Raw genomic sequence first — 70,686 nt, forward strand, 5'->3', positions numbered from 1 at the left:
ACACGGTACATTAATTCCCATGCTGTCTTATCTCACCCCCACAGCAAACACTTGCGTGTTATCAGTTTCACATTACAAAGAAAGCGTGGAGAGGCATTTTTAGAGCCAATTTCTTCTTTATTTGAGAAGCTTGAAATCAAACCCACCTGGATCATTTATAGTCTAACCCTTCAAACTGCCTGCTTTATTTCTCACCATGGAGGCTTGGAGGTCACATCTGGGCTCCTTCTATCTGCCTTAGCCCTGTTACTCTTATCTGGGGAGCCATGGGCAACAGGGCAGGCCAGCTGTAGCTGCTAACGTAATCTCTCTTCCCAAGGGGCTGGGGCCAGAGGAGAGAAATGAGTGAAAGTCTAGAGAAAAGGGCAGAACCACTTCCCCAATTCTTCCAAGAAGGTCAAGGTTCCTGTATGGTGATAATACCACCTGCAGAGGGATTACGAGGACGAAGTTTTGAAAAAGATACTCTTACTTGCATTTGATGTTAAGGAACTTAACATTTGACTTTAAGAGTGTGGATTATAGTAGTAAGGGATCTTATTTATATACCATATTCATGGCTCAGCTTACCCAACAGATTTAATCCTTTCTTTAAAAAAAAAATCATCTAACTTCTAAAGGATAAAACCACTATCCACTCTTGTACTTTGTTTATAAACAATAAGACCTCTTTTCCCCCTTCCCTAGCTCCAACCCCAGGCTGATCTGGAACTCCTGGGCTTAAGAGATCCTCTTGCCTCATCCCTGGCATGTACTGTGTCTAGATTTAAGTTTAAACTCTTTCCCAGGGCAAGGCATAAGGAGCTCTTGCCTTTCCTAACCTGGTCTCTGGTCTCTCATTGGAATCACCCGTAGCTGTGTTGAGGGTAGACTCTCTTGGAGTTTTAGGCTAGGTTGTAGCTCAGTGGATAGAATGCTTAGTTAGCATACCCAAAGCCCTAGATCTGACTCCCAGAGCTGTGTAAAAACTGGTTCTGTAGCCAGGCGGTGGTGGCACATGCTAAGCCCGAATTCTTCCAGCTGACCTACATCTCCAGCTCAACTTTGTTAAGTGTTTTTTGTTTTGGTTTGTTTTTCCTGTGTGACTTAGAACCTTCTTCAAAGTACGTTGTGTTCGAGGTGACGGAGTGCTTGGCTGCCATGCACAAAGACCTGGGTTCAATCCTTAGCTCCAGATAAACTGGATGTGGTGGCATTCACCTGCAATTCAAGAACTGGAAAGGCGAGATAGAAGGTCATAGGGTACATAGCCAGTTCAAGGTTAACCTGGGTCACACTGATTTTTGCAGAGCATGGCGGCTCCTGTTTTTAGTCCAGATTGTCTCACGGAGTTTTGAGTAACATAAACTGTTCATATTTCACATCATATCCTATTTCATTAAGGCCAGAGAGTATTCCCTGTGAGTTCAAGGCCAGCCTAGTCTACAAAGTGAGTTCAGGACAGCCAAGGCTACACGGAGAAACCCTGTCTCCAAACAAAACAAAACAAAACAAAAAAATAAAAAAAAGACCAGAGAGTACAAATATATCCAAAGTACATTACACCTGTGTATGGAAATGCCATAATGAAACACATTATTTGTATAATTATTTATGATAATAAAAAATACAAAACCAGAAGAGGGCAGGTCTCTGTCCTCCGCCAAGAGTGCCGAGCAGAGCAATTTCATGTTGTAAGGGTTCAGGAGCTGTTTTGTCCAAAAGTTAACTTACCAAGCCATCTCCTGGGTGCTAGGTAGTTGGATTAACACTTGGGATGTGTAAGACAGACGATGAGTAAAACACAGACTCCAAGGACACAAAAAAAAGGTATAATTTAAAAATTATAAACTGGGGCTAGGGTGGAGCTAACTGGCAGGGACTCTGTGAGGGAACCCCCCTCCCGCCCGTGTTCAGCCTCCCAGCACAGAAAGGAAGGAAGTGGATTATTACCAAGTAAAGTAATTATTTCTCATTCCATCACCGATTCGGAGCTGACAGACTCTCGATAAGTTCCACCTTGATTTTTTTCTTTTGTTTTGTTTTATTTGTTTTTGAGCGGTTTTGCTTTTTTTTTTTTTTTGGTTTTGTTTTGGTTTTGTTTGTTTGTTTTTTGGGGGGTTCTCTGTGGAGCCCAGGCTGTCCCGGAATCTGCCTTGTAAACTGGGCTAACCTCGAACTCAGAGATCCGCCTGCCTCTGCCCCTCCAGGGTTTGGATTGAAAAGGTGAGTCACCATGCCTGGCCTTCACACTTGCTTTTAATTACTTAAAAGTATATAGTTTATATATATTGCACCCTCTCTGTGCTTGCACTATAGTGTTAGGCTACCAGATATATAGGGTTATCTTTTATGTGTAAAACTTTTTAAGAGATGTTTAAAAAGACGGCTCAAGGCTGAATCGAAGGAGAGAGAGAGAGAGAGAGAGAGAGAGAGAGAGAGAGAGAGAGAGAGAGAGAGAGGGAGTTGCTGGGAATCGAACTGTGGCCTTTGCAGCGCTAATTGTATTCAACTAGGAACTACACATACCCAGCCCAATAAACCGGTCCTTAAGAGGAAAGAAGTCACTATGAGATTTAGTTCTCTCGCGGAGAGCCCGTCTTTCTCCGTTTATTTCAGACATGAATCAGCTAGTCGGCGTAAACCGTGCGTGTTAAAGCTCACCAGGTGTAGGTAAGAGCTTCGCTGCTAGATAAATCCGTCAAGGCAGGAAAAAAAAAAAAGTGTGGGCGGCTCTGCCCTGGGGGGCGGAGTCGGCAGAGTTTAAGTGTTTCTGACCAATCGGAAGGAGACCATTGGCGCGAGGGGGGAGGATGAAGGGGGAGCGGGAGATCAAGAACCCTGCGCAGTGAGCGGAGTCAGCCCTTCCTGCGGCTTCCTGCCCACCCGGAGCAACCGATCCTCAGGCCCGCTCCAGCGATGGCATTCGCGAGCCTGCGCAAAGTGCTCATCAGTGACAGCCTGGACCCCTGCTGCCGGAAGATCCTGCAAGATGGAGGGCTGCAGGTGGTGGAGAAGCAGAACTTGAGTAAGGAGGAGCTGATCGCCGAGCTGCAGGTAAGGCGACCCGGAGACGAGCAAAGTCACTGGGCATCTCTGTGGCCAAACCGGCCGGCTTCACGGCTGCCAGGACTGCCCTCCCTGTCTTATCAGTTGGTCCCGGGGCCTCACCGAGATTGGGGACCATCAGGGGGAGGGAGGAAAGGCGGAGAGGAACGCACGGCCCGGAGCTCCGGGATGCAAACTTTGCGTGCTGTTTGCAACCGCGTGTTTCTTGCCGGCGCTGCAAAGTGCGGCTGCCTCATCTGGTACTGCGGGATGCCGGAACCTCTCCGGAGCTTTCGCGCCCGGCGGCCCAGGCTGGGGGCTCCCGGCCCGGGGTGCTGCACACAAAGACACGTGCACGGAGGACCCATCCCCACCCTGTGCTAGCCGCTGGTGTGGGGGCAGGAGGCTCGGTCCCGTGGCATCTGTGGCAGCGATCTCGCACCGCCTTTTGTCTGATGCAAGACCTTGGCGCGCTTTCCTGGGCGCTGGGCCTCCGGGGACGGTTCGTGGGATTCGGGGCGGGCCGGGGGGCGTGCAGCCAGAGCCCCGCGCCGCCCACGCGGCCGTCGGCCTCCACCATTGTGCTCGTCGCCGTGCGGGATCGACTTCACTACATCAGATGCGGAAAGCTTACTTCTACCAAGTGTTCGGAGCCAACCTCTTGTGGTTAGAAAACTTACAAGTCCTGCCCTTATTTGAAAAGGTTTTGCTAAACTGGGTGACTTTGCTCCGGTTTAGAGGATTTCTCCTTTGCGAGCGCTTCACTCCAGTTCCTGCCCTTCCTGCGGGTAGTACGGATCCATCCAGGTCTGCTGTCGCTCGCAGCTGTCCTGCCCCACCCCCAAGTTCCACGTGCTCGGCCGAGGGCCTGCAGCCAGAGCGAATGTACAGCTCCTGTTGCGCAGCCTGAGAGGCCTTAAACCGCAGAGACCAATGGGGCTTGCTCTGGAAACTGAGCTCGCTTGTCTTTTTCATCAAAGACCCCGCCCCGCCCCCAACGCCTTCCTCTGTGGAGCTGATATCCGTGTGCTCAGCAGCTCTTATTCGCACTTTTTCTAGACCCTGTCTTTGAGAAGCTTGTGGGAGTCAGGTGGGGGTGGCGCATGCCTTTAAATCCAAGCGCTCAGGAGGCAAAGGCAGGTGGATCTCTGTGAGCTGGAGACCAGCCTGGTCTACAAAGCAGCTTCCAAGTCAGCCAAGGCTATACAGAGAACATGTGTCTGGAAAAGGCTGGCTCATGCCTAGCACTAAGGAGACTGAGTCAGAGGAGTCTCGGTGAGTTCGAGGCTAGCCTGGGCTAAAGAATGAGACCCTATCTGGAAAGCAAAGGAAGAAAAGGAAGGAAGAGAAAAATTGTAGGTTACTTGGACAGGGCCCATCACTGAGACAGCTGGTCAGGTGACAGTTCTGAGCCAACAAACAGCCTGCTGGAATGGAAAGTACAGAGAAGGGATTGTTGTGGTGGTCTTTATGGTTGGGGCTCAGGATGTAACTCTTAGAGTGACCTGGGAGGCTGAGAAGTGGCTTTCAGAGCCCCAGGGGCTGCAGCTGGAGGGCTTTGCTGCTTTCCAGGGCCAGCGAGAACTGTTATGTCCAATAAAGGGGCAGGAATAGGGAGTGTGAGGAGTAGGTGGGGCGGGAAGGGAGGGGAGCCTGGTGCTAAAAATGCAGGATGCTTTCAAGCAATGGAGACACTTGGCAGAAAAAAAGAGGTGGGTGCCGCCGCCCAGACTGGCTGTCTCGTGGAGAGCTCTTCAGTCTGCCTTGGCAAAATACCAGTTCAGAATGACAATTAACTAATCTTAGATAACCTTGTTTCCACCCTCCTGCCTCATTTTTTATCTCCTTCTGAGAGTGATCTGCTAGTGTCTTCCGCCCTCTCCCCGCTTTAATCTTTGCAGTAAGAAGCAAGGGTTGGCCTCCTTGCGGGAACTGGCCTCTCTGCTGCTTCATATTCTGGGCAGGCTGTTTGCTCTCGGCCCAAGAAAGAGATGTTCGCATTCACTCTCTCCCCTGGTGACAGACTACCAATCATCAAGTCCCAGCACACTGGGCCACTGAGTTTCATAAGTCACCATCGCATTATAGCGAACAGCAGAGACACAGCCGTGCTGGTGGTGTCTTATTTCATCTGTGGGGTTTCAGTTTGCTGGAGTGGATGTATGTGAGGGCACATGTATATGAGCACAAAGACACAGATGAGAGGTTGTCTTCTTTTTCTTTCATTATCATTGCCATTATTATTTGAGATAGGTTCTCTGTATGTATTTGTGTGTCCGGCCCACGCACACAGCTAGGTCCTTCACAAATGGATTTTTGTTGTTGTTGAGATTCAGAGAAACACGGTGTGCTCTGGCTGTGACGAAGAACGCCTGTATGATCCCTACCACTTGGGGAAGCTGGAACATCAAGATTGCCACATTTCAAGACCATCTTAAAAAAAAAAAGAAAAGAAAGGGAGGCAGAGGGTGTTGCCTCACGCCTTTAATCCCAGCACTCTCTGAACTGGAGGATCTCTGTGAGTTCCAGGCCAGCCAGGGCACATATCTGCAGTCCCTACAACAGGGGAATCCCCTGGAGAGCTTCAGTCATGTATCCTTTGCGCTAAGTGGTAGCAATAATAGAATTACCCACAAGGCCAGGCCTGTCCTCTTGGGAAAAGAAGCATGTGTGAACTTGAACAGGAGTGGGGATAGGTTTCCGCTGAGTTAGCATCGTTTGTCTGGAACAGCCATAAATCAAGCAGATCAATGGCCCCGTGTTTCCTAGCTCTCAAGCCTAGGAGAGGAGGTGGCGAAATCCGTAGGCAAATGTGGAAAGTGTGCATTCCAGATGAAATTGCAGGCAAAGAGCTGTGGAGGTGCTTGTATTAAGGTGCCTTGCATTCCCACTTGGTGAGTGCCGGAAAGGAAGAGGCGAGCACTGGGGTGGGGGCTTGGAGGACTCGATTTTGAGAGTTCTGAACTTAAACTCTGCCTCTTTCCTAGTGTTGGGAGTACTGGGATAGAGGCCTGGGATTACAGGTATGCGTCATGCCTAAAAGAGATGGTTCTAATCCCAGCACTACACTAGGAGTTTTGTTAGGTGTGAACATTTGGGTTGTTCAGTGACCTGTGTAAGAAGAGGAGGGGAGGAGCATCGTAGAAGAGTCTTTGAGGGATTAGCTGTGGCCCTACAAAGAGACAGATGGTATTTAGGAGTGCAGGGGTCTGAGAGCTCAGTACAGGGTGGGTTGGCTGGTAGCTTCTCTAAGTTTGTACTAAGAATTTACAAGCTGAGGAACTGGCTTGTAGTTGATGCCATTGGAAGCTAGCAAACCAGTGTTGGCTTTCATGTAAGTTCTGGGCCCTTGGGACATACCAGCTTTGGATGCATGTCTGTGCCAGTCTTACTGGAGAAACTAAAGGTTCGTCGGAGCCAAAAAGCTGGCTGGGGCTGATGGGTGGAAAGTACAGTTCCACGGTGATGGCCCCACAGAGCAGACCCAGCCAGAGAGAAAGCAGAGCTGTTGTAGCGCTTACTGGCTGTCAGGGAAATCAGGCAGTTGTTCCCTGCACCCTCGGCAGCTGCTGTTTCCTTTGCGGGGAGTCTCTCAATCCTGGACAACCTTGGGCTTCAGAGGAATGACTGGGCAAGTTACCTGGAACAGAGCAGGGCCTGGGCTTTGGGTCAGAGATGAGATAATGGTTCCCTCTTTCCTTGTCTCCCTGTGTGTGAGAGACTGGGTGTGCAGAGGGAGGGGACAGCATTCAGATGTCAGCCTTCCACCAAGGGATCCTGGGTGCAGGATCCCAGGATTGTGCAAGAAGCTTTTTTTTTTTTCCCCGCAGCTGAGCCATCTCACCAACCCTTGTTTTTTTCTTTTAGAGTCAGGAATTCACACTGTAGCCCAGGCGGGTCTCAACTTTGCAGCGATCGATCGTCAGGCTGTCACATGCAGGACTTTTGATAGTGAGCCCCGAATCCAGGCTGCTGCCTCTACACAGTGTCAGTGGTCTCTGCGCATTGCTGTACATTGCTGACCTAGACTTTTCATGCATGCTTTATTGAGTGTTTTTCTTTGAAGACAAGTGGTCATTTGGGGTGCTGTATGGGATTTTTTTCCCATATTAAGACCTTTTATTCTTTTCTTAAGACCTTTTTTTTTTCATGTAGAGATTTAAATGTAAAATATAGACATTTTCTTACAGTTTCTGGGACATGTGTCTTTCTTATTAAAAAAAAAATCTTTGTCATTCTAAGATCTTAAGAAGACCCGATATACACTTTTCTCTAGTGCTTTTATTTTAAATGTCTTTAGTTCACCTCTTGGTGCAAGCTGCTGTTAGCTGTACCACTAGGACAAATGTTGGTAGACTGAACTGTAGAGTCTGGATGGCTTCTTGGTCATCATACCTACCAGTGACCCAGCCTGAAGAAGAACGAAAAGAGCTGGTGCCTGAGGTGGGGTCATGTGCAGAGCTGACTGGCTTGTTAGGGGAGCACACGGGTGGGTATGGGTTTCTCATTTGCAAAATGAGCTTGGAATACGTGTGAACATTTCTTGGAATCTGCCTGCAGGAACAGCCTCAGTAACGGAGAAGTAATCCTAGAACCAGTCTTGGTTTTGGTTTTTGTTTGTTTTGTCAATAGGGTTTCTCTATGTAGCCCTGGCTGTCCAGGAATCACTCTGTAGAGCAGGCTGTCCTCAGGAACTCACAGAGATCCATCTGCCTGCCTCTGCCTCCCTCGCGAGTGCTGGGATCAAAGGCGTGCGCCACCACAGCTGGACTCTTCTTTTGTTTAAGGTAGGGTGTCTTGCTGCCTGGACTGGCCTTGAACTCTCTCTGGGTTGATTTTACAGCTGTTCTTGTGCGTCAGCCTTTCCAGCATTTAAGCCGTCCCTCCTCCAAGCCCAAACCTCCGAGCAGCACCAAGCTTCCTTCACTTCTCTTTCCCCAGCAGAGAGAAAATGGCTCTTGCTCCTCCCTTCCAGGCTTGTGCACAGGAAATGCAGCATGGGCCTCGCTCTAGGGGCCTTTCTCTGTCTTCAGAATCCACAACTTGGGAGAGGTGGAAGGTCTTCTTGGGACCCTGCTGAGAGCTTCAATGGGGAAACAGTGCAAGGAGCCATCTCTCCAACCCTCTTAACAACCTTACCTATGGAGATTAGGGATAAGGAATGAGGTGATAATGTGACCTGCCTGAACTTGGGCTTCTAGGGCAGGATGCTTTTTTTATTCTTGGTGCTTTTTTAAAAAAATTGATATTATGTTGTTTGTGTGATCGATTTTTATTTACTAATTAACTGGAAGCATTATCTTCTACATTAATTAGAAGTCATGATCTTCCTCCCTTGGGCCCCTATAACCAGTTGCTTAGTGCCTTTATAACATACTGTGCTGGCCTGAGGCCATCCACACAGGACAGAGTGCAGACTTGTTCACCTGCTAGCTCTCTTACAGATTCCCATTCTGTTTGGGCAAAGAATGTCCTTACTGGGGAAAAAATAGTACATAGGGCACGATTCTGAATGACCCCAGGCGGGGGGGGGGGGTTCACCTTGGCCCAAGTGTAGCAGTCATGTTGAATTCATGATCTAAATTTTCTCATGAATGTTTAGTGTGAACCTCTGAGCAACAGCCACAGACTTAGGCTCTCGGCTCTCCCCTTCCTGCAGGTTCTTGTCTCGGGAACCATTTTCCTTTTTGCAGACATGCCTTCCATTCCTTCTGCTTACTCATTCAGCCAGCCAGCATTTACAGGTGCCCTTCCGTGTATCTGGCCCACGGAACTGCATTCCACCTCTGCTCCTGGGCAGCTGGGTGTCCAGGGGAGGAAGTGCTGTGGATGGTGCTCTACCTGCCTGTCTTCTTCCCGTCTCACCTGAGGCTAGAACCCACACTCCTCTCTGCTGAGCAGTGCAGCTCAGAGTTGAACCCAGGCCAGACTGAAGAACAGATGTTGCTGTTCTTTCTCTCTTTGGAATTGACTGTGGGGCAAGGCAGCGTACAGGAGTGTTAGCACACGCAGAGCTGACGAGGACCTATCTCCGGTCACGCTGAGGGTGCAGTCACGATGGGTTATTCCTTGTCTACAGGTACTTATTGGGGTACCATCTAGGGAAAGATGAGTCAGATGCTTAGAGCCAGCAGGCTGATGCTGTAGCTGGAATGTGCTGGCAAGGCACTTGTATCTTGTAACTTGTCTCAACGCCAAGTAAAATCGGTGCAGGTTCTAGTCCACATTACCCTGCAGTGTGCAAAGAAGCCAGAGATGGCCGTAAGTGGGCATTCTTGCTCACCAGGAGTACACCAGAGGCCTCGGGTATATTACAGAAGCGCTGTATAAACCCAGGTATTTTCTTCCTCTGCCCAGGACTGCGAAGGCCTTATTGTCCGGTCAGCTACTAAGGTCACTGCTGATGTCATCAACGCAGCGGAGAAGCTCCAGGTGGTGGGCAGGGCTGGTACAGGCGTGGACAATGTGGATCTGGAAGCTGCCACGAGGAAGGGCATCCTGGTCATGAAGTAAGTCATGGTAGCTGAGGGTGGGTGTGGAGACGGAAGAGGGAATGGAATGTTTGAATGAGAGCCCGGTGGAAGGCCTTTCAGAGCGCTGTCTGAGCTAGGCCCCGGGTTTGAGGCTGTCTACAATCTCAGGGTATGGTGCTCACCCTCTCCTGTAGTGCTTACACGTCTGCAGCTGAGCGAAGGAATCAGTGTAGGTGAGGTCTCCCTGGTTTCCTGCTTCAGTGTGGCTTGTGCCTGTTTTTCCACTAGCTCAGTGGTGCTGCACCCTGTACAGATACATGTACTGCCTTCTTGGTGGAGTTACCTCCCATCTTGTCTCTTTCTTCATTTCCCCACACCACTGTGAAGTGTAGATCCCAGTTCCTCTCTTCTAGCACTCTGGGCCCCAGAGGGGAGGGTCCCTGTTAGCACTGTGTTTGTAGAAGCCCAGGGGCAAAGATCATGGCCGGCATTGTCCTGCGTTAGGCACCTGGGTAGTATAGCCTTTCCGGCTCCACTTTGCTGACTCCAGTCCCGCCAAGCCTCCCCCACCCTCGGCCCCGAGGGTAGGGGTTAATCAACAGAATGGCTGACAGAGGTCAATACCTGATGGTGGAAAGGTTAAAGGATAACCCACCCTACCTACACTGTAGTCCTGACACAGAGTAGCCGCACCAGTGCCCACACCCTAGCAGCTTGCTTAGAGAAGAGCTAGGAGCTCTGTTGTCTTGCGCTAGTTTCTCACAGTCCTTTTGTTCTCACAGAATCTCATAACTCTTTGTGACCCTCGTTTACACAGATGAACGCACCCCGTAGAGGGAGCAGAAGCTTTAAATGTGTCTTAGGTTTTGGAGTTGTCAACATTATTCTCCCTTCCAGAAGATGAGGCGGGCCAGAATTCTCCTGCATCTTTTTTGTTGTTGTTTTGTGTGTTGTTGCTGTTGTTTTGAGGAATGGGCTCTCCATTCCGAATTTGTTAAGCAAGGAGAAACCAAATAGGTAGAGATAAAAACATGAGCTTCATTCCTATTACAAGCCAGCTGATGTGTCTTCATTAGGATTATCTGTTACAAAAAAGGAAAATCCCAACTGTTCTACCAATGAAGACACAGGAGCCAGATGCTGGGGTGAAAACCTCAGAGAGGCAGTTCAGAGGCAGAGAAAGCATCCAGCTGACCTTCCTACTAGAAGGGAAAAGGCCAAAAGCCCAAAGCTGAAAGCTTGCTAGCTCACCTGACTGCCCAGGAGGAAAAGGCTATGCTAACTCACCCAGCTTGACAGCCCAGGTGGAAAAAGCTTAGAGCTAAAGAGCTGAAGGCCAAGGAGCTAAAGTTCTAAAAGCTAAAGAGCAAAGAATTCCTTCTTTTTCTCCATGCTGTTTTAAACACCCTTCAACTCAAGGTCCCTTCTTTCTGTTAATCCCTGTCAGCTGGTTTCTTGCTCTGCCTCTTGACCTACAGTTAACTTTATTAAATCCTGTGTACAGAAAGCTCTAGGATTGAAGGTGTGTGTTAGGGGCGAACCACTCCATAATCACCTGTTTACAATAAACAGTTCTTGGATTAAAGGTGTGTTCCAGGGCTGAGCCACACTAAACCAAAGACAGGTTTTCACAGTTCATAATCTCGGGTTAGGATCAGAATGGGATCTAATATCCTGCAATGGTTACCCAGCAGCGGGCTGACCTGAATGTCACAGACTTTGCGCAGACCCTCCATCTGCAGAAGGATCAGAGGAGAGGGTAGATGGGTGGACCCTGAAATGAAAGAGGACTGGGCCACCTGTCCATCTTTCCATCACGTGAGGTGCTTGGCTGACAGAGGGCCTCTGCCTGGGAACAAGAAGCCAGGGTAGCCTGGCTCGTAGGGCAGCAGAGTGTCAGAGAAGCCAGAATGGAAGCTTGGCGCTGGAAGTGTAGAATCCTGGGTTTGTCTGGGCCTGCTGACCTCTCTTCTTTTGGGTCTTTAGCACCCCCAACGGAAATAGCCTCAGTGCTGCGGAGCTCACCTGTGGGATGATCATGTGCCTGGCCAGGTAAGTCCCTGGCTACTTAGAAGATCCAGCTGTATTCTGGTGGGTCAGTGACTGCCACTTTGTAAGCAAACAGACCTGGAAGAGAGGTACAGCTGTCTCAGTCTGGAATCCTGCAGAATGCTGAGCACGCAGATGCCTTGTGGCTTCCCAGGCAGCTTGGAAGTATTCATGGTCAGATGGACGGTAACACCAAGTTCACAGAATATACACACCGCCTTCTTCCCCTTCTTCCTACTCACTACCCGCTGGGTACTGTGCCCTCTGGTCCCTAAACCTCTGGGGATGCCCTCTGCACCCCGCAGCTTCAAGTACCCAGTGTGTCCAGGTACCTCTGTTAACTTGCTAAGCATTGAGATTTTCGGTTTTAACCCTTCTGAATTCATTCATTCAAGAGATTCTGGTTTGGCTAGCTGGGCCCTGGCACTGTCTTTCTAGGCCAGTGGTTCTCAACTGTGGGTAGGGACCCTTTGGCAAACCTCTTTCTCCAGAAATATTTACATTACGATTCAAAACGGTAGAAAAATTATAGTTGTGAAGTAACAACAAAAAATAGGTTTGTAGTTGGAGGTCACCACAATACGAGGAACCGTGCTAAGGGGTCTCCGTATTAGGAAGACCACTGTTCTAGGCCTATATTGTACTACTTGGAATGAACACTTGCTCATCATCCATGTACCTACCTATGGATTCCTATCTGAGGGAGCTGTTCTGGCAGGGTTCTGGGATGTGTGGGCCTCCTCGGGGGACAGTCTGGTGACCAAGTGGGTGGAACATGAAATACATAATATGAATGCATCCTAACAGTGGGGCAGTTGTTCGGCAGATGCGACCCTCTTCATAGACATTTACCATGTGATACAGGCTTTGTAGTAAACTGGGGCCTGAAGCTGTTCTGAGTCCATTTGACATCCTGGCAGGTAGCGCTCTTTCCTGAGCCCTGAAACCTGGCTGTGATTAAAATGTTACCTGTTTCCTATCTTTTCCCTCCTGCTGGGGGAGTTGACCTTTGCTCTGACTTCTCCCAAGATTCCTACCTGGCTGTGCAAACAGTGCACTGGTCAGTGGGGGGACAGAGGGGGAGGGAGCACAGCACAGGCAGCAGAAGAGTCTGAGCTAGAAGGTTCCCCACGGTTTCCCAGGATGCCTGGGCTGCTCCTGTCCTGGGAGGACTGATTGTATAAGCCTTAGTTACTTGTGCTTTTAAATTCGGTGATAGGTTTGTCTGTTAGAGTAAGAAGTGTCCCTCAGTACAGAGTTTCTGATTCTCCCCCCGCCCCCGAGAGTGAAGAAAAGGTAATTTAAAGAAGGCTGTCCTCTCCCAGCATCCCTTGCTCACGCTCTCTCAAATTATTGTTCCCAGAGGTGGTCTTGGGGCCATGACCCACAGCCTACGTCATACCCTTAAGTTCTAGCTTTGTCCTAACTGCCACTTTATCGGTTTGATCCAGAAAACAAAACCACACAAAAAGTGACAACTGCATGTCAGACGTACACGGAGTCGGTAGAGGGGGATAGTCTGGAGTGTGGGCAGGAAGTAGGCAAGCCAGTGGTGGACGTGTTGGAAGGGTTCGCTTCATTCAAGGCGGAGTGGAAGGGCAGACCTGGGCTGTGGTACCCACATGCTCAGATTAGCTTAGCTCTCTTGAGGTGTGAGAAGGAAGGTCAGTCAGCTGCCCCTTGATAACAAGAGAAGTCATCAAGAGTGGTCTGGATGCAGAAGGAAACAGTTCCTGGGGTTGGAGCATTTGTCCCTGTAAATCCTGGAAGACTGGCCAGTGCTTACAGGAGAAAACAAACCCAATCATTCTCCTTGGTACCTTTGTGGTGGGGATACGTTGTATGTTCCCCCAGGCCCCTGGCTAGAGACAGGTGTCCTGTGGTTCCCAAATCAAGACCTGCCAATGCTCTTGCTGTCTCGGCCTCTCCTTCCTCACAGTGGCCATGAACCTGAACCCCCAAGCCCATGTTGAGTGTGGTTCCCAGGAGAGTGACCATGATAGATGGTTGCTGTGCTGGGCTGTCCTTGGACCTTCTTCCTGGGCTGTAGAGTGACCCACCGAATCTGCTGTGTTCTTGCAGGCAGATTCCCCAGGCGACAGCTTCGATGAAAGATGGCAAATGGGACCGGAAGAAGGTGAGCTGTTGTCTTGACCCACCCATGTGGGCTCCGCGGCCAAGCCCCACTCTTGGTCCTGACTCCAGCATCTTTGCCTTTTGCCTGTCTGGTTGCAGTTCATGGGGACAGAGCTGAACGGAAAGACACTGGGAATTCTTGGCCTGGGCAGAATTGGAAGAGAGGTGGCCACTCGGATGCAGTCCTTTGGAATGAAGGTAAGAGGTGTCCATTAGGTCTTAGGTCTGCCTAAGGTGTCTTCTTAGGCAGACTTTCTGAGGCAGTATTGGAAGAGATGGCTAGGCATGGGAGAAGATGAAGGCTTTGTCACTCAGGGATCCCTAGAGCCTCTTATTAAATAAGCAATGAAGTCAGGGAGCAAGGGAACTCTGATCTCTCTACTGAAGACATTTGAACTCAGAAGATGAAAATACTCCATGCAGGTCCCTCAACACTTGGGTATCAGCCAGCAAATGTTCTTCATTTTGTCATGCTACAAGGACCTTTTTGTTCTTCTGTGTCTCCCCTCTCTGATAATTTAGAAAACAAACAGCTCTACGGCCAGGAAATGCTGAGGCAATTGTTTTTCTGTCCTCCCTCTTTCCCTAACTTTCCAGCGAAGATTAAAGGTGCTGACAGGTGGGCTGATATAGATGGATCGCATGGCCAGAATCTCAGCATTTTAGAGACTTTGCCAAGTGCCTCATGAGTTCAAAGCCAGCTTGGGTTACACAGCAAGATCCTTTCTTTAAAGTACGTTCTTGTCTGCATGTCCTGATATGAGAAATTACTAGATAGTGCCATATGTGTCTCAAAAGTCACTTTGACCCCATCTTTTCCAACTCTGGGAGCCAGGTGAGTCCTGGCTGGCTGGAGGCTGGCTACTCTGGTAGCTGAAAGCAGCTAAATGAATGCCAGCGGACATTCCATGTTTAATGTGATTGTTGAGGGAATTACAGGGATTATGGTCACACAGTAGCCAGAAGGCTGTAGCTAATATTAAGAAAACTGTTTTGACTGTAATCAGATCATTCCACGTCTGGGAAACCTTACAAAGAGCTATTATGGAGAGTCTCTCTGGCTGTCATCACCCCTCCCAACTTATTAGCACTAGAATGGAAGTTAAGGGTGACACCCAGAGTTTATGAGAACGGATCTAAGGAGTCGGATCTAAGGAGTCGCTGAAGTTTTCCAGACCCCAGGTCCAAGTCTGCATCTCATCCTGAAACACTACTCTTCAGCACATTTATTTAAATCTCCCATCTCTCTAAAATCTCAGGTATTTTAGCCCCCTTCCCCCAGGAGAGAATGGGCCTAGCCCAGCAGGATCCATCAATGATGAAAGCAAATTTCAGCATGGCTCCCAGCGGGTGGAGGGAGAAGGGGATACTATGAATTACTAAAACACGTTTTCCTCCCTCCTCTTCTGGGAGAACCGAGGTCAAGGCTTATCCCATGAATAATTCTTAGCTGAAAGCTAAGATCCATGTTTAAGCAATTCCATGAACATAGAACCAGTTGAGGTGAGCATTTCATTGATGTACACACAGGCTCTCCATCACCCTGTGATTCCCATTGTCCTTGTGGCATCAGCACTCAGACCCTGCTAGAGCCCTGTGGTTAGAGGGAAGCCTCCGCAGCCAGCTGGCACTGCAGCTGCTCCCCCACCTACAGATGTGGCTCATGTGGGGCCCTGAGCATCAGTGTCAACTGAAGGCTACTTCTCAGACATGTGTTTGTCTTGGAGAGATGTCTAGCTCATGCTCATTGTTGGTCTGTGTCCTTGAGTGCACCACATACAACATGCTTGAATATAATTAAGATAGAGCCTAACAGTGTAGTTTAGGTTAGGCTCAAACTTAAAATCCTCCTGAGTCCTGGCATTATAGCCATTCGCTGCCATACCTAGCCATGTTTTAATTACTACCAGGGCTTTGAGGGTACGGTTGGCTTTACTTGAGGTTTTGTTGTTGTTTGAGACAGGGTTTCTCTGTGTAGCCTTGGCTGTCCTGGACTCAGTCTGTAGGCCACGCTGGCCTCAAACTCACAAAGATCCACCTGCCTCTGCCTCCCAAGTGCTGGGATTAAAGGCTTGTGTCACCAGACCTGGCTACTTGAGGCTTTTTTTTTTTTTTTTTTTTTTCTTCACTTCTGCTTGTCTCAGTTTTGAAACATTTTTGTCAACCCCTACAACATGGCTTATAATGCCCCAACCCCAGCCCTTCAGCATTCTATTGCTCAGCTGGCCACCTGCAATGTTCCTGGACTTTAGTGACTATCAACCTGGGATAGAGATTCTGCACCATCCAAGCACCTGTCTGTGTCCTCGAAGCCACAGAGAACAAGATAACTCTATCTAGGACAGGAAACAATGATCACATTAAGAGATTATTTTACATTTTTATGGTGTGTGTGTGTGCGCGCGCACATGTGTGCACAAGAATGCACACTTGTGGAGGTCAGACAGATTGTGAGACTTGGCTCTCTCCTTCCACCACATGGGTCCCAAGGATCCAAACTCAGGTCGCCCACCTTGGTAGAGGGTGCCTGTGCCTGCTGAGCTATCTCCCTAGCCCTGTGATTAGTTCTTAGTAAGTTCATTTTCAAACTCATTAAACTGGTAGAGCATGGAGATTTGTAAACATCTCTTTACCTGCACGGCTTTGTTGTCATTATTTATTTATTTATGGAGACAGGGTTTCTCTGTGTAGCCTTGGCTGTCTGGGATTCGCTTTGTAGACCAGGCTGGCCTTGAGCTCACAGAGAACTGCCTGCTGCCTCCCGGAGTGCTGGGATCACAGGCGTGTTATAGGCATCTGCCACCATGTCCTGCAACTTACACTGTTTTAAGTGTGGGAGTTTTGTCTCTTAATTTGTTTTAGGGGTACTGGACCTTGAAACCATAGCCTCACACAAGTTGTTATACCACCAAAATACATCATCATTTTGTCTTGAAACAGGTCCTGGCTGAATTGCCCAGGGAACGGATCTAAGGAGTGACCCTTGAGCTTTTGCCTTGGCTTATAATACTGAGACTGCAGAGAAGATTGTGGGCCTGTGTAGAACATAATGTCGCATATGGTGTTGAAGTGAAACTATAAATGGACCCACTATGTTTTTAAACTTGAGTGTGGAATGCTGTGGTATGGATTACTGGGTTTTTTTTGGCTGTCCTAACAGTGATGGACTTTGAGAGTTCAGCAAAGGTCTCTTCCATAATTTCCACGGGGGATAAAGTGTATCCAGCACTGTTAGAGGGATTGGTGTAAGGTTCAAAGAGGGACCCTGTGAGGCTGGAGGAAAGCAGCTCATGATGGCTCAGAGCTCTGCCTTATCCACCATCCTCACCACTCTCCCGGACCACGCATCGTTTGAAGATGTCAGAAAACAAGGAGAGGTAGTTAGAATTAGGTTAGGTGTGGTGGAGAATGTTTGTCATTTGGGAAACCTAGGAAGGATCAAGAATTCAAGGCTAGCCTGGGCTGCCTACTGAGAGCCTGCCTCAAGAACACAGAAGAATTAAGTCCTAGCAGACATGGAATGGCTGGGTATCCCAACACTAAAGAAGTTTAGTGAGAATATATTTTGGTGTCTGTGTGGAGAGTGCAAAAAGCAACTAGAGAAATTTGACTTTTGAAACAAACAACAACAACAAAAACCTTTGCAAACAAATAGTGGCTAACAGTGTTGTGTCCGGTAGAAAGGCAATATGACTTTAGCAGCATTAAAGAGGGACACGCTTAAGGACAAAGGAGGTGGCACCTGCTGGTCAGTGTGCAGCCTGCTAGTGACCTGAGCCATAAGGCCTTGCGTTACCTGGAACTAAATACCTGTTTACCTGTTGCTAAATAACAGATGTTGTTAATTGACTAAATCTGATATATATGTATGCTAACTAATTATTTATTTATGTTGACTCAATTTTTTGCTATTTTATTTCAAACTTTTTACATTTTTTTTTTAAATTGTGTGTGCATGTGAGCACGCCTGTGTCATGGCGTGTGTTTAAGTTAGAGGGCAACCTGTGGGCGTTGGTTCTGTCCCTCCACCACATGTGTGCTGGGGCTCAAACTCAGGTGGTCTGCCATGGTGGCGAAGCAGCCTTAGCCACCAAACCATCTCATTACCCCGGCACCCTGGAACAGTGACCTTCATACCTCCCACAGTTCAGGAAAGGAGCTATGGGATATAGGCAGGAGTGAGGAAAGAGGGGGCTTGGAGAGAGCTGGGGGTGGGCATTCAGCCTTCATCTAAGCAGCTTTAAGGGGAAAGTTTTTGTTGAGTTTGTGTGTAAGATCCATTACTGTGGTAGAAATTGTTCCAGTGCTCAAAGCACAGCTATGAGGAAAAAGCAAGACGTTGCCAGACCAGCTCGGCCTCAGAGCCCTGTAATGTGAACGCCTTGTTTCTCCATCCTCCGTTGAGCCAGCAGAGCCCTGGGGCTGGAAGATGGGCCTCCCAGCTCTGCCTCCGGTAACACCAGCCAGGTGATTCTGAGAGTGTGGAGGAAACATCGTGTCTTAGTTACTTTTCTACTGCTCTGCTAAAACACCAAAAGCAACTCTTTAAAGAGTTTATTTCATTTAACAGTTTGTAATCCTTCATCCAGAGAAGCGAGGGTGGGAACCTGGGAGCAGGAACTCAAGGCAGGAACTGATGCAGAAGCAACACAGGAGGAGGACTGCTTACTGGCTTACTCAGGCTACTTTCTGAAACCACCCAGGACCATCTGCCCAGGGGTGACACTCACGGCCCACGGTGAACTGTCCTCTGCAAGTCATTAATCAAGACAGTGAGCCACAGTCTTCCTAAGGCCAATCTTATGGAGGGATTTTTCTCAACTAAGCTTCCCTCTTTCCAGATATGTCTAGGTTGGCATCAGGCTCATAAAAACAAAAACAAAAGAAACCAACCAGCATGCTCCCCAACGGCTGTACAATAGGACATCTGATCCTTTTCAGGACATATTGAACCAGGCAGGCATGTGGCGTTTGGGCCTGACATACCCCCCACTTTCGACAGCACTGTCTCTTAGTGTGAGGACCGCAGCTCAGTTCAGCTTCTTTATGCCCTAGTTACCGCTAGTAAAAAACGAACAAACAAACAAACAAAACAGGAGCAGGGCTTCTCCCAGCCAGATTCATTCCTGGCAGTTGCCTGCAGATGAGTGAGATACTGTCTCCTTGTGAGGAAGAAGCTGAGCCTGTGCCCCCTGGCCTCTGCGTTTCTGCTCACTCCTTTCCCAGCCCCCTCCCCTCAACCCCAGGCACCTGCTGGCATAGCAGGGACAGTGGGCCTGGCAGTTGGCCCTGAAGTCTGCCTTGGTCCCTGAGGGTGCAAAAGACTTCTGAGCTCCTCAGTCACGCGTGGCTTTGTGCTCTCTGGTGTTCTTTTCCACTCTTCAATGCACAGGAGAAGACAAATCCATCTGGATTAGAGATGAACGGGGCCATTGTTCTAGTCAGCTTTGGCACCATCGGACAAAGACAAATTGTGAGGGTGAGGTCTGTCTCTCCCCTGAGCATTTCCTTCTGTACAGAAATGAGCAGGCTCCATCCAAGGGTAATAGTAATGTCTGAGTAGGCCCTCCAAACCCACAAGCCCTTGGTTCTCTGTGCTGTGGTCTTTATAGGGCCACAAGAAGCAGTGTCGTTTCTCTAGCCCTCACTGGTGGCTTGGATGGGGGAAGGGCGCTCCTTGGCTTTGCCTATGAACAAGGCTAATGATGCAAAATGTGGCCGAAAAGTGTTGACTTAATCATTACTTTCCCTACCGCCCGAAGCTTGTATTGTTGCAAGGCAGGATGTATAGCCTCCTAACTTCAGGCAATTCATATACGAGGTAGTAGAGGAACAGCAGCACAGGAAGGGAGTCGGTGCCATTCCTCTCTGCAGAGGTAGCAACTGCTCAAGAATGAGGCCTCATTTCCTCCCTGTTTTCCCTTTCACAGTAAGTCCATTATGAACATATCCTTGAAGGGTAAGGTGGGGGGTTTCTTGAAAAGTTTGCATTGGATGAAGTCATCCCCCCGATGGTTCTTGTGTTGGGGTCCTCACAAATGGCTGACAAATGGTTGCCAGCAGCTGAGGAAGGACTCCTGGCTCCAGCCACATTTCTTGGCCACACCCACCTCAATGGACTATCATGCCTCCCCCTAGGACATCAGGGCCTTTGTGCTTCTTTCTCTACAGTCAGAATGGCAGGCAAATGAGCTTGGAAATGAGGACTAGGAAGACCTTCTGGGTAGGTGAGGCGAAGAGTGGTTAGGTCTTTGTCACTGTAAACCCCACATGCCTGCTTCCTGAATCTGCCTGGCTGCTTGTGGGGATAATGCAACTGAGGACTTGACTCTTAGGACTTGAATGCTCTTTACTTGATACAGTCTCTGCAGAGTTTTCATCTCATTCCACTTTGCTCTCTCCAAAGGGGTTGGGGAGTGGACATGGCTCCTCCACCCCCTCGCAAGGCTCAGAAAGAGTCATTGTGTTGGACATTGCTGCCCTCCCCCATGATTGTCCCTATGCTGACCTGCCCCCTGCTCTTATCCCATCTTTCTGTCCTCAGATAAGAGGACAGACGCTAGCAGAGCAGGCCCTATGGTCAGAGTATGCAGCTTTCGCTCTGTGCCTGCTGAGCAGTCACTGCCTTGGTCTCTCCCCTCTAGCACAAAGAAGTAATGGTACCTAACCCCTCGGGTATGAGGTAGGTGAAAGGCTTACAGCCAGGCCTGGTCGCACAGATCTGTAATTCTAGCACATCAAAGGCTGAGGCAGGAGGATTCCACCTGTAAGGCAAGCTTGGGCTTTAAAACCAACAAAGCACAGAACACCGTCAATGTGGCATAGTACTGCCGTGGTCAACATTGCCATGATCAGCTGTGAGCGTCTCTACTGTCCCCCACCGCTGCTCCCCATTTCTCACCACTGACCGGTGATGACCCTGAGCCAGTTTCATGAGGCTGACACGCCCCTGTTAAAAAAAACTGCCATTGGTCACCGGTACTTAAACATGAGCTGAGACTCCAAGCTCTGCGCATTGTGTAGTCTACGTTATTTCAAAACTAGGGGCATTTTAAGCCTCACTAAACCAAAATCAAAGGGAGGGCCTCTTCTCCCTGAGTGTGTGTCAGGTCTAGTGTCTCACCCTGGCTTTTCTGATCCTCTCTGGCCCATGAATGCCATCTCCTCTTACTTCTCAGTCATGGGCCCCACAGCTGCATCTACCAGCTTGTCTTCTGTTTCCCGGAGCATCATGTTCCCGGGATTGTCCTCCATCCCCAGCCCACCTGTCTCAGGGCTTCTGAGCTCCACTTTGTGCTGCCACACAGCAGCTGCTCCTGTGTCTGCTCCGGGGTTGGACCTTGGTGACAAGAAGCCTTTCCTTTGCCCTGGCTGTGTTCCCTCCTGGTTCGGCAAGCCTCCCTTCATTGGCCTACAGCAGGCACTGTATTGTCCTTCCTGAGAACTACACTAGAGAATTCAGTTAGGCTGAACGTGGTTCTAGCTGCTAACCGTGCAGTTACTGATGATAGTAAACATGCCGCTTCCTTCTCTCTCTACTGACCAGACTGTAGGCTATGACCCCATCATTTCTCCAGAAGTCGCAGCCTCCTTTGGTGTTCAGCAGCTGCCTCTGGAGGAGATCTGGCCTCTCTGTGATTTCATCACTGTCCACACTCCCCTCCTGCCCTCCACCACAGGTAGGCCTGCAATGTGCCTTTGCTGCAGACAGCACCGAGCAGATGTAGAGAGGGGCCTGCCTGGGACCTGCTGAGCACGGTGACACTTTGTCGAAGTCCTTGCCTTGGATGGGGGAGGGGTGAGCTAGCTGGAAAAGCACGGGTATCAGAGTGAACTCCACACATGTGTAGCTGGTGTCCCGTGTGGAGGCATCATGGGATTCTGATTTGACCCACTTGAGGCACCCTCGTGTACAGAACTTGCTGGGTCTCACCCACATACTGTACAGGATCAATGATCCCAGAGAGCGTGTAGGAAGACGGAGGTGAGAACGAGGTAGCCGTGCCGCAGCAACAGGCCTCTGGGGAGAGGCGGCTTGAGGGACCTGCGCCAAGTGAAGGGGTCAGGAGACATCACGGTAAGCAACGTCTCCTCCTCCTTCCAGGCTTGCTGAATGACAGCACCTTTGCCCAGTGCAAGAAGGGCGTGCGAGTTGTGAACTGTGCCCGAGGAGGGATTGTGGATGAAGGTGCCCTGCTCCGCGCCCTGCAGTCGGGTCAGTGCGCTGGTGCCGCACTGGACGTGTTTACGGAAGTAAGTGCCTGCAGCCTTGACGTCAGATCAGAGAGGAGAGGTGGGGAGCGGAGAGGCCTCAGGCAAGAAACTGGCATCCCGAGGAAGAGTAGCTCACTCTCTGGCATGGAGGAAGCTAGGCTGCCAAGAGTATGCCTGTGGCTTTGGGGAGACCTTTCTGCTGTGCTGTCTTCTGCAGAACTGGGGTTCTAAATAGAACTCATTCTGGCTCAAACTCTTAAATAGGACCCAATGCTGGTCAGATGTTGCCGAGTTAACTTGGGGAAGACGGAGGCAAATTGACAAGACTAAGAGTTCTAGACATGGAAACAGGGAGTTTCCATGTCACTCGGCTTAAGTCAGCCCTGTGGCCAAAGATATGGGCTTCCCAGCATCCATTAGCATTCCTCTGTTCCTCCTCCTTCCCAGGGAGGGTCCAAAGCCCGGGGATAACAACATCCTCCCGTGTCCCCAGAGTGACTCCCAGCATGTTCAAAGGCTCAGGCTCAGCAAGCAGAGCAGAGTATGTGTGTCCACCAAGCCTGCTGGTCCTCTCGGACATGTGATCTCTGCACCCGGGTTCCTCGGTGTGGCCCCAGGGGAAAAAGCACGGGCCTCGGCTTGAACCCAGGAGGTTCTTTCCTCCCTGAGCTCTCACAGCGCTTGCATATCCCCAGCCAGAGATGCACAGTGGCTTGGTTTGTGCTTCTGGTTGTTTTTCTCAACTCTGTCTCAAGCGCCACTGTGTAGGACTGTCTTCCCGATAAAGCAGCAGCAGCAGCATCTGCCATCAGGATCTTTGCACTGTCTGCTCTTAGGAGGTCAAGACTCATGTGGTTGCAGTTCTCAAAATTCAGTGGGCAACACAGCAGAGGGTATATAGCCAGGACACAACCAACTTAGAGGTACTTCTCTCTGCAGGAGCCACCTCGGGACCGGGCCTTAGTGGACCACGAGAATGTCATCAGCTGCCCCCACCTGGGGGCCAGCACCAAGGAGGCCCAGAGCCGCTGCGGGGAGGAAATCGCAGTCCAGTTTGTGGACATGGTGAAGGGGAAATCTCTAACAGGGGTCGTAAGTATCTCTACACGGGACTGGGGCCTGGAGACTGGGAAAAGAGACATAGTAGGTAGGGGTGGACAGGCTCAGCCCTGGAACCAAAGAGTTGGAGCCTGTACTTGTGTTGGCCCTTGGGATAGTTGGACAGGAGCTTGCGGTCTTGATAGCTAAGACCTTGGAGCTGAGAGTCTGCTTCTGAGCTGTTATATTGTAGCCTTGCTGCAGAGATTGTGGCCCTTCTCAGGCCTGGCCACCAGAGAAAGGCTTCTTTGTCGTCCACATGCCTTGGGAATGAGGGGGTGTTGCTAGGGTGATGGAGAGAGGCACCGTCTGAGTGTGATGGGAGGTGCGCGAGGCATTCTCTGCGTAAAGTCCTTCTCCAGAACTCATCCTGCTCTCTGTGGGAACCTTCCCTGTCAGTGTCCCCCTTGCTTTGTTTGCCCCACTAAGCAAGGCCCCAGCTCTTAGGGGGTAGGGAGCACGGAACTAGGAGAGCACAGCTCTTCCTGGTGGGTGCACTAACTCCTTCACCAACACTTTCTGGTCGTTTGCAGCTCTACCCCAATATTTTGCTACCCATGGTGTGTGTGTGTCTGTGTGTGTTTTGAGGCAGGTTCTCACTATGTAGCCCTGGCCTGCCACAAACTCAGAGATCCCTCTGCCTCCTGAGTGCTGGGAGCAAAGGTGTCCACTGCCTGCCACACTCCACATTTTAATAAGCTGTCGTGGGCTTATTGTGTTGTTAAAGCTGAATTCTAAGTTCTCCGAGGACAAAGAAGGCTGACTGAAGTTTCACCGCAGCTTATGCGAAGGACTGCTAAACACGTAACTAATACGGAGCATTAATTAAGTCAGTGCATGGAAGACTGGACGTGTGAGAGGGGGCCATGGCTGTCCTAGCTGACTCATAGCCTGGAGGTGGTCACTGGTCAGGTCAGAATGATGGTGGGGAGGACAGTTTCACTTGTCTCTCCTTTCTCTGGTTAGGCCACTCATCTCTGTCTTGAGACAGTCAGGGTGGCGGTTGGTCTGTGCTGATGATGGGGCTTCTTGAGGGCCAGTTGTGGTGTGAGAGGCTGCAGAGCCCACTATGGTCAGGTGACACTGATCTCTCCCACACACACCCTGTGTTGGCTCCTTGAGACCAGAGCACATTTTCTTGCCCATCTGAGCAGCCAATGAGCTTCTGAGCAGGTGACCTTGAGTGGGGTCCTAGCTGAGTCCTCTGACCAGAGAATGGAAGGCTGAAGGAAGCTGCCTTCGATGATGCCCTGCTAATGAATGCCCCCGCCTCTTGGGCCACCTGATAGAGCTTGACCCTCTCAGCCTTTTCAAGGCTTCCACTCTCTCTCCCTGGGAACACTTTGGGGTAGCCACCTGTCACAAGGTGGTGGTAAGAGCCCATGACTTTCTTCTGACAGGGACTTCTACGCGCAAGCTCTGCAGAGTACAAAGACAGATATCTTAGTAAAATCTCTTAGTCACAATAACTGTTAGCAAATCAAAACTGTCCACCCCAAGCTGCTGATCATCTTTGGGAAGAGGTGTTTCATACAGGAGGAAGTCTCTCCCTGTTTCCTGCATCTTCTCCCCTTCTCTGACCACAGCACAGGTGAGCGGTAGAACCAGGCTGTTTTCCACCTGACTCCATCCTGCCGCCTTTCCTGTTGGTTTTTCAGGCCTGACCACTGCGCATCCTTTTATTTCCTAGCCCTACGGTTAGCAGGCACATCGCCAGGCTGGGCTTTGTGAGCTCCACACAGCGGACGGAAGTGACGTGTGACGCCCGCTTTGGGGGTTTCTTAGCTGAGTCCACCTCCTCGTCCTCTGCTTTTCCTTCCTTTGTCCGCTGTGGCTTCTTAAAGCAGCACTAAAGGCCTTTGTAGTGATGACTATGAAGACTATGGTTTTTTTCTCACCTCATAGATCCTTATTTGATTTTTTTTTTTTTTTTTCATCAAACCCAGTTTCTTTTTGTTTGCCAGTGGGGTAGGGATTTGGCTTGTGTTTAAAGAACAGGGTTTTACTCTAGCTACGGCTGGCCTGGAACTCAGGGAGAGCCTCCTACCTTGGCCTCCCTACTGCTTGAGATTACAGGCATGGGCCTCCATGATTTGAAACCCAGATTCCTAATTAAATCTTTCTTAGGTGGATTCTTTCTACGTATCCTCAAATAAATTGTCAATACTGGGAGCGAGAGTGTCTGCAGCCACAGAAAGGAATTCTGCCTCAGAACAAAGAAGCTCTGTTCTTAGAGTCCCTGGAGTGGGAGGGAGGCGCATGCTCTGACTGTAAACTTGGGATGTCCAGGGCCGTTCCGACTGGCTCTGGCTGCTCAGTTCTCCAGCATGCCTCAGCACACTTGGCATAAGTGGATGTTTGAAGTATAATGTAGGATCTCAGAACTGCCTGAATCTCTTTATAAGTCATGGTAGCTGGGCATAGTGTTCAGTGACAGATGGGAACAGTTGCTTAAAATAATCAAAACAGAAAATAAAATGAGCCGGCTATGGTGGTTCACTCCTATAATCCTAGCACTTGGGAGTTAGCTAAGGACGGAGTTCAGCCAGGCCAGATGACTGTAGCATGAGACCCGGTTTCAAAACGGAAACACAAAAGAAGGCAAATTCGATGGCTGGCCCCAAGTGCCACTCCACCTTCTCACTCTCTGTGCTCCCACGTACCTAGCTGTCCAGACCCCTCTCCACACAAGAAGCCAGTCTCCCACAGAGGGTACCAGCACCAGTGCCGCTCAGTGAATGAGGCAAAGCTTTTACCGCTGCTCTGGCCATATAGCGTGGTCCAAGCTTTCTGCGTCCCCTCAGGCCCTGCGGCTCTTCTCACCTACAGGGACACATTTCCTGCTTGGCGCTTGGTGGACACCCCTCACCTACCGCCTGCCGTGCCTCTCCGTGCCCAGCCAACTCTTGGCCACACAACATTGCTTCAGTTGCTCATCCGAGCGTGGGTCCCCTTACTTCTTTTCAACGTCACCCCGCTCCCCTCTTTCTGCAGGTCAACGCCCAGGCCCTGACCAGTGCCTTTTCTCCACACACCAAGCCTTGGATTGGTCTGGCAGAAGCACTGGGCACTCTGATGCATGCCTGGGCTGGCTCCCCTAAAGGAACCATCCAGGTAGTGACGCGAGGTGAGCCTAGGTCTGGCCAGGCGCACAGCGCGAGCTAGGAGCGCTGCCTGGAGATGGGACAGGGGGGTGTGGACTCACCCTGCTGCATGTGTCCAGCGCTCATTGCATTTCTAGTGGCAGTCTCAGGGGACTTGGGCCCTGCTCTAATGTATTTCACAGATCGTGTTTATGCAGTGTATTTAGGATAGCCATGTTTCCCATGGAAGAGTCCAGAGTTTCATGTAAAAGACATTGGAGTTTGTAGAGAGAATCTGAACCAGCCAGCCAATCTGTGTGTGTCTGGTTCTGACCTGTGGCTGTGTGCAACCCGGCCACCTAGGTAGTGGGGCCACCAGTCTGCAGATGGGGTTGGATGGCTCCCCATCGCCTAGTTGGCACCTGACACTTGGGGAGAGAGTGAAATTGGGCTGAACAATCCTAAACATTGGCATTACCAGGGACAGGCAGAGCCAGGGGTTGCCATACCCAGTGCCCTGAGTACCCAGGCCCTGAGGAAGCATGGCAGGGAGCTGGGCATGGGGTTACTTCAATAACTCCTATCTGAGCACTTGCAAGCAAGTATCTTGAGTACCAGCCACTTGTGGGAGCACACAGTTTTCCAAGTGTCTTCTGGGAAGTCCGGTAGGCCACCATGGCGAGTTGAGTTGGTCTGGGTTTTGTAGGGGAATTTCTCAAATTGGTTAAAGCATTCTGGGCTTGGATCCAGATGTGTTCCCAGCTGGCTTTCAGTACTCTGAAGGAGTTACAATGCCCAGTGCAGCCTGCCGTTAGGGTTCCCAGGGCAACGGGAACCTTGTAGCTGAGAGTTAAGTGCCCATGTCTTCCTGCCTCCTCCTGTGGTACCTAGTGAACCACGATTTTTAGGCTAACTCTCTGTGTCCCCAGGAACACCTCTGAAGAACGCTGGGACCTGTCTGAGCCCGGCGGTCATTGTCGGCCTTCTAAGAGAAGCGTCAAAGCAGGCAGATGTGAACCTGGTGAATGCTAAGCTATTGGTGAAAGAAGCTGGCCTCAGTGTGCGTACCTTCTTTGCTCTCAGCACTGCTCTGCCGCCGCCACCACCACCCCTTTTTATTTATTTTACTTTATTGAGACAGTCTCATATTAACCCAGGCTGTCCTTGAACTCCTGATCCTTCTGCTTCTACCTCCCAGATGCTAGGGTTATAGGCGTGTGCCACCATGCCCCAGGCCACCCCACATTTTAGAAGCCTGTTCACAGTTTCACTCATTGGGTTGGCTTCCTGCCATCTGCCCTGCCTGCTGGTGTGAGCTGGCCTCAATTCTTTCATCTGTAAAGGAAAAAAGCAACTCGGAGTGAGTTCATACTCACCAAAGTACTGTCTGTATAGATGCATAAGTTCTGTGAGCGGGGAATGTAAGGCCCCTCCATTTCACAGCTGAGCCAGGCTGCATCTGAGTGCAGCTGGGAGATGCTTGTAAACCCTGGGAGCACTCTCTACCACCCTCAGCTTCCCCTCTCGGCTTCCCCTCTCACTCTCCTTTCAGGTCACAGTCTAACATCTTAAGAACAGAGTTTTGCTAGTACTACCCCACTTTCTCCTTTCCTGCACCCTTGTCGAGCCATGGACCAAGAAGGTGGAGCAGAAAGGGCAGGCCGGTCAGTTACCCAGTGCTAGGTCCTCATCAGCCTTCCTTCTCACTTCCCACCCTCCCTGGCCAGCCAGGTAGCTCTTTGGTCCTCCCTTTAAGGGCATATTGACCGTTCTGAGGAGCTAATCTTCAGGGGCATAAGGCTCTCCCCATTTGTTCCTATCCCCAAATTACTGAACTAGTGGGCCAAGCTAGATCCCTCACACATGGGTGATTATGTATGCTGAGCGGAGGGAGAGTTCAACTGTGCCCGTCTTCTCTCCGCAGGTCACCACCTCCCACAGCCCTGAGGGCCCAGGGGAGCAGGGCAGCGGGGAATGCCTCCTGACTGTGTCCCTGGCAGGTGCCCCCTACCAAGCTGTGGGCTTGGTCCAGGGCACCACACCCATGTTACAGGTGCTCAATGGAGCTGTCTTCAGGCCAGAGGTGCCACTCCGAAGGGGCCAGCCCCTGCTCATGTTCCGGGCTCAGCCCTCCAACCCTGTAATGCTGCCCACGATGATTGGTGAGGAGGCTTTTGTGGGGTGGGGGTAGGGCTGGCCAGGCTCCTGAGGCAGAGATGGGGGGGTGCTTTTTCTGTGCCTCAGGGCATGTCTGTATATACCTCACAGAGGGCCTTGCACAACGGTTTCTACAGCGTAAGGAACAGCTCAGACAGGGAAAGTGGTTTATCTATCTGAGGTCACAGCAGTATAGGCAGAGGTGCTCAGAGGTGCCCTGCCGCGGAACAAGTCTGCCATGTCCCCGCCGTCTCCCGTGTATTCCGGGAGCTTACCTCATAGACTGCTCCTGATGGCCCTGGTGGCCATCCTCGCTGCAGCAACATGTATGAGAGCACCCCTTCTGTGTTGTGTGCCCAGTCTTCTGGGACCTGGGAGGCTGAGGGTTCTGGGTCTCGTCCAGGTTTAGCAGAGGATGTGTCCCAAGACCCTTCGGGTGTGGAGGATTCTCATTTCACCGTCTGGGCTCTGCTTTTCTTCCTGCCTTCCCTTGCTATTGGTCCAGTGATTTTTTTTTTCACTCTAAGAGCTTTCTCCACGTCACCTGATGCTCAGGCCGTGCTGGGAAGGACCTGGAGTGGAGAACCACCACCTGTACCACCTGCCCTGCCGTTGCAGCTCCCCCATATGGAGAGCAGTTCCCTCCCCTCCCCCACGCAGCTTTGGTCACAGAAGCCTGACGTCATGCTGCTCTCGTCCCTTCCCTCGTGCTGACCAAGGGCTTTCCTTTCCTCCCAGGCCTCCTGGCAGACGCAGGTGTGCAGTTGCTGTCCTATCAAACCTCCAAGGTATCTGATGGAGAGACCTGGCACGTCATGGGCCTCTCCTCCCTGCTGCCCAGCCTGGAAGCGTGGAAGCAGCATGTATCTGAGGCCTTCCAGTTCTGCTTCTGACCCTGGGACTCTCTGGCCCCAGCTCCTCAGAGGGTTTCTCTGGAGAAACATTCCCTGTGATCTATAGGGAGAGGAGATCCCATTCCTGGAGCAGAATCTGGCCGTTTGCCTGAACTAACATCTAGTAAAGAGTCTAACTCTACATGGGTGTCTGTGCGGTCATTATCTAGAAAAGCCAGCAGGGGGCACCAGAGGGCCACTTCTCGAAGTCCAGTAGTTTGTAGACGAAGGTTGGGGTTTGCAAAGTACCTCAGCTTGTGTGTGCCCTCTCTTCCTTCCTTTCTGAAATTATCCGGTGGAACAGAGCTCAGGAGTGTTTCAGAACTCTTTCATGTTAGACGTGCACATGAAGGAGTATAGACACAGTGTAGGCCAGGCCCTGGCTGGTGCTTTGCTTTCAGAGAATTCAGAGAGGACCCTCTGCTGGCAGTCTTGTGGGCTTGGCTAAACACTCAGGCCGTGCGATGCCATGGTGTAGAGATACTCCTGGGGAGGAAGTAATTTGAGCAGAGGATGTTGGTGTTTAGGGAGTTGCTTTGGACAGGTTTTGTGAGGTGACAAAGGTGTTTGCCCAATCCGTGCCTTTCTTTTTCATATTCTGCCTTGTGGTGTTCACTCCCTATAACTTCAGAGTAGAGTTTCACTCTTGAATATACTGCCTAGGAGTCAGGGCAAATGCTGGAATGGCATTACAGAACTGACTCTGGACTGTCAGTCTTTTTTTTTTTGCTGTTTTGTTTCTCTGCGTAACCATGGCTGTCTTGGAACACCTCTGTATGTAGACCAGGCTGGCCTGGAACTCACAGAGATAGACCTGCCTCTGCCTCCCAAGTGCTGAGATCAAAGGCGTGTGCCACCACTGCCCTGCTTCGGACTATCAGTTTGAATGAAGAGCATACCAAAGTGATGAAAAAAAGGCCACCTGAAGCCAGGGACATGGGGGGGGGGGGTTACTGCTGACTGGTGTGTTCTGCTGGTAGCTGGAGCTTGGGCCTTCAGCAGCTGTGTGGTGAAAGCAGTCACTCACTTGACGAGCACCTTGACACAATTTTAAATTACGTTTTATTAGGGAGTAAGCCATATGCCTGTCCCGGCACACATGTGTCCAACTTGATTTCTTATAGGATAGACTGTGACCCCAAGTTTGATAAGGAGAAGACACTTAGAGGAACTAGCTCTTTCCTACCACGTGGGTCCCAGAGATGGAGATCGGGTCAGGATTTGCAGCAGGTGCCTTAACTCACTGAGCCATCTTCCCACCCCCACACTGTCATTTTGAGATCATTCCTACTTGCATCCATATGACCCCTGGTAGAGGGGCTCAACAATGGGGCACAGAGAGGGACCGTCCTGGTTGCCAAGGCCCTGCAGAGAGCTCTTTACACACTTTGTGTCCTGTCTTGAACAGGGGAAACACTGGATTGTCTTCCGTGCAGACGGACATCACTGCAGGGAACATGGTCCTGCAAGCGATTCTGGCCTGACCAAGCCACCATGCATGGTGAAGAGGGGCTGCAGCTGGGGTAGGCTGGTGCTGGGCCTTGCCCAGGTTTACTAGTAGTGGTGTGATATGTCCCTGAGGCCCTCCAGCCAGAAGGCTTCCTTCAACAGAATCTCTCACCAAAGCTTTTATTCTAAAAGAAAATGAAGGACTACAGCCCCTTGTCCTTTCTCTTCCCCGGCCCCCTCCCTCCCCTCTCCTGGTGCTCAGTGCGCACATCTCTAAACCACTGTTTTAGGAAGAAAAGCTATGCTCTCTTCACCTAAGGCAGAGAGTGTTCTACCTCCGCCTCATCCCTTCGTTTATGTTTTTTTGGTTTTTGAGACAGGGTTTCTCTGTGTAGCCCTGGCTGTAGATGAGGCTGGCCTTGAGCTCACATGTATCCACCTGCTTCTGCCTCCCACGTGCTGTGAGCGTGCACCGCCACCACCTGCCTTTACTCTGCTTTAATAAGGTCTTCGGGCATAACCCTGGCTGGCCTTGAATCCAGTCCTGTCTCAGCTTTGAGACTTTCAGTTGTGCTTGACCGTACCTGGCCAACCTTGTGGGTTTGGGCTGCGAAGCACTGGGCACCTATGCCAAGGGAGGGGGTTTGATTTACTCAGCACTTGCTGGCTCTGCCAAGATACGGATTCAGTGGGACAGAGAAGGAAGAAGGGGGGGTGCTCTGTGTCGGTCTTTATTCGCCTTGTGTCTGCCACAGTGCTTAGCAGAAATGTACAGAATCATGGTGAACTAGACTGCATAGAAGAGCTGAGGTGATAAAGCGGGTGCCCAGCCCTCTGAGTAGGTCTTGGCTTCTAGAAATTCAAGTCATTTCTTCTCTCCTTTTAATTGCCATATACTATTTTAGAACAAAATACAAAATTTAGAAATTCTCAGGGAAGTTTAACAAACAAACAAAGTAGAACAGCCCTGAAGTCTGATAATAAAGCTGTAACAAATGGTAGGTCTGTCTGGGTGTGGGGAAAGATGGCTGATCTGTCTCCCTGCTGGTCAGACATCTCTCTTTCTTCTATCTCCCTCTTCACAAGGGCGCTCTGGTCCACAGCAGCCTGAGCCTGTGGCAGTGATTGCATCAGGGGGAATCAGGAAGGAGCCATGGAGGGAGGTCCTTCACTGAGGGGGATTCTTCACAGCAGAGCAGATCCTATGGGGATACTGTGCATTCATTCTTTACTGCCAGGGGTGGAATTTTAAGCAGGTGCTGTTTGGGCAGGCGGCAGCTCTGCTCACACTCTTTCTGAGGGAAATGCTGCGTGGATCTGGAGAGAGGAAAGACAGATTCAATCACCCCTCGCCCTGGGCTCTCCAGCCCATATCACTGCATGATTCAGTGAGAGCAGCTCAGGAACCCTGTTGCCTCTTTGTGGCATGATGCTGTCCAGGCTCTTAGGAAGGAAAGGTCTGGAACTGGAAACTGTCTTTCAAAAATCCCCTGGTTTTTTTTGTTGTTGTTGTTGTTGTTGTTTTGGTTTGGTTTGGTTGGTTGGTTTGTTAAGACAGGGTCTCTCTCTGTACTCCTGGCTGGCCTAGAACTCACTCTGTAAGCAGGCTGGCCTCAAATGTGCTTCTCCTGCCTCAGCTTCCTCAGTGCTGCCATTAGGGGTGTGAGCTGTCACACCCAACCCATTTCTCTATGTCTCCTGACTCACCTAGCCCGAAGGCCTTAACAGCTGCTTCTTTGTGGCTAACCTACCCCGACAACCATATCTCGAGCATGATTCCTGGTAAGACCGAAGTCTTAGGAGCCTGTTTACTGACCCGGACCTCCTGAGCCTCATTCCCTCATCCTTGGCCTGTCAAGTCTCACTGCTTTGCCTCTCCCCTACATCTTGGCTCCAGCACTGAGCAGCCTCACAAAGGGGGCCTGAGACTGCTTCATTTTTTGGGGACAGTGGCTAGTCCCCTGTCCTATACTCTGCCTGTACCTCTCCTTTGTTTGTGGACATCTTTCCTTCTGTCCCTTATCCTGCCTTGGCCACATTTTTTATCCTTCCTCATTCGTTTACTAAAACAGCACAGGGACTGTATTGAGATTTGTAGACTATAAAAGAAATTGCTTCTTGCACTTCCGTTGTGCTTATCTATTGAGCAGACATCCACTCTGATGAATTATAAGCTTGTGAGTCTGGACCCTCAATTTTCCTTAGAGAAATGCTGTAAGGGATCCTTTTGTTTCCTCTCCCCAAGTCCTCTTTCAGACAACTCTCTTCTCCCACCTACACTCATCCTCCCTAATTTCCCAAGATTCCCTGCTTCTCCCCGAGAGGAATCTTGTGAGATGAGAATTGCCACATTGCCACCGCCCGTCCTAAAGCTCCCTCCAGCCAAGGAACTCAAACCACCCAGCTGCCTTAGGCATTGCCTCCCAGCTCCCAAGGGCACAGCTCTGCTACAGCTGTTGATCTTTGCCACCAATCTCATTGTTTTGGGACAACGTGCCGCAGAATTTCTGCTGCTGTCTACTTCCTCTCATGGGTTCTGACTTAGCTTCCCTCAATCTTCTAGGAGGCTTGAGTATGCACAAGTTAGAGTCCAGCTTTGCAAGACAATGATTCCCTCCCACTCAGGCTCTGGAGCTCACGGTCTGTAACTCCCTGTGACCTTTTCCTAAGCTATGGCTTCATCTGACGTGACCACAGACTCAGCACTGCCTCTGTGACCCAGAGGAAGATGGCAGGCCTTTGTGCCTCCAGCCCTACAAGCTAACTCACCTCTGTTAGATGGGACGCCGGGCGTACTTTCTGCGATGCATCTCATCTACTCTTTCAAGGTACCAAGTACCTGGGAAGAGGTTGCTTGTGTCGCCAGGTGGAGAGAAGTTCACTGTGGGACAAGGAAAAAGAAGTAGTACCCACAAAGCAGGCCATGGGTGTGCAGGGGAGGCCACAGTAATGGGAATGCCTACAGATTCTGGCAGAGCGCTACTGGGTGTGCTGTCAGGGGCTGTGAATCACAGGTTCTGTGCCATACAGAAGGAGGGGCATATAAATGGAAGGAGGACCAGAGATGCTGCCATCTTGGGCCAGGTACTTGAGACCTGCCTGCCTACTATCCAAGGGACTATGGAGAGGGCTCAGTTGGTCAAGTTCTCTCTTCACAAACCCTTCAGTCATATCCATAAAAATTGTGACCCTGCCCCATTACATTCCAGATGTCTGAAGAACCCCTAGCTCCAGGTACTGGCATGGGATCTGGGGTGAAATGCTTTCTTCTCTCTTCCTTTCCTTTGTTCCTTTTCTTACCCTTGTGGTAGAATTGCTCTCTTTGGTTCATTATTTCTGTGAATTCCTCAGGGGACATGCGCCTCCGAGAGTCTAGACGTTTGGGGAGATCTGACACACTAGACACCAGCTTCTCCAGAGGGGAACCTAGGAAGCAGAAGCAATGTCCTGTAGTCATTATCACTGATGCTCATAGGCAGGGTCTGTAGGTTGACCCTGCATGGCACTTAGATGCCTCATCTTGATCACAGTCTTCGTACAACAATCAACAGATACTTACTGGATAGCTCAGCTCCACCAACCTCTCTTTAGGCAGCTAAACCAAACTATTACCTCTCGCCTTGTCTAACTGGTTTCCTAGAATCTACCTTTGCGACAGCTGAGGAAGTGCTCACGTGTACAACCTTGTGAAGGAGTTTCCTTTGCTGTTAGTCACAGTTTAGCTCTGTCAAGACAGCTACCTCGGCCAACGTGAAGCACAAGGTGGCTTCTTTCACCAGGAGGCATTGTTCAGGAGGACCTGAGGCTCACCTGGAGAAGCATCCTTGGAGACTCGAAAAGAAAAGAAACTGGCTGCTAAGCCTGAGCCGTAGGAGAAGGCACCAATCCTGGAGCCAGCCAGTTCTTGGGCAGAGTGACTGCAGGAGAAAAACAAAACAAAACCAAACAGAAAAACATAGCCGCATCAGCACTGTATTCTGTATTTCAGATAAAGCCTCCTCATGCCTGCCCACCTTATGCGACTAGAAATATACTCCGTGTACTCTGATAGGTGGAATCCAGACACAGGACCAGAAGTAAGAAGTCTCGCCAAAAGGAGGGCAGACACAGCCCAAAACATGAAGGCAGGACTGTGAGGGCAGATGCTTTCAGACGGAGCCAAGAAGAGATGACTAGTGTGCTCGCCCTTGAGGTTCCCAAGTTTACCACAATGGTTCAGCTTGTATGTGTGTGTGTGTGTGTGTGTGTGTGTGTGTGTGTGTGTGTGTGATACCTATGTACCTACATATGGCTCGGGCTGGCCTTAAACTCTGCAGTCCCTCAGCCACCGAAGTTCTGGGATTGCAGGCCTTTGCTGGGACACAAAGCTATGACTCAGCTTTCTGAGCATTCCCCATCAGTAATTTTGATTGAGTTCACCTCAAAGTATCTTTTCTATACAATATGCAGTATTTCCTTATAGATACCATGGAAGAGGAAATTCAGTAAAAGTCATAGCGTTTGAGAACTTTCTGAGCACTGTAATTTTTTTCAGCCAATCTTCATGAAAACATTCCGTAGTCAATTAGTCTCTGTACTTGGACCAGCTGTTAATCTCTGTTTTGATCATGATCCACTACAAAAAGAAGCTTCTCTGATCAGGTGTGAGAGATACAAGAATCTAGGCGAATAAGGACGCGTATTTAGAAGGCACTTTGATACTGTGCCTACTTAGCAAAGTGATAGGTTCTCCTCGAGGGCCTATGACCTGCCCAGCCATATGTTCTTGGGCAGGTTTACAATACCATGCCTTAGCTCCCTCTATGGAGCTGGCCTTAAGTCCTAATAGAAAGCTGTTGGTTACTCCAATAGCATCTGTGTCACTATTGCACCAATAAGAATGCATTTATATCTCACACTCCCACCCAAGGCCCAGGGAGCATCACAGAAGAGGGGGAAGAAAGACTGTAAGACCCAGAAATCAGGGCGGACTGCTGCAAAATGGTCTCTCCTGGACATGGCCTTTGCTCTCATGAGCTCTCAACAGCCCTGTTTGCCTACATAAGGTCAAGCCAATCAAAATTTCTGCACAGGCAGAGAAAGGGCTTATGATGCTTCACCATTAACCGAGAAGCTGTTGGCAGCTGCTGGCTGCGGAGGGAGGGGAGTCAGCTTTCTTCATGTGTGCGACTCACAGTAGGTTGTTCATGCTCCAGTAGATGTCCCTATACCCATACATACGGGAAGCACTAATTGGACTCAGTGGGTTATTTAAATTAAAAAATAAATAAATAAATGGTAGTCTAGGAGGAGTTGCAGTGGGTGATGGGGGGGGGGGTTGATCTAAATAAATTACATGCTATAACCAAACAATAAAAACATGATAGAAAGCAGGCATTATGTAGATATTTTACAAATGAGGAACACTGGGAAGTAGTTTTTCTTTTTTTAATTTTTTGTAATGTGCATTGGTGTTTTGTCTGCATTCATGTCTGTGTGAGGATGTCAGATGCCCTTGAACTGGAGTTCACAGACAGTTGTAAGCTGCCATGTGGGTGCTGGGAATTGAACTCGGGTCCTCTGGAAGAGCAGCCCGGTGCTCTTAACCACTGAACCATGTCCCCAGCCTAGGGAGTAATTTTTCAAGATACATGGTGTAGGCTTGAACCCTGTTATGGGATCCAAAGCTAGCCTCTAACATCCACCATGCTATGTTAAGTCTAGAGATTTTTATATACGCCCACAGGTTCTGTTTTCTTACCACCCGGGTGGGCCTTGCACGTTCCCCAACGTCTTCGCGCTGGAGAAGTTCAACACGGCCAGCAAATCTGTCTCCTATGACCTCTGAAGCGAGCTGAAATCTTTTTCTCTACCCTTCCTCCCATCCCTTATTGTGAAAGTCTACCTCTCAACAAACCTAAAGTTTCAACGAGCAGAGGAGCCAAACTTGGCCAGCCTCTCCGCTCATACTCACTGGGAGAGCAGTGAAGCCAGGCACCCATAGAGGGATGACGTGTACATGTTCCCATTGTTCGTGGAGAGGTAAAGGGAGGCCTTGGTCTTCTTGTTGAATATGTCCAGGGAGGCCTTCAAAAGAGCCTTATCTACATCCTTGTTGGTGTAGGTTTCTTCCAGCTTTAGACCCCTGTGAGGCAAAGCAAGACGTTCACGTGGGAGATGCCAAGAGAAGAGGCCCAGGAACATAGCAGGCGATTGCTTCCGGAGAGGAAGTTCTGGAGTGCTTTTTTTTTATTACATTATTTAAACATTTGAAGAGAGCAATTTAATAGTCCTGTTGTGGTTTGGATAGGTATGGTTCCCATAGACTTGTGTGTGTGTGTGTGTGTGTGTGTGTGTGTGTGTGTGTGTGTGAATGTTTGGCCCTTAGGGAGTGGCACTATGAGGAGACGTGGCCTTGTTAGTGGAAGTGTGTCACTGTGGGGGTGGGTTCTGAGGTCTCTTATATGCTCAGGCCACACTCTGTGGAACACACAGTCTCCTGCTGCTGCCTGCGGGTTAAGACGTAGAACTCTCGGCTCCTCCAGCACCATGTCTGCCGTGCTTCCCGCCATGATGATAATGGACTAAACCTCTGAAACTGTAAGCCAGCCCCAGTGAAATGTTTCCCTTTATAAGAGTTACCGTGGTCATGGTGTCTCCTCACAGCAATGGAGACCCTACTAAGACACCTGTCATTCTGAGAGAGCATTTTACATACACTTTTATTGTGGCACCTATCCACACTTTCAGAGTCCATTAAAAATCTGAAAATCAGATATCGCATGCTCCGCTTACCTTCCGTTCTTTCTGTTTACCTTCCTTTCCTCACCTAATACACAGACAGCCCCTATGCAGGCCTGGTCCATCCCATCCCTCTGTTGACAGAAGGGCTTGACATCTTTCTGCTGTGTTGGAGGGCTGCCATCTGCCTCTCAGAGGAGGGGAGTCTCTACCCAAGGTGTGAGGGATCCTCCTCCTTGCATATCCTCCACAAGCCCAAAGTCTGCTGAAATAAGACCCACCTAAAAGCCTCCAGCCCCTTGTACAAATCGTTCTGTTTGTCACTGCTTGACGACAGGAAGTCACTGAACATCAGCCGAGCCAGGGATTTCTGGACCATCTTGCAGAAGGGTGTGTGGAAGATCATATATTGAACATCATCGAGGGTGAAAGGCTGGTTGTTTCCAGCTGGAAAAGAGAGCGTGAAGGTGAGAGGTGGTATGAGCTACTGTGAGATCCACTCTCCCAGATTTAATGATGCCCAGGGCCTCAGCTTCCCAGAGAGATAGTTCCTTTCTCCAGCACACACATGGAAGGCTGCCTCATTCATCCACTACACATTCGTTCTACGGGTATTACTAAGGTGCCGTGCAGGGAAGGAAAGGAAAACTCTTGGCCATGCGAGCGGAGACCCCCCTCTCTGGGCTCCCAGCCCCAGACCTTGCTTCCACTGGTTTTGGATTTTCTTGCGATAGGCTGCGTAGCATCGATCCAAGGCCCGCATGTAGCACTGGATGGAGAGCTTCCCGTCCACCAGCGGATACTCTGAGGCCAAGTTTGGTTTGTAGAAGTCGTATGCGTTCTCCATGTGGGTTCCCCTCAGGCCTGGAAAGGCACACAGAAGGCTCCAGAGACTGCTTTAGACAGGCTGCCTCAAGCAGAAAGGAAGAGAGATTACTGGCTCTGTTTTGTCACCTATGCCTGAGACGGAGCCTTTCCAGCACCCTTGCATGGTCAAAAGGAGTCGAAGATTATTATTGGTTTTGGAGGAGTGCGATTAATATTTCTCTCTCCATACCTTTGTGAGCTTCTGGAAGCCTAGGCTAGAAGGCAGAATTCTCCACACCTCACTTCATGTCCTGATTTCTTCTTTCACTGTTAGTTCCACATGATTCCCTAAGATTCCTCACCCGCACCTGCCACATCCACTCCATGCACCATTCTCCTAGCGCATGAGGAAAGCACCAGTTCTGGCTTCTCTCTTACCCCTAAGCAGCTCCTCCCCAGGCTAGCGCCACCATCCCCCAGCCCCGAGTGGCACGTATAAGAAACACTTTAGCATCGGGACCGATGGCCTGGTTGCGCTGCACACGGCCAGATCTATGATGTGACAGATATGGGCACAGCCTCTTAGTGATGTTTATTACGAACCTTGCTCCAGAATTAGTGGGGCCTTGGGCCCGATCAGCATTGCCACAGCCCCGGCACCACCTGTGGGCCGGGCATTACCATTTGGGTAGACCGCAATGTCCCCACAGACCACCAGGGCGTAGCGACCTGCAGAGACAGACAAGATAGTTAGTCATGACATCACTGCCAAACCTAGAGTAGAGTGAAGGCCCACTGTGTGCCGAGCACAGTTTTACATACTGGAAATAGATGGAACTATCAATACATAAAAATAAAATAAAATAACTACACATAAACTCTAGTGAAAACCCATGGTCCATTTGTATCTGAAATATAAATTGAAAGCTCATTGTCCCCACAGTCTAGCTATGGAATGCCTGCTCCCTCAGAACCACACATACAAATTACATTTAATTTTCATGAAATTTTTTCAATATGTGTATGTTTGCATGCACACAAGAGAGTGCAACACATGTGGAAGCAGAGAGTGCCTTGTGGGAGTCAGGTCTCTCCCACAGGGGCTCTGGTGATGGAACTGAGGTCATCAGGCATGGTGGCAAGTGTTTTTCCTGCATGCATGTATCTGAACCACGTGTGTGCCTGGTATACATGCACACAAATGTGCATGATGGCAATAATAACATGCAGTAAGGATAACAAGAAAGGCAAACGTTAAGGGAAGAGGAAGAACTGAATGCAGATTATGGTATCAGTTATAAAGCTAATTTTGTTAAACCTGTGGGGGGGCAGGAGTGCATGTGTATACACATGTTTGCCTGTGTGTGTGGGTGCATAGTGTATATGCTGCTTGCATGTGGAGGCTTGAGATGGATGTTAGCATCCCCCTGCATTGCTGTCTATTCAGGCAAGGTCTCTCACTGAACCTGAAACTCGCCATCTTGGTTAAGTTAGCTGATCCGCTTTCCCCAAGGACCCCCTAACTCTGCTTTCCCAGCTTTGGGATTACAGGTGGGTCTCTATGCCCACCCAGCTTTGGCTTGGGATGTGGGGCCCAAACTCTGGTCTTCATGCTTGCACTGCAAGTATGTTCAACTGTTGAGTCGTTTCCGCAGACCTAGTCCCTTTACTTAAAGGAAAGAATGTTGGGCAATATATTTCCCAAGATCCATGGCCAACATTAGAACCTTAAAATTAATTTTGTAATTAGTATTCACTATGGATTTTAAGGCTTTCTGGCCTAGTTTCAGACTCAGTAAAATACAGAGACAATCAAGGTCCCAAGGTAAACAAGAACTCAGAGGGAGACTAAGTGGCAGTTTGAATGAGAATGGTCCCCATAGGCTCATGCATTTAAATGCTTAGTCACTGGGGAGTGGCACTATTTAGAAGGATCAGGAGGTGTGGCCTTGTTGGAGGAAGTTTGTCACTGGGGTTGGGCCTTGAGGTTTCAAAAGCCCAAGCCAGGCCCTATGTCTCTCTCTTCCTGCTGCCTGCCTCCTGGATCTGCGTGTAGAACTCTCAGCTACTCCTCCAGCACCCTGACTGCCTGCATGCTTCCATGATCTTAAGTATCCAACCGGATTGAACCTCTGAAACTGTAAGCCAGCCCCCAAATAAATGCTTTATAAGAGTAGCTGTGGTCATGGTGTCTCTTCACAGCAGTAGAACACTGACTAAGACAGTGACATTCCTGAGTTAGATTAGTTATCTAAGCCTCACACTTTTTCTTTTGGACTCTTCCTTGCCCTCCTGACAGGAGTTATCCCACCATTGTATCCCTGGGGAAGGATGTAAGGAAGATACAAAGCAATAGTAATATGTTAAACAAAAGTCAACATTCAGGAGCAGGTTCTGGAGAAGACAATAGGCTCATGGTCCACCCCTGCTATCAAAAGGTGTATACATACATCTTTATCTCAGAGACTTAGGAGGTGATTAAGAGAACTAAGCACAGAGAGGTGTGCTAGACTCACTCACTGTGTCAATGTGGTATTTAGTCTTAATTGTGTCACCTGGATGAGATTTGTCATCATCATGAAAACAAACCTCTAGGCTATTATGAGGGATTTTGTCATTTAGGTTAACTGAAGTAGAAGAAGCACTCCAAAACTGAGTGACATCATCCCATAGGCTGAGGTCCTGGACTCAACAAAAAGGAGAAAGAGGGCCAAAACAAAAGCATTCATCTCTCTCTCCTTCATGACTGGGGATGCCCTGTGACCAGCTTTTTCAAACTCCTGCAACCATAACTTCCTCATCATCATGGACTGTGTACCCTCAGACTGTGAGCCAAATCGAACTCTTTCTTTCTTCTTTCCTTCCTTAAGTTGCTTTTGTCAGGGGTTTGTCACAGCTGCAAGACAAGGAACTGAAGAAGTAAGACCAAATATTTCACTTTCTCATCTATAATCAGGTGCAGAATTCTCACCACAAGATATTGCACAGAATAAATGAATGGCTACATGAACAAGTTACCTCACCAGCTACATGAATCTGTACTTCTCTTCATGGCTATTGTCACTGTTTTTGTTCGGTGACAGTAGCATCTGTATGGATAAATTGCCTTTCCCCTCCCAGTACGAAGCCCACTGAAGAGCTGAGAGGCAAAACACAGAATTCAGCCGCCAAGAACCATACTTCTGCAATGCCCTGGAAACACATACCATCCCAGTAGCTGGACTCCATCCAGTTGGCAGCATTGAAGAGGGAGGCAGTGCCACCATAGCAGGCGTTGGTGGTGTCTATGCCTTCAATGTCAGTGTTGCCTGAGTCCTGGAAGAGTTCCATGAGCACTGTTTTGACAGCCTTGGACTTGTCAATGATGGTCTCGGTGCCCACTTCCAGGCGGCCCACAGCATCCCATGGCAGCTTTGTGCGCTCCATCAGCCTCTGCACCACTGTCAGGCACAGCGAGTTGATGTCCTCCTGGACCGAACAAAAGCCCATACGGGTCTGGCCCAAGCCCACTGTATACTTCCCTGCTTCTACGTTGTTAAACTTCTCCAGGTCAGTTTGGTCCACATATTGGGCTGGGAAGTAGACCTCCAGGGCCAGGATGCCCACATCTTTTGGCCAAGTATCTGTTTTGGCCAGGGGAGTAGGAGGGATTGTAGAAAACCTGTGATTAAAGTAACAGTTGTAAATCCGTTAAATTTTTGGCAGTTGCTTAAAAAACAATAATGTGGCAATCATTTCATTTATGTTTTAATATGTTCTAAATGTGTGTTATCAAGTGAGTGAAATTTTAGTAGCTCTATCTATTGAATTGACCCTTTTACTCATAAAGTTTACTTTCCTAGTAACACAAGTGTTGTGATCACTCTTTGTATGATAATATAAATTCTGTCCAGACTCTCAGAGTGTGATATTAGTGTTGATAATCAATTAGCTAAGATCTGTAATCGCCTAGGGGACTCCAGACACACCTGTGAGGGATCTTTGAGATTAGGTTAGCATGTAGGCAAGCCTATGAGGGATTTCCTTGATTGGTTTAACTGAGATAGAGGAGTGGGGCAACTTTCCCTGGCTTGGTCCTGGGCTATGTAAAGAGGAAGAAGCTAGCTGAGCATAACAACTCATTGTCCTCAGTCTCCTGACTGCTTCAAGTCCTGTCACTGTGACTTCCCCAGCATGCTGAACCGAACCCTAGAACTGTGAACCCAAATAGATGTTTCTTCCCTTAAATTGCTTTTGGTAGGGCACCTTGTCATAGCAAAAGGAAAAGTAACTGATACAAAAGCCTTTATACCTTTTCTCAGCTTATCTTTTTAACTTGTAAGAGTTTGTTTATTTTGGTTTGTTTTGTCTAACTTTGTTTACCTGTGTGTCTTTTGTTGTTGGTTTAGATTTCAGTTTGTGAGTCAGGATCTCTTATTTTACCCCAGGATAGCTTGGAATTCTGGATTTCCCTGACTCTACCTCCTGAGTATTGGGGTGGTGGCCTGAATGAGATTGGCCTCCATAGGCTCATGTATTTGAAAGCTTAATCATTAGGGAGTGGCACTACTTGAGGATAAGGTGGTGTGGCTTTGTAGTCACTGGGGACTTCCTCACCAGGCTTTGGGCCCAAGCCAGTCCTACAGTCTCTTTTTTCCTGATGCCTGTGGATCCATGTATAGAACTCTCAGGTACTTCTTCAGCACCATGTGTGTCTGCTTGTGTGCTGCCATGTTCCCCACCACGATGATGGACTAAATCTCCAAAAGTGTCATCCAACCCAAAGTAAATGCTTTGTTTTATAAGAGTTGCTGTGGTCATGGTTTCCCTTCACAGGCCTAGAACACTAAGACAGCAGGTGTGTGCTATCACAACTGGCGATTTTTATCTTTTATAAATTTCATATAGTAAAGTCTTTGAAAAATTTTTAACAAGCCTGACAAGAGTAGTGTTTTTATTGGAGTATTTAGTCTGTTTGTATTTATTGTAATTACTGATATAGTTTTAAGGGAGTCTATCACCTATTTGTTTTTATTTGCTTATATGTTCCCTCATCCTTTATTTCCTCTTTCCAAAATTTTTTTCGATTAAGTAAATATTTGCTAGTTTTGTTTTAATATTTATTAGCCCTTCCTCTTGTTCCCCCATTGCTTTTTAGTGATGACTCTAGAAGTTACAATAGGAATAGTTTATCATAAGCTAAATACATTGCTGTTTATACTAAGAAGGTGATGTCAGGAAGATTGCTGATGAGCAGTGTCTAGAGTTCTTCCTTCTGTAACAGGGAAAACAACTATTTCATTACCATGTTTTCATGGAGTGCTTGCGGTAAAGTGGGATGTGAAAAAAATATTGAAGAACATGGGAATATATGACGACCTCAGAAAGAAGGCGCTAGCATTTATCCTCCTACCCTCCTCTTTCTCAAGATCAAGGATGAGCCAAGAAGAGTTTTGCTCAGTAAGGAAAAGGTAACCAGTAGTCCTCTATCATACTATGCTCCTTGCTAGTGGAGGGTCTATAGCCTTTGCAGCTCCCAGGTCAGGTTTGGGTAACTTCCTGTTTACTGCACCACCAAATCACTCTAAAGAAGAGCTGAGTCCACGCTGTGTCCTTCCCATTCCACTCCTGCTTCACAGGGCCAGCTTGGGACTCTACCCACTTTAGAGTCTGTGAACAAACCAGGTAACTACTCTATCAGATCAGCCAATCCACTTCTGTGAAATACACAGATGCTTCTGCTTACCTTCCCACACCCCTGGAAAGCATCTGGGAGGCTGATGTTGAACAATTTGGTCTGCAGGGGCCCATTTTCTACTGCTCAGGAAGCACATGAAAATCAGACAATAAGCAGTCACCTGCATGGCTCACCCACCAAGGTTTCTCTCCCTAAGTATGTTTGTTAGGGATAGAAGCTATTCCTAAGACTCTAAGTGGACCTGGACATCCTTCCGCAGCCTCTCAGAATTAGTTGTCATGCCTACCTCAGAAGGTACGACATCTATGCTTGCTTATACCCCAGCCCCCAGGAAAGCTTCAGACATGGATAGCACCCTCCCTACTGGTGAGCATGCTATGCCATGCCTACCCAGGCCTATGGGGTAACCCTGTTCTCGTATCATCTGTAGAAACTGATAGCCCATTCCACATCCTCTGAACTATACTCAGGAGTGCCAGCAATCTTGTCCTGCCTGAGAGAGATATCTGAAAATTTGTAATCCCACAACTCCTATAGCCTATGTCACTAAGATATCACCAACATTTATAACAGCTGGGGAATCTACAGAAAGACTGCACTAGAGTACCATGCAACTCAATGCAGTCCATCTATCCAATCAATACTGTGTGATGTATCATCTGGAGAAAGCCTTTTACTGTAAAAGCCAGTCTATAAAACTGGGAGAGAGAAACTGACTCCCTGAAAATGCACAAATGTCAGTCACTAAATACATGAAAAACAAGGTAATATGACACCTCTAAAGCTACACTCTAGCATCAGACACACCTCACTAATGGAAAGGAAATCAGTGAATTACCTGATTTTTAAGAAATGTTTAAAGTTATAAAACAATGCAAGCAGACAATCCAATGAAATTAAGAACTAGTAGATGATGTGAATGAGACATTGAGCAAGAAGATACAGAGCCTAAAAGACCTAAGCAATATTCTTGAAGATAAAGAACCTAACAAATGTCAATGAAATACCAGTGAGCAGGCAGAAGAGAAAGCTTATGAGCATAAAGAGTTCATGCTTTTTAAAATAATCCAATGTAAAAAAAATAAAGAAAAATAAAAATGCATGAAGAAAGCCTATGAAACTTATACAAAGCATAACTGAGTTAAGATTTTGCATTTTGTTTTAGAATAACAACTTAGGAAAGACATAGTAAACACAGTCAACAAAATAGCCTCCAAAGACTTTAAAAACCTTGGGAAAGATATAGATATCTATGTCTGAGAAGCTCAATAAACTCTAACAGAGCCAGCCGAGAAAGACCCTCTTGACATATTACAGCCTGTTAAAAGTACAAGAGAGGCCTTGTGAGATGGCTCAGCAGCAGGGGTACTTGCTGTCAAACCTGAGTTCAATACCTAAAATCTACATAAGTGGAAAGAGAGAAACAAGTCCTGCACACTGTGCTCTGACCTCCACCCATACACTGCGGCACAGACATAACCACATACACATGTGCACAACATAAATAATAAATAAATACAAGATAGAAAATTTAAAAATGACAAAAGAAATACATCAAGTTATACATAAGGAAATCTTTAGTATACCAATGGCAGGTTTCTTAATAGAAACCATACAGAGCAGTAGAGAATAGGGTGATATATTCCAAATTCTGAAAGAAAAGTATTACCAACAAAGAATATTATACCGAGCAAAGGTATCCTTCAGAGGTGACAAAGAAATAAAGTCCAAGATAAGAAAAAGCAGGGAATTCATCACTGACAAAATACACTTAAAAGGATGCTTATAGGACTTCTACATCGAGGTGACAGAAGATAACTTCATTATGAAGACATCTGGAAATGTAGAACTCAATTAGCAGAGCAGATGCACAAAGAGGAAAAAGAGAAAACTATCAGAATAGAAAAACCATTAAACCACAGCAATAAACAATAAAAAAGGAACAGAGGTCATACAAATGACCAGCAAAACATGTAATAGAAAAACACTCATATTCAAAAACTATAGATTGCCTGAATGAACTAATCCCAAATCCCAGTGATACACTCTCTACAATAAACTCATTTCACCACTGAAGACACACATAAACCAACAGTGACAGGATGGAAAAAGACACGGAAGAAGAACCCCAACGCAAGCAGGAACACTTACACTTACGTCACATAAAACAGATAGTAATTAAAGTCTGTAGAAAGGGATGAAGAAAGTCACCACCTAATGATAAATGGATCAATTCAACAAGAGGAAAAATTGTAAATATGTACACACTTAACACAAGAACATGAATTATGTAAAGCAAGACCACAGATATAACTGGAAAAACAGATTTTAATTCAGTAATAATCGGGGCCTTTACCGCCACCACTTTCATCAATAGACAGATCATTGAGACAGAAAGTCAACAGCAGTTCATCAGCACTATAAACGAAGCAAATTGAAGAGAGGTTAACGGTACAGTCCACCTAGTAGCTGCTGTTTCTGTGCAACAATCTTAATGCAAATGACACTGATACATACCCAAACCTATGAGCTACAGCAAAACTGACCCTTAGACGGGAGCGTAGGGCAACATGCCTACGTCAAGAAAATAAATTGTGAATGATCAACTTCATGCTGCAATGCAGGGAACTAGAAAAGTAAGAGAAGGAAAGAAATAACAAACAGCAGAGCAAAAAATAAAACAAAGTAGAGAATAAAACAACAGAAGGAAGAACGAAACGGAGGTAATCCTTGATATGATAAATCAAAACCTTAGGTCTTTAGTTTAACTAATCAAGAAAATCCTGGAACGTTGGGTACAGGAGCAGCACTGATTCTCACACCCAGCAATCTAGCCAATCACGAAGCCCCAGGCTCAGGGAAAGATTCTGTTTTAAAAATAAGGCGGAGAGAGATTGAGGATGACGCCACGTGTTGACCTCTGACCTCCTTAGGAGGTCCATTTATACACACACAAACACACCACACACACATACACACACATACACTACTCCCATACACACATGTGAGCACTTAAACTCTGACACTCACACGTTTCTAAAAAGAAAAAAAATAATGTCTCCTTACACAGTATGACCTACTATAGATTCAGCAGAATATGTATTAAGACGTCAGTGACACTCTACACAAACGGAGGGAAAAACAATCTTGGAATCAGTGATGCTGAAGAGCCAAGGCAAACTTTATAAAAAAAAAAAAAAAAAAAAAAAAAGAATGAAGATGCCAGATCCATTACGATACTTGACTTCAAAAGGTACAAACCTGGGCAGAGAGATGTGCGCCTATGATCAGCCTGTTCTACACAGCAAAGCCCTTCTCAAACAAAGCAGCAACATACTACAAAACTATAATAACTCAAACCACATAGCTCCAAAATAAAAACAGATGTATGGATCAATAGAGAAGAATAAAGAACTCAGCAATAAGCTCAAATGTTCACAGCCAGCTGATTTATTTATCTATCTATCTATCTATCTATCTATCTATCTATCTATCTATTTATTTATTTACAAATGCATCAAGAGCACACGTCGAAGAAATGAACGTTCTCAGTGAGTGGTGCTGAGAGAACCAGGTATCCACACACAGCAGAAACTGGACTCTGTCCTTCGCTCTACAAAAATCCATTCAAAATGCGTAAAAGACCTTAGAATCATGACTCTACTAGAAGATTAATCTTGGCAAAGAGTCGTCTTGTTTTGATTTGATTTGTCTGAGACATTGCACTGTGTAGCCTGGACTGGCATTCACTACATAGCTTAAGTCAACCTCAAATATATGATCCTCCACCTTGGTTTCTCTTCTTTGATATTTACGTACTTACTTCTACATCTGTGTGAGAGAGTGATAGCATGTGTGTAATGGTCAAAGGATAACTGCGGGTGTCAGTCCTCTACTGCCCAACATAAGTTCTGGGAATTGAACTCAGGGCAACAGACATAGGAGCAGGTGCCTTTACCCGCTGAACAATCTCACTAGCCCTTCAAACACACTTTTTAAGACACTCCATCCCCAAGCAAGGCAAATATGATTATTTAACAGTGAAAATACTTGTGAACAGCAAAGGGAGTGAGATGAAGATGAAGAGACAACCACCAATGGGAGAAAACATTTGCAGTCTGTTCACTTGAAGGGAACGACTCTCAGGATACTGAGAGTATCCTGAACTGAAACAACTTGACAACAAAAAACCCAAACGTTCCTGCTTTAAAATGGGCCAACACCTGAATGAGAGTACACGTGGAAAACATGTACAAACACACTGAACATCGCACATCAGCAAAGGTCTGAGGACAAGCTCACCACAGTTAGGTGGCTGCATAAGTAGGTACCGGACGCAGTGAGGCTGCAGAGAGAGGAAGCTGTGAGGACTGGAGACACAGAAGGTTCACGGCGGGGAGCTGCCTGTGTTCCGGCTGCCAAGCCTGACGCCCTGTGCTGAGTCTCAGTAACCTAATGGTAGGAGACCCCTGAGAGTTGTCCTCTGACCTCCACACATACACCATGGCACACGTGCCAGCACACACATGCTCACATGCACACACAAGTTTTCAAAAGAAAAAAACCTTTCATACAAAGACAATGGGGATGTAAACTGGCCCAGCCACACGGAAACAGAAAAAAAGCAGAGCAGAACTACCATATGATCCACGAGTCTCAATACTGGGTACATGCCCAAAGGAACTGAACTGAACAGGCATCGTGCATGTTCTGCACGTAAGTGTGAACGTTGCAACACTATTTACAATCACCCCGCGAGAGAACCCTTTGTGCCATCCACTGACAGATGAATGTGCACACAAACTACGACATACGTGCATGGTGGGGCATTATTTATCCACGAAGATTAAATTCGGTCATGGCAGCAACATGGATGAGACATGTGTTAGGCACAGGAACACAGAGATCGCATGTTCTTGCTCACAGGCGGTAGCTAAAAGATTGATCTCAAAAGAGTAGACACTAGAACAGTGATACAAATGCCATGAAAAGGAGTAAGGAAAAAGCGAGACGGAGAGAGGCTGGCTGGTGTGTACAGGGGTACAACTGTAGGGAGAACTACATTTTTATTTTGTTTGTTTGTTTGTTTGTTTTTGCTTTGTTTTCCATGGCGCTAGGGGTGAATGCAGGACATTTGAGGCAGACACGCTGAACCACATCCACAGTCAGGAGAAGCGGCTTTCAATGCCCCATGACACAGCAGGATCGTTACAATCAACAACAATTGAGTATTTTAAGGTAGCTAGTGAGTAAGATTTTGAACGCTCGCAACACCAAGATATGGGTAACGTGCGTGTGAGGATAAATAAGCCAATTGCCCTGACCTGGTCATTGCATGATGTGTATGTCCTTTAACTGTTACACCACACCCCGCAAGTAGAGACAGTTACTGTGTGTCCATTAAAACACACCCTGCTACCTTCAGAAAGGTGCAAAGCCTTTCTGTAGGTGAGCTGCTCACTTCTCCGTCCTCCTGAATAGTTACTGTCCTTATGCTTTATTTCTGCATGTGCTGTAAGCCCTTGGGATTATATAGAAACCTCGACTCGTCTTTACAGCGTGCCCCTCGTTATCTGTCCCTCTCCTTTCTTTTTGCTACACCAGAACAGACCAACCCTTTCCCCACTTGTTGCTGTATTTGTTTCGTGTTAAGGCACAGGCTCACTGTGTAGCCCAGCTGGCCTTGAATTAACGATCTTCCTGCCTCAGCCTCATGAATGCTGGGATTGCGAATGTACACCAACATGTCCGGGTCATTTTCCTACTTTTGAAGGGAGTTTTCGATATCTTCCATTTCGTCTGCTTTCTTCTGATTGGGACTTTCAATATTTATCGGACACTCCCCGTGCAGAGCTGACTCACCGTAGAATAAGACAGACACCCTTTGTGCTCACAAAGCGGCAGGCATTTTATAGCTCTTTGTGCAGTGGGGCAGACCAACCTGAGGGAGCACAGAGGACCGAAACTGCCATTCCGAACAGAGACCGGAGAAAACGGGGATCAGTGGAAGAGGGAAGAGAGAATGTCTTTCTTTCCTTTGTCTCTCCACTTCCCTTCACTTCAGATTTCACTCCTCTGGTGAAAGCCCTTTCACTCCTTTTCACTCCTCTGGTGAAAGCCTGCAGTTTTCCCTCTCAGCTTCAAGTCCCCCTCCTACCTGTGCCATAGGAAAGTGTCTGAAATGAGTGACTTCCTTTACCATAAACACTGGGGAAATGATGGCTCAGTAACTCCCCGGCATTACTTGTATTAGAAATACTCTGTCTAGTTGTTGCCTTGGGCACCTGGCTTTCAAAGCTCTCCATACCACGGAGGCTAAGGCTCATATTGAGTGCTTCTCCCGACTTGTCCCTCTGGAGCTCAACAATTCTCCTGCCGGGAGAGTTGCTTTTAAGGATCCCTGTGAGACAAAAGCATATCCTATGGTCATAGGCTACAGAAGCAGAGCTGTCCTCGTCAGCCTATGACTAGAGAGGGTGGGAACTAATTTATTTATTTCGTACCTTCCAAATACCTGGAGTTTGAACTTTCAAATATTTATGGGGAGAATCCCTAGGCCCAAGAGCTAATGGTTAGCTAGTGTTTGGAGCTGCCAGCTTGGAGGCTTTCCCACATGTTCATGTCTCTCTCTGCCTCCTCCGGGCTGCCTCCCTCTCCGTCTTCCCACCTAGAAAGACAAGATTCAGGGAGAAGTTCAGGGAATCAGTAACTCTCCTTATTGTCTTGTTAGAGACTCTCTGGATGTGGATTTCAGGGCCTTGAAGACAAACCCTGCACAAAGGCTTCCTTCCAGGAGCACCCAGGCACTTGGCTAAGAGGCCCCTTTTCATCCTGACCTCCCTCCAAGTGATGATCACTGCCTTTAATTTAAACCAGCTTCCTTTTGCCAGCAAGCTCAAGGCTCTACCCCATGCCCTTATTCCTTCAGCCCATCCTGCCTGCTTCCCTGTGGGTTCACGGCTAACTATCCCATGTTGGGCGTCGTGCAGAGAAGGGTGCTGTTGTGTGGAGTTCCACAGAGAAGAGGGCAGGGCTCTCAGCGTCCTTGATGGGCATGAGGAAGATGAATGTGTACATAGCTCAACTACGAAGACTGGGGCGAGGCACATCTCCAAAGGGATACAGGCAAACTCACGCAGTGCAAGGAAAGCACATACTCTCTGGGCTTCGTGGGAGAGGCTGAATTTGAGGTGTTTGTTTGTATCTTTTTTAGTAAGGTTGAGACACATCTTACTTTAAACAAGGATGCCACAGCACACGTGTGGCAGTCCGAAGACAAATTTCAGGACTGTGTCCCCTCCTACTGTGTACATTCTGGAGATTGAATTGAAGTCCTCAGGTTTGGCAGCTAGCGCCTTAACCTGATGAACCAGCTCGCCAGACCCTGAGGTCAATCCTGAGTGACAGCTCAAGATTTTCTGTCAGTGAAGGTTTGTGAGGGGGCAGTAGCCTTAGTGGGGGTGTGTGGAAAAGCCAGGGAACCTTCACAGGGAAGCAGGGAGGTTATAGGTGAGAAGCACTGAGCCCCAGGGAAGCAGATGCTGGGGTGATGGCCATTCTGGGGTGGACTTAGCTGCTGTGGGTTGCATTACAGAGGTAGACCTCTAGAGTAGTGTTTCTTACCCCATTGGTGCTCACATATCAGATCTTTGCATTATGGTCCTCAACAGTACCAAAATTACAGTTACAAGGTAGCAATAAAATAACTTTATGGTTGGGGGTCACCACAACACGAGGAGCTGTATTAAAGGGTCCCGGCATTAGGAAGGTTGGGAACCACTGGCCTAGAGCAAAGGTGAACTATAAATAACATTAGCAATTTAGGATTGAGCACTGGGGTTAACCATGAGGGCCCCAGAACGGAAACATGAATGAGGATTCCAGGGCACCAACCAAAGAAGTCATAGATTGTTGATGAGGGTGGAGGCTTGCCTCTTGGGTAGTGGCCTACTCTTACTTAGGGAACCTTTGTGCCAGGCATGGTGGTACATACCCATAACCCCAGTGCTCTGGAGGCAGAGGCTACTGGATTTTTATGAGCTCAAGGCCAGCCTGGTCTACACAGTGAGTTCGACGTCAGCCAAGATTACATAGAGAGGCCTTGTCTCAAAGTGAGGGGGGAGGGGAAGACAAGTAGGAAATGGTCACCCCTGTGCAGCCTTGAAACAAGTAAGCTATGCCCACCACCTCCTCACAGAGGCAGAAACAAGTTAGATTTTTAAGCTGGGAGAACCTATTAAAATGCAGTGGTTTTGCAATGGGTGGGAAAGTAGAGATGACGGTGGGGTGGCTCATGGAGAAAATAAAGAGGTCAAAGGACACTTCCCCTTTCCCCTCCACACCTACACCCAGGCTTCCAGGAGAGAAGGCTAGGGAAGACACAACAGCAAAATGTTTTCCTAAATAGTCAGTATTCCCGGGTCTAAGTAGAAAAGTAGCCTTAGGACTCCAAGTCCAGTGGACAATGAGCAAAGGGGGAAATAACACACAGGTGGCTAGGAGCCTGAAGAAGCACAGATGTGATTCATCAGTTGTGGGAGCCACAAGCCCTTGGACCAGATTGGAGGGTGTTTACGGAGAAAGGAAGCATGCGTGTTCTTCACATGGGAGAAACACATGTATCTCCCACACCCTACACATACAACACAGAAACACCCACGCCATTTCTCTATTTCATCTCATGAAACTGAAGTATGGAGAAACACAACATTTTCCTTTTGGCTCATCCTAGGCCTGTGCACTGAAGGGAGCACCTGAACTAACACTACAGGTGCAGGATTCCGAGGTCTGCCTCCTCCTGCAGCTGGTCGAGGAAAGAATGCCTTTCCCTAAGCAGGGTGCATCAGAGACTTAGGCTTAGAGCGATGGTTCTCAACCTGTGGGGCACGACCCCTTGGGTCACTTTGTATCAATAAAAATATATCCTGCAGGCCAGGCACCTACATTACTGCTCATAACAGGAGCCAAATGACAGTTGTGACGCAGTATGCTGTGGTTGAGGGTCACCATGGCATGTTATTAAAGGGTTGCTGCACTAGGAAGAGTGAGAACTAGGCGCTTAGACACTCCCAGCTCGACAGTTGGCAGGCCTGTCCAGAAGAGAGGCAATGGAGACCCTTTGAAACTAACTTGTTTGCTTATAACTGAGCACAAGCCACGCCAGCTTGTGCATGGGATTCTAGTGAGTTCTCTGACAGGTCCTCTGCCTGCTCTTCCTGATGCCCGTGGTGCTTGTCTGAGGGTGACCCTATAGCGACCCTCAAAGCAGGTGACTCACCTCTGGTGGGTTGCTGAGAACAGGTGAGCAGGTGGGAGCAAAGCTTCCTGCATCACTCTCTTCACCTGCAGGACTCGCCTTGCTGGAGCCAAAAGCCGCTGCATCTCTAGGGTATCAACACAAAGCCAGCACAGTCCACAGGCCCCCGGGAGAGATGCCCAGCAGTTGTGAGTTGGGCTTTATAAGTCTCTAGGACTCCAGCCTCCAGAGGAAGCCCCGCCTCAGCTTATCGAGGCCTCTGCCTGCTTCGGGAAAACTGGGCCAAAGGTCTCAGAACACGAGCAAGTCAAAGAAAAACATCATCTGTAACATGTACGTGGCTGCCCTGCTCCTGGCTGGCATCTAGCTGGCTGGCTCAGAGACTCAGCCTTGTTTTTGCCCAGCGGTGGAAGCTTGCATGCTCCTTCTAACACATCCAACAGTCACCCAAATGGTCTCCCCAGACCCCTGGTTCCTCTGCTGGGCGACTTAACATCTGATTCCTAACCCTCTCTGTTGTCCAACGTTGTTCTTATCATTTTCTAAGAAACAGCTTTCAAAACCAAAGAGTGGCCTTTACTATTATCATTATTATTATTATTATTATTATTATTATTATTATTATTACTATTTTGAGCCATGTTCTCCCTATGTAGCCCAGCTGGCCTTCAACCAGGAACCAGTGTTTCTTTCTCAGCCTCTCCTCAGCACTGTGATTACGAATATAATCTTTTAATACCGGCCCTTCAAGCAATTGAGAGTAAGTGTTGACGCACATGTGAGGGGCTGGCTTTGGACTGTGGGACTGGCTACTTTCTTCTTATCTTTATTGTCCATCATTACGCTTGTGCAGCTTTACCGGGCTCCCAACACGGATGCCGCTGGAGAGGTCCAGGATCCCTCAAAAGGAGACTGTCTTGACGTTCAGGCTCTCCTAGGAAGGAGAGGTTTAGTGTGAGCAGGAGCTTGGAGCCCGGGTGGAAGGAGTGGCTTTCCTCAGCCGTCTCCGTCTACGAAGATCCCACTTGAATACTATGCCTGTGCATGCAGGAATGTAGGCTCCCATGTGCGTGCAGAGTTGCTCCCCTGTGCGTTCCCCTGTGGCTGCCATGGGCCAGCATCAACACCTTTTACTCCTCTCCACCTTAGCTTTGGAGATGGTGTGTCTCTCTCTCTCTGAACCAGGAGCTTGCCTCTTGGGCTAGACTGGCGGGCCAAAGAGTCACTGGGATCTGCCTGTCTCTGCCCTTCCCACACCCCCACCCCTCAAGAGCTGGGGTTACAGATGTGTGCTCTTACATGGGTGTGGGGTTCCAAACTCAGGTCCCCATGCTTTCGCTCTACCTACTGAGCCGCCTCCCCAGCTCCTCGGCCGCTCCTCCTCCAGCCGTCTGACATTCTGGCTGAGTCTCTGCCTCATGCTTCTCTTGCAGCAAGTGTCTGTCTCTCACAGTGCATTCAGCCAGCAGCTGATGCAGTCCACCCCCTCTGTCTAGCGCGACTCTGCGAAAGAGTCACAAGAACCAGGCTAGCTCTTGGTTTATTGCCCAGAAGTCAGGAGCTCTACATATCCCCCAAACTCGAGGCTCCTATGTCCCCTATCACCTTTACATTCTTGTCCCCATGCTGTTGAATCCAGAGTGACTGCTGCTCAGGCCACGCCTACCTGTAATGACACCTTGGTGGCAAGGCCCCTAGTAAGAGCCATGGCTCTCCAAGCCCTTCATAGACTCTCCCTGGGGTCTAGGTCCCAGGAGAATAGCAAGGGTTGTTTTCAGTTCCACAAAGAAGCCTATAGAGCTCAGATTGCCAGACTCAAGGACATCACTGGCAACACACCCCCAACCTAAAATCCCTGCACCTCAACTAGATGTGTTCTCCTTTCTTACTTCCTCCTCATCCCCAAAGTCGAATATTCCTCTTTCTCTCTTCACACATTCATCTTGGCACAAGTCCACTCTAACTCAGTCTCCACCTAGCACTGGAGCTCTTCCACTGAGCCTTTTGCAAAGTTCCATCACCAAGAGAATTCTTCGTTGGTGTCTCTGAATGACCCTTGTTTATTGTCTGGGAACTGCGGATTCCAATGGATGAACCAGCTGGCATTACCATGGCTCTTTCAAATGGTGGTTTTGATTTCTCCCTTCCCCAAGCTCCACTCCTCAGGTCACCCTTACCCAAGGTTCTTCAGCACTTGGAACAAGGCCCGTACCCTGTTGGTTCTTCAGCGACACTTCTATTGAGTATTTCCATTCTCCATTTTTTCAAAGCCTCTTAGGGTCAAGCCAAATGTGGTGTTGCATTTCTGTCACCCCAGCACTCAGGGGTGAAGGCAGGAGGAGCAGATTATGAGGTAGGTTTGAGGCCAGCCCAGGTATTTTGTGAAGCCCTGACCCGAAACAAAGAAACAAAAACCTGTTGTCTTAAAGTCCGAGCCATCAGTCTGGGCTACTCAGTGACCCTCATTTCTTTCAGCCCTGTGAAAGTCTTTCTCCAGTTCCCCTCAAATGTATCTAAAGACATGGACTAAGGCTTCCTCTCCAACCTTTGTCCCCTCAGCATTCTTGGAAACATCAACCCGGTTTCTACAGAAATTATCATGTTCAAGTTCTTGCCTTCCTTATGACTTCAGCCTCCCAGCTCAGTCCTAATCTTGACCCTGCTCAGACACCTGTAACTTGGACACAACAGCAGCAACTTTAACACTTATTAACACTCATTGAGATAACACAAATGCTTAGCACAAGCAGTCGGCAAACACTGCAAACGTGCTTCAGAGAGGGAGGGCGATGAAGCTGGTTCATCCGCTGGGACTCTTGGTGCTTGTTGAGGCAAGATGGAAAGACACTGGAACAGTGGGAACATGGGAAAGGAAAGACCCCCTCAGCCCCGCATCTGGTTCAAGTCTGTCCCCAGCTGAGCACCAAGAGTCCAGCACATCACCATTTGCTGTAAGGGCTGCCAACAAGGAGCTACCGTCCCTTCTTTTTGTAGCTATTTTATGTCAAGAGAGGGGCCTCATTACTCTTCTAAGATATTTTCTGGGAATCTCAAACAAGACTATTATAAACTCTGTGTGCAGTGGAGATACCTTCCTGTATCCCTTAGAGCTAGAGAGTTGCCTGTCCAATTGAAGCCATGGCAACTGTCCTTCAGACCTGGGACCTCATTTTGTTTCCTTAGCAACCTCACCAAAATAGAATATATGGCTATTTTAAAGACAATGAGGGACAATGCTCTCTTAGAGGAACCTATTGTCTGTGCTTCATCTTCTTTTCTTCCAAAACTTCTCTTTCCCTTAATTATTCTGCTTAAAAATCTATCTATCTACATATATATTTTTTAAAAAAATCTTTATTTTTGTATGTGTGTGTGGTGGGGCACATATGCATGCCAGAGGTCAAAGTACAGTTTTTTTTTTTTTTCTCTCTCCAATCACTCTTCACCTTATTTTTGGGGTCAGGGTCTCCCACTGGAGTTAGAGCTTGCTGGTTCAGGCTAGCTGGCAAGCCTCAGGGATGCTCCTGCCTTGTCACCCTCAGCACTGGGGTTACAGGCACACCACCACACCCAGCTTTTTATGTGGGTGCTGGGATCTGAACTCTGATCTGTGCATTACCAGCTGCACTGTCTCCCAACTCTCTATCCCAGCGGTCTTCTAATAATCCCCAATTCTGCTTCATCCATAGCCCTGAAATTCTTTCTTGTGTTGAAATTGAAGGTTGCATGGGTCTAAGTAGAGACCTAAAAAATTGAAGGGACTCTTTAAGTTGCTGAAGGCAATGGTCTGTCTTTACTGCAGGAAGGCTTATGAGAATGCCCAATTTATTGTATTTACAGGAATGAGCATTCTAGGGAAGAATCTGTCTGCATAGGCTAGTTGATGATTGAAACTTCAGTGATCTGGAGGAATTGGATATCGAAGTTCCGGGACTCTTAATAACTTATCCCGGGTGGTCTCTAGTATCCTAATAAGCCATTCCTTGCCCCTCTGTGTCAGACCTAACACCCTGCTACTTGCCAAACCTAAGATCAGACCGATAAAAAGTGTTTGGAATGTATTAACTTAACAAAACCCTAGCTTTCCACCAATCAAAGGCCTAATAGTGTTGATGACAGCATCTAAGCCCAATAGCAGAGCTTCTCCATCTTATTATAACTTGTCTCCCTGATGTTTCTACCTATGTGTTTTTAAAAATATCATAATTTTCAACTTTCTTTGTTCTGTTACCAGAAAACTCCACGAAACTGCTTTCATGTTGGACACTGTATTTGGGGAGTATATGCTCTCAGGCCATGGTCGCTCAAATTTTTGTCCAGAATAAAACACATCTTTTACTCCTTTGATGTGAGAGCCATTTTTGTTAGATTGGTCTGTTAGACTGTTTCTGTTAGATAGTCAAGTTTCTATTAGATTGGATGTTTATGGTCTTTAGTTTACTCAAGACGACACACTGTGTGTTTGTAATCCTGTGTGTTTATGTGAAAACCCAAGGTTCCTTCCTATTCATCTCCTTCCATCTCAGTGACATTACAAGTGTGTGAGGATTGCCTGGATTACTCCAAATGTAAAAGTCAGAGAGTGAGAAGCAGCCAAAGGAAGGGCATGCAGCTGTCTGGTTTGGTAGTACCTTGAGAAAAAGGGAGAATGGCCTTGCCATTTGTCCCCCAGCAATCAGGAACACAAGGGCTCAGGACCTTCCATTGGATTTGTTGATAAAGAAGTTACTGGTGACCTTGATAAGAGAGAGTTCAGTGGAATGCTGGGGACAAATGACTGCAGAGATTGCAACAGGCAATGATTCGTTACAGAGGAGGATGTAGATCAGATGGCAAACTCAATAAAACAAGGGTTTATAAGGGGGTTTTTGAAGATGGAGCTGTACCAGAACAAGAAGATAAGAGCAACCCAGTGGAAACAGGAAACTGGACACGAGGGAGAAGACATTGATATAGAACAGTGTGGAAAAAGGCAACATAATTACTCTCCACGCACCATGCTAGTTATGTGCCCGGAAGCAGGTTTTCTCTAGTAACAAGAGTGCCAGACACAGGCAGAGGAGGAAGGGTTGAAGAGTGAAAGTGTTCAGCTGAGAATGAAGATTTGAGAACACACACATATAAATATAACTTTGTTAGGTTTCTCTGTATGTTTGTCTCTCTGTCTCTTTGTCTGTCTCTCTCTCTGAAACAAGGCAATGAGGCCTATGCAACTCAGTTCTACCTCCTGTAAATAAAACAGGAATTTGTAAACAAATGTTCTTCCTTATTCCTGCCCTTTCAACAAACAACTCTGATGTTTAACCAGAACTGAGTTTGAGCTATGGCCAGGTGCCCCACCTCCTGGGAAAACATGAAAGCAAAGACGTTCCAGGGTTCAGAGCAAGTCTCTCATTCTCTCTCTCTCTCTCTCTCTCTCTCTCTCTCTCTCTCTCTCTGTCTCTCTCACCCTCCCTCTCTTCATCTCTCCTTCTCTGTCTTCCTGTTGCCCTCCTTCCTCTCTCCTTCAGGTTCCTCTACCATGCTGTCCATGGCAATTATCCCTTTCACTCTAAGCTACTTCTTCTACTCTTGTACTTTAAGCCACTTCTCTTATAAGAAAGTCTTTTACTCTCTTTAAGCCACATCATGTTATCTTTGTTGTTCTATGCCTCTTAACCATGCCCTTGGTCACGTGACTATCTCTCCTGCTAAAGCTCATTCTGAATGATAATCTATTAACTCCCCTCCTGAAGCTGCCACTCTTTCCTTCCACACCTGAGATGTGTGTTTGTAAACCAAAGCCAAACGTCCAGGCCTAAGTTGTGTTTTCCTTTAGCCATGCTTCACTGCCTGGATGTGAGAAGAAAGAGGATAGCCAGGCAGTGGTGGCTTTAATTCCACCAAGCAGTAGAGGCAAGTGGATTTCTGAGTTCAAGGCCAGTTTGGTCTACAGAGCATGTTCCAGGACAGCCCAGGCTATATGAAGAAACTCTGTCTAGGAAAAAAAACAACAACAAAACAGACTAAAATAGGTCTAGATCTGGGTTCAGCCACAGTCAAAAAATCAGCAGGCCTGAATGAATAAATGGTGAAGTGTGTAGAAGAAGTTAGAAGTTTATGATGACGAAGTGAGGTTATCTGAGCTGAGGAGGGAGAGCTGAGGAATGGTAAGTGGTTTAAAAAAAAAAAAATGAGAGTCAGCAGTGATTCCAGCAGAGATGACAGCTTTAAAAGTGAGCCAGCAAAGTCAAGGTTGTTACAAATTGGGACATATGACCTAGACTTCCCTGGGTAGAAGGTTGCTGCCTATTTGTATCTGTGCTCAAGATTCGAAAGACAAATCTATCTTTCTTTTAACAAGACCATTCTAAATTACTACACTTATGCCCAAAGATTAATGCTGGTCAGGGAAGCTTCTTCTTCTTCTTCTTCTTCTTCTTCTTCTTCTTCTTCTTCTTCTTTTTTTTTGTTTTAAAATAAATATAAATATCTTTATTCTGTTCATTTCAGCAGCATTTAGCTGATTTTTTTAAAATTGTTTTTTTAATTCATTACAGGTTATTCACTTTGTATCCATGTGACCCTAGCCAATCAGGTCTCATCAGGACTGATTGTCTTCCTCTGTGGCCTGATAAGGCTGCCCCCCACCTCTGCCCTCAGGGGGAGGTGATCAAAGAGCCAGCCACTGAGTTCATGTCAGAGACATTACTAGGGAACCTACTTGAACACTGAGCTGCCATTGGCTACATCTGTGCAGGGGTTCTAGGTCATCTCCATGAATGGTCCTTGCTTGGAGTATCAGTCTCAGAAAAGATTCCTATGCCCAAAATCTTTTTTCCCCTCTCTCTCTCTCTCTCTCTCTCTCTCTCTTTGTGGAGTTCCTGTCCCCTACAGGTCTTTCCATCTCCCCCTTCTTTCATAAGCTTCCCTGCACTCTGCCCAAAATTTGGCTCTGAGTCTTAGCATCTGCCTCGATGCCCTGATATGTAGAGTCTTTCAGAGGCCCTCTGTGGTAGGCTCCTGTCCTGTTCCCTGTTTTCTCCTTCTTCTGATGTTTATCTTGTTTATCTTTCTGAATGAAGATTGGGCATCTTACCCAGGGTCCTCCTTCTTGCTTAGGTTCTTTAGGTGTACAGATTTTAGTTTGTTTATCCCATATTATATGTCTAATATCCACTTATAAGTGAGTATATACCCTGTGTGTCTTTCTGCTTCTGGGATACCTCACTCAGGATGATCTTTTCCAGTTCCCACCATTTGCCTGCAAATTTCATGATTTCCTTTTTTAAAATTTCTGTAAAGCAAAGGGCATTGTTATCAGAACAAAATGACAGCTTACAGACTGGGAAAGAATCTTCACCAACCCTGTATCTGACACAGGGCTAATATCCAGTATATATAAAGAACTCAAGAAGTTAAACAGCAACAAATCAAGTAATCCGATTAAAAATGGGATACAGAGCTAAACAGAGAATTCTCAATAGAGGAATATTGAATGGCAGAGAAACCCTTAAAGAAATGCTCAACATCCTTATTCATTAGGGAAATGAAAATCAAAACAACCCTGAGATTTCACCTCACACCCATCAGAATGGCTAAGATCAAAAAAATCAAGTGACAACACATGCTGGAGAGGTTGGGGAGAAAGGGGAACCCTCCTCCATTGCTGGTGGGAATGTAACCACCACTTTGGAGATCAATCTGGCGCTTTCTCAGACAACTAGGAATAGTGCTACCTCAAGATCCAGCCATACCACTCCTAGGCATATAACCAAAAGATGCTCAAGTATACAAGGACATCTGCTCAACCATGTTTCTAGCAGCTTTATTTGTAATAACCAGAACCTGGAAACAACCCATACGTCCCTCAACTGAGGAATGGATACAGAAATTGTGGTACATTTACACAGTGGAATACTACTCAGCAATTAAAAACAAGGAAATCGTGAATTTTGCAGGAAGCTTCTTTTGAAGTGGGTAGGGACCCATAACTGGCCTAAGGGCTGAGAAGAAGTAAGTGTTGACTCTCAACCACAATGGGACAACTATATTATTCTCTCCGTGGCTTGGGGAACATAGTGGGTGGGGGGGCAGGAAGAATGTAAAATTTTAAGAAAAGGGTGGGAAGTCCTGATTCCAGGCATGACATGGCCTTCACACTCTTGAACTCACACAATGTATACAAGGTTTGTACAAGGCTGTTTCCTTAATATCTTATCATGGAGGTGGGGAGGTTCATGGGCTCTACCTAACCCTGCCGTTAATGGTTGGTGCAGTTCGTGGTAGAGTAAGCAACCCTAAAGAAGAAGCCCATTGGATCATGTGAGAGAGGGAGAAGAGAGGTAAGGAGGCTAGTAAAGAAGAGAGATAGGACAGTATAGGAGGTAAAAATGACCAAAATACAGCCTATTTCTGTAAAAATAAAATGAAAACCATTTCTGTATAATTAATCTATACTAACAAAAGTAAAAGACCAAAATAAAAAGATTCTACAAATCTAAACGACTGAACTTTGTTGTTATCTGTTGGTCAGATTATTTCAGGATGCTGGAAGAGTCACATCTTTAATCCCAGCACTGGGGAGACAGAGGCAGGGGGATCTCTCTGAGTTCAAGGACAGCCTGGTCTACAGAGTGAGTTCCAGGACATCCAGGGCTATACAAAGAAACCCTGTCTCAAAAGGGGTGGGGTGGGGTGGAGAGATGGCTCAGTGGCTAAGAGCACTGGCTGCTCTTCCAGAGGACCCAGGTTCAATTCCCAACACCTACATAGTAGCTTACAACTGTCTGTAACTCCAATATATGATACCCTGGCACAGACAGGCGTGCAGGCAAAACACCAATGCACATAAAATAAAAATAAGTAAATTATTTTTAAAAATCTCGGGCTATGTCCAGTTCCCCTGAAAACCATTTATTGCCTACCTATCTGTTCTAATAGCCATGTGGCTACCAAAATCTTTCAAATATATTCTTACATACACTAGCTTCGACCAGTCTGAACGCTAAGAATGGGGCTGGGGAGATGGTTCAATGGATGACCTTCTTGCCACACAGCCCAACAATCTGAGTTCAGATCCCCAGAACCTACATAAAAGCTGAGGCAATTGTGCAAGTGTTTGCAGTCCCAGCTCATCCTCACTGGGAAGGGGGTAGAGACAGGAGCATCGCCAGAAGCTTGCCAGCCAGCCAGCCTGGTATATGCAGCACAGAACAACAAGGCAGACCCTGTTCCAAACAAGATGGAAGGTGGGGACTGACCTCCACATGGCCACTGTGGCATGCATGAGTGTGCGCACACACACACACACACACACACACACACACACACACTCTTTCACACACACACACAGATACAGTCAGAGACGGTGAGAGGAAAATAAGGAATATTAGCAAATAGCTTCTGAGGCCTGTGCCAGAGAATTCCCCACTTTGTGGTAACCAGCTAACCAAAAAGTGCCTTGATTTTTCATTTAATTTCTTCTGTTAATATAGAAATTTTCTGTTTTTTTTTTCCTATTCATCTTCCACCTCCTATCTTTCTCCTCTCCTCCCCTTTCCCCCTTCTCCTACCCTTCTCCTCTCCTCCCCTTTCCTCCTTTCCTTTCCTCCTCCATTTCCTGATGCTGGAAAGGTTCTCAGTGGTTAAGAGCATTTACTGCCCTTGAAGAGGACCCAAGTTTAGTATCCAGCAAATACATGGTGGCTCACGGCCATCCACAACTCCAGTTCCAGTGATCTGACATCCCCTTCTGACCTCTGTGGACCCAGGGCACTCATCCAGTGCACATACACCCATGCAGGCACAACACTCTTACATAAAATAAAAAGACACTTTAAATTGTAAAAAGAAAAGAAATTGAATAAAACTGTTACCACATTGGGACAGTTTTTGTAGCCACCTAAATCTGCATTTTCAGGCCTTAGTCACTCGCTCATATTTGGTTCTAGAATAAAGGTGAAATTGGGTGTTTTGTTTGTTCTGTGTTGACAAATACAGGAAATTAAAATTTTTGGAGGTGGTACAGATACTTCCTGTGAAGTATTTGAATTCCTGCGCTTTGAATGCAGGAATCAGGATCTCCACATAATAGACATGCCTGTAGCTACTTCCTCTGCACTAAAACATTTCCTCCTGGAAGAAGGTTTGGGAGGCTTGAAGATGCAGGAAGCTGATGAAACTCACAAGGCTCAGAAAGTTCAGATATTTGCAAGACTCATAGGGCTTTAAGACTGGACAAAATCTGCTGTAAAGAAAGAAGAAGTGCCTTTGTATATGGTAGAGCAAGTGCTAGGTGATGGAAGGGAAATCCAGGGCCTCTATTGGGATTCATAGTCTTATCAATAAAGTAATTTTTATTGAAAGTAAAGTAAGTCTTATCAATAAAATAATTTTAGAACAGACTCAAATGGAAGCTGGAAGGCTGTGCTGGGTAGCTTTATTTTCAACTTGACACAAGCTAGAGTCATTTTGGATGAGGGAACCTGAGTTGAGGCAATGCTCTAATGAGATTGGCCTGTGGACAAGCCTGTGGTACATTTTCTTGAGTAATGGTTGATGCAGAAGGGCCCAGCTTACTGTGGGTGGCGACACCCCTGGGTAGGTGGTCCAGACGGCTATAAGAAGGCAGACTGAGTAAGCCATAGGAGCAGGCCAATTGGCAATATTTCTCCATGTCTTCTTCTCTGGTTCCTGCTTCCAGGCTCCTCCTTGGATGCCTGCCATGACTTCCCTCAATGATGGACTGTAATCTTCAAGACAGAATAAACCCTTTCCTCCACCAGTTGCTTCTGCTCATGGTGTTTCTGCACAGCAATCGAAACCCTATTATAAAGTCAATTGCAGTGTAATTGAAAAACACACCAGGATAGGGAAGCTATATCTCAGCAGCTGCCTAGAGGAGGAGAATGAGGAGAGACAGGAGGAGGGGTATGCAGCTGCTTGAGTTAAGGACACACAGAGGTCATCCATGTGGTTTCAAGGGAGCGTTAAAGAAAGAGTGAAGCCTGAGGTGTTAGCAAAAGCATGCTTATAATGGATAGATAGGGGAAAAAACAGAAGGTTCATTTTTCTGAGTAATCCGGAAAAGCAGGTGACATTACATAACGGTATGGCTGTACTTGGTAAGCAACTGTGCCACAGGGTAGGACTTCTGGGAAGGAAGAACACAGCATCTCATTGAAGGGGTAATTATTCCACCCACCTCTTTGGCATAGTTTGAGGTGGGCACCCTTTCCCAGGTATGGTCTCTCCTTTCTGAGAGGTAGTTCCCTGAACAGGGTTGACCCACCCAACTGGAATGCCAGGTCTCCAACCAGGCCGGAGAGTCTGTTCTCTTGACCAAAGGGTTTTCCCTAGAAGGTCTTTATTCAAGCATAGGAACACAGTTTGGGTTATTGTCCCCCGTGTTGCAGTGGGCCTTTTAGTGCTCCAGCTAGTTCTAAGTTACTCCTGTGCCTGTAGGTAATGTCAATAAACACACTGGCTCACCAAGCTAGACTGGAGTGGAATTCCTTTCGTCAATAGTGTCCCGTTTGGGGTGAACACATTCCCCCAGATGAAGTTATTTGAGGCGTATGCATCAATTTCATGGGAGTCCACCTAATAATCGGGTCCTTTTGAAATTATTAAAATACACAGAAGTATGTTAAGTAAAGTAAAAATGGGGAAGAAGTCACAGCAAGACCCCATCAGGTGGTAATTTTCTACGGTGAGTCAAGTCATTGTGCTCAAGAACAGTTGAGTAACCAGCTTGTCTGCCAATTGCTCACATTGTTAAAGGGCTGGCACAATTATGCCCTAAAAAGACTCCATCTTCCCACTACTTAAGTGAACCCACTTTTTTGGTGAGTGAGAGAGTGCATGTATGGTATATATACATGTGTGTGTAGGTCTGTGTTCCTGTGAGTATACAGGTGGAAGCCACAGGAAGATGTGCAGTGTCTTGCTGTATCCTTCCCCCACTCTAGTCCCTTGAGACAGGGTCTCTCACTGACTCTGGAGCTAAGCTGGAAGCTAGCAACCTCCAGCATTCCTCCTGTCTCTAGTGCCCAACAGTGAGGTTACCGATATACATTTTTTACTGGGGATTTGAACTTGGGTCCTCATGCTTGTGCAACAAGAGCTCTTACCCAAAGAGCCATCTTCTCATCCTGAGCCCACGTTTCATCTCTATTTTATTACAATATTAACACATAATAATTATGCAAATCAATAGGTCTTCCTGAGTATTCCCAGAGTCATATAATCTTGACCATCCTCTACTCTCCCTGCCCCAATACCTCTGCCCAACTCCCTTAGTATTCCGCCTGTCTACTGTTGTGCCCTTTTAAAGATTCTCTTAATTCTTCTTAAAGAAGACCAGACATTTTCACTTTTCTTTGGGATTTAGAGCCTTTAATCCTACAGAGTTGCAAAGGTAGGATCCATGAAGGAAATCTGTTAAGTGTTAGACAAACATTAAAAGAGAAATTGATTATCGAAGATGAGGTCTTGCACAAACAGTGTTTGTGTTTCAGGAAATTCTGCCACCAGAGTTGCTTCAGGAGCAAGTTATAAATAAGAACCTCAGGCTTCTAGCTGAGCCCTTTTAGTCCTTGTAAGGCCAGCATTTCTTCTTCAGCAAAAATCCACACTCCCTCCAGCAAACACGGTGAAACACATTTACTCAGAGAGGCCAGGAGCAGTGAATCAAAGCAAAGCTCTCCCACGCAGGTGGTACTTCCCGCTGGACCAAAGGGCAAAGGCTTTCAGAATTACAGGAGCCAGGAAAAGGGGGGGGGGGCAGTATTTCTATGTCAAGTCTAGCCTTAGGAGATCTTCATACTTTTAGGAATGAACTCTGTTTCATCGTCATGCTGATGCGGTGTATGCGTGTTGGTGCTCAGTCAGTTCGGATACCTACAAACAGTTCAGAGGCTGATCTGGATTAGTGGTCCCAGTTGTAGGATGCAGACATTGAGACTTGACAGATCAAGCGGACTGGCTTGTGGGTGTGCGGCGAGGGGCTGTGGCTGGGAGTGGGTAAAGCCACCCCTCACAGTCTAGGGTTTGTGAAGGCTTTTCATTTCCCAGGCACGGATCCCGCTGTGGGAGGCGAAGGCCTGCAGTGTTTCTCATTTTGTTGTTTTCCGCCTATCTCTTGTGTGTGCCAGACTTGTCTTTTGTGATTGCCTGGAATGAAAGGCAGACCTTTGATTCCAAAGCCTCCAGAGTTTGGTGAGAGAAGGCTGTGGGGAGTGTGTTTAGATTCCAATCTTACTAGGTCAGAGTTCCACAGGAAAGTAGGGGAAAGGGCAGGGAGTCTGAGAAAGCTGTCGGAAGAAAACAATCCTCTCCTGGTGGTTTTGAAGTGCGTTCCACTTTTGGGTGCTTCCCAACACACACACACACACACACACACACACACACACACACAGAGTGTGTGCATCCTCTAGAGAACAGAAGGAACACATGTGGGGAGGGTTCAACATTTGAGCCCTTTATGCATTCTCCTAAATCAAGCTGGGTGCTATGTGCCATGCTTTCTCTGGCATCTACCATCAAGCCCCCATCTTCACAAACCTTCAAACATGTTGAAAAGGAAAAAAAAATATGTTTACATTATTAGCAAACAAAATGTCACAACATATTCATCTGCATGATGATTCGTCTTGATTGCTTTCTTCCTTCTCTATCTTTGGGTTCTTGGAATTTTATTGATAGATAATGATCAAGTATTTGTCCTGCTTATTGTAATAACTTATATTTGCACTATATTTGATCATGACAAAACTTTTCTACATGGATATACAGAAAACTTCCATAGGCTGTTGAATGCTTCCTCCCACACCAACCTAGAAAGCACTAGAAAAAAAAGGGAAATGCATAAATTTTAAGAGTACATGTTTGAAAACCCCAACAGAAACCCTTGAGGGTCTGAAGGGTATGGGGAAGGCTGGGCAAGTGTGTAGAGGTAGGGCTAGAGTTAGGGGGGAGGCCAGCTGGAGGCAAAGAGAGAAGTCTTGTCAAAATTGTCAAAGCTCTGCGCTGGTGCCCAGGTGTTGAAAATTCCAGGCAGACTAACCAAGGCCTGACGATCCCTCTCAAAAACCTCCGTTTCTATCCGCCAAGGCTGGTCTAGCAGTATTTTCTCCTAGTGTGGTGCTTCCCAGGGGCATTTCGGGGATGCCCTGTCAGATCTGGCTCCTGAAGTCGGCAGGCTTCCATGGCTTGTACTGGGTCTGTGGCTCTCTGCTACGCACTTAGCCTTGACTCTCACCTTACACCCCTGAAGGACACAGACAAAGCTGGCCATAAATGCTTCTGACACAGACCACCAGAGGGAGCAGGCAGTGCCCCTAGAAAACCAAGCTCACCCACTAAAATAGCAATATGACCAATCTGTGAGAGGTAGATGGTGCCAGTGAGAACTTAGAATGGTCACGATACGCGCACTTAACACACAAAAAAAGAGCTTTTTCACTGAAGAGAAAGCCTAAGCACATGGGCATAACATTGATATAAATACACACTATAGGGTGAATATTATACAACCATGACACAATAAAAATAATCAGCAGGAATATTTGATTGGGGAATTCCACAGGCAGGGTGTGGTGGCACAAGCCTGCAATCCCCACACATGGGAGTTGAAGACAGGATCACAAGTCAAGGGCAGCATTGGCTATACCTCGCCTTAACCTCATCCCCCCTTCCCAGGCCCAAATATCAATAGGAAAAGACAAAAAAAAAAAAAAAAAGGAAAATGCTTTTCTAAGATGTCAGAAATAGCATAAATATAATAATAATACTAGAATAAATATCCTAAAATAATACTAGAACAAATATCGACACTATCTGAATGTGTAGCCCCGTAAGAGGAATGTTAAAATAACTAATGAAGATAGATTTTTGAGGAAATCTGTCCTTTAATAATAATTCCAGCTACTCAAAGCAGGGGAAGCTGGGAGTGGGATCCAACAGCAATCCAAAGAACATGGAAAATTCCTTACATTTATAGACATTAGAGGTTAGGGTTCTCTCAGCTTAGCAGTTTAGTGAAGAAACTAGATAAGCTCCAAAGATATGGCTTATCCCCTCTACTGGGGCAGCCTCTGTGATTTAACATTCCAGCCTTCTACATACTTACAAATAGAAATGACTTCACACGGGTTGGGGGGATGGGGCACAAGAGATGTATGGACATTGACTTCCATTCTGGCTACTTCCTGCTTAAACTGGAACTTCATGGGGGTTAATGTCAAGCCTCTCTCCCTCTTCATCCTGTGTGGATTGGTTGGTTGGGGCGATCCTTGAGTCAGGGGCTGGTATCTGTCTGTATCCACAAACCAAGAGGGTGTTATTCATGTCCATCCGTGTGGCATGCTAGGGGGTCTAAATGAATCAAGCTAACAGTTGAACTAAAAAGGGGTTGTCTTTAAATAGGAATCTGAGCTTCTCCAGAGGTCACAGGAGTAGGTAGAGTCAGCTGAAGGGTAATTTGCCAAGAGCTACCCTCTGGTTTAAGTGTGGGTGTCTGCTTGCAGTCCCACACCTGGGGGACTTAGCTTAGAAAAATGAACTGAGACCCAACTGGTTAGTGGAAGTGGAGGTGGTAAATTGGCCCAAGTAGGGTCCTTACCACAGAGGTAGAAGGAGTTTATGGTTTAGGATTTTTACTTTCATCCTGTGAACAGACACAGGATGAAAGTAAAGGGAATCCAGGTGAAACCAGGAATTCTAGAAGATGTTATCTGTATATCATTTAACTCCCCTTTGGCTCAAAAAACATCACCTGGAATTCCTTTCGCCATCTTTTAGCTTACAGGTCCTTGGTTTCCCATGCTGCCGTTGGGGTAGTAGCCTAGGAAGAAAGGGACAGAACCCCAGAAACATGAAAAGCACAATTAAAAAGAGGGGTTGGCAGAATCCAGACGTTAGGGCAACATTTTGGATGGGCAACAAGAACCCACAGGTAGGACAAAGCCAGAGGAATTACCAAAACCCAGTAATTGGGCACATCCCAAGGGACCACCAGAACCTTGGCAACAGGACAAAGTCCAAGAGAGGAGTTGGAGAGTACAAAATGGCTAGATATAAAAAGACCCTGAGGTGGTTTAGATGAGAATGGCCCCATGGGTGCATATATTTTAATGTTTGGTTCTCAGTTGGTAGACTCAGCAGGAAGAATATGGAAGCGTAGCCTTGTTGGACGGAGTGTCAATGGGGACAGGCTTTCACAAGTTCCCACCAGGCCCAGCCTCACTCTCTATCTGCTTCCATCTTGCCAATAAGACATAAGCCCTCAACTACTGCTGCAGTGCTCATGGTGTCTCTTCACAGCAATAGAATAATAACTAAGACAGCCCTTCACACACACACAAAATTCAAGTCGGTTTACCTCCCAAGTTCACACCAAATGTTTTAAATAACGAAGACTCTTTCCAGGTTCGGTAGAGAGATACACTGAGACAGATTTCAGGTTATCAGCCCCCTTTTAAAAAGATTATATAAGTTTATTTACTTTACATCCTAAAGGTGCCCCCTCCCTCCTCTCCTCCCAGTTCCCACCCACCCACTTTCCCTCCTTTCCCCTTCCCCTCTCCCTTTTCCCCCAGATGAGGGGAACTTCCCCCATTAACCTTCCCCAACACATCGAGTCACATCAGAACTACATATATCTTCATCCCCCGAGGCCAGGCAAGGCAGCCCTGCCAGGCGGAAGTGATCCAAAAGCAAGCAATACAGTCCATGTTAGAAACAGCCCCCCCTCCACTCGCCAGGTGCCCCACATGAAGGCCAAGCCACATCGGCCACATATGTGCAGGGGGCTTAGGTCCAGATCACGCATGCTCATTAGCTGATGTCTCAGCCTCTGAAAGCCCCAATGTGACTGGGTTAGTTGTCTCTGTCAGTCTTCCAGTGAGGTTCAGCCCTTTAATATCACTGGCCTCTTCCAGTGGGGGAAAGCTGGGGAAAGGAAATGCAAGAGCAACCAAAATACATTTTTTTTTTCTAAAGATGATGCATCTAGGGGTTGGCAAGATGGCTCAGGAGGTAAAGGTGTTTGAAACCAAGCCTGACCACGAGTTCAATTCCATGAAAGAGAGGACCTTCTCCCTCAAGCTGTCCTCTGACTTTCACCCTAGAGCTGTGGCATGCAAGTGTACACACACACACACACACACCAAACTAAACAAATAAATGTGAAAAAACTTTAAGATGATGCATTAGTGTGAAAAAAAAAACAAAACATGAAATCATGATCAAAAAGCAGAGCTAAGTCGAGCACAGAGCTAGAGCATGCCTAGACAGACAGCCACAATTTCCAGAGAATAAGACAACACGAAGGAAACAAAAGTGGGGGAATTGTACCACACCATGCAACACTGGCCTCAACCAGACATTGGAGTAAGAAGGCTGAGGCAGGAGGGTGGAAAGTTCTAAGGCTTCCTGTGCTACACAGAAAGTTCAAAGCCCACCTGGGCAACTCAGGATCCTGTCTCAGAGAGAAAGAGGTGGGCTCCAAAAATAGCTCATTGGTTGAACACTTGCTTAGCGTAGACAGGGTCCACAGGTCAGCCCTCCAGAACACTCCCCCATTCACACAAACACAAACAAGATTCTCAAAGACCCAGAAAGGAAACTGGAGAAGGAACTAAATGTGATCAAGAGAACGAAGTAT

The 70,686-nt window shown here is 47.5% G+C and overlaps 2 protein-coding genes across 2 annotated transcripts; one reads left to right on the top strand and one right to left on the bottom strand.

The window, feature by feature from the left end:
• Positions 1–2,796: 2,796 nt before the first annotated feature.
• Positions 2,797–29,272, top strand: Phgdh (phosphoglycerate dehydrogenase). Its single transcript, XM_055603836.1, has 12 exons — positions 2,797–3,036; positions 9,385–9,536; positions 11,487–11,552; positions 13,632–13,686; positions 13,785–13,883; positions 21,232–21,364; positions 21,790–21,938; positions 22,839–22,991; positions 25,992–26,124; positions 27,010–27,140; positions 28,005–28,242; positions 28,976–29,272. The coding sequence occupies exons 1-12, from the start codon at positions 2,899–2,901 to the stop codon at positions 29,128–29,130; spliced, it is 1,602 nt and encodes a 533-aa protein (XP_055459811.1). The 5' UTR covers positions 2,797–2,898; the 3' UTR covers positions 29,131–29,272.
• A 903-nt stretch (positions 29,273–30,175) lies between these two features.
• On the bottom strand, positions 30,176–53,226 carry Hmgcs2 (3-hydroxy-3-methylglutaryl-CoA synthase 2). The gene is made up of 10 exons (XM_055603685.1): positions 53,061–53,226; positions 41,313–41,767; positions 38,710–38,835; positions 37,999–38,163; positions 37,581–37,746; positions 36,533–36,703; positions 34,390–34,496; positions 33,880–34,005; positions 33,349–33,460; positions 30,176–31,896 (listed from the first exon to the last, which is right to left on the bottom strand). Exons 1-9 carry the CDS (start codon positions 53,162–53,164, stop codon positions 33,354–33,356), a joined length of 1,527 nt encoding a protein of 508 aa, XP_055459660.1. The 5' UTR covers positions 53,165–53,226; the 3' UTR covers positions 30,176–31,896; positions 33,349–33,353.
• Between the last annotated feature and the right edge of the window lie 17,460 nt (positions 53,227–70,686).

Source organism: Psammomys obesus, unplaced genomic scaffold (genome assembly GCF_907164565.1).
Source record: "Psammomys obesus unplaced genomic scaffold, mPsaObe1.curated_primary_1811, whole genome shotgun sequence".
NCBI classification, from domain to species: Eukaryota; Metazoa; Chordata; class Mammalia; order Rodentia; family Muridae; genus Psammomys; species Psammomys obesus.

Coding starts and splice junctions, on each gene's coding strand:
- Hmgcs2 (XM_055603685.1), bottom strand. CDS start 53,164: ATGCAGCGGCTTTTGGCTCCAGCAAGGCGAGTCCTGCAGGTGAAGAGA. Junction 38,836..41,312: donor GGAGTCCAGCTACTGGGATG/GTATGTGTTTCC, acceptor CTGTCTCTGCAG/GTCGCTACGCCCTGGTGGTC. Junction 34,497..36,532: donor CTGGCTTCACTGCTCTCCCA/GTGAGTATGAGC, acceptor TTTCTCCTGCAG/TCACTCTGCCCAAGAACTGG.
- Phgdh (XM_055603836.1), top strand. CDS start 2,899: ATGGCATTCGCGAGCCTGCGCAAAGTGCTCATCAGTGACAGCCTGGAC. Junction 13,884..21,231: donor TGCAGTCCTTTGGAATGAAG/GTAAGAGGTGTC, acceptor TCTACTGACCAG/ACTGTAGGCTATGACCCCAT. Junction 28,243..28,975: donor AATGCTGCCCACGATGATTG/GTGAGGAGGCTT, acceptor CTTTCCTCCCAG/GCCTCCTGGCAGACGCAGGT.